This window comes from Teleopsis dalmanni, chromosome 1 (genome assembly GCF_002237135.1).
Source record: "Teleopsis dalmanni isolate 2A chromosome 1, ASM223713v2, whole genome shotgun sequence".
NCBI lineage: Eukaryota > Metazoa > Arthropoda > Insecta > Diptera > Diopsidae > Teleopsis > Teleopsis dalmanni.
The window spans coordinates 164,180,894-164,252,982 of record NC_051846.1 but is presented as its reverse complement, the minus strand read 5'-3'; the positions used below and the strand labels follow the sequence as shown (position 1 = coordinate 164,252,982).

The window sequence follows — 72,089 nt, the reverse complement described above, 5'->3', positions numbered from 1 at the left end:
GGTTTTTAAAATAACTTTTGTGTTCAAGTCAAGTTTTTTCTTTTTTTATTTTTCCAATGAAATATTTCTGGTGTAAACATGTTGGTTTTCTGGAGCAGAACACAAAGTATTTCAGCATTAAATTAACTTTTTGCAAATGCTCACTTGATGTGCGTAAGGGAAAATATCTGACCACCTTAATTCTCAGAATAAACAAATAGCAAACCTAACAAAAAACATAAACAAAGTGTGAAATGAAACAAAAATAGGATGAAGTACGAAAGCTGTAAGACCTACGTGCTGGAAGCACTTTATGGTTATGGGTACTACTGGGTAACTTCAAAAAAAGGATAATAAACATTTGTATAATAAATACGTTAATGCAAGAGTAAAAGAAAGTGTAAAAATGTTTTCAATTTAATGGTAAAAAAAAAAAATTGATTTTAAATAAATACAGAAGCTGCGTTTAAATTTTTTACTTTAAAATCCTCAAAAACTTAGAGACGATAAAGCGTAACTGTATCGAAAAAAATTTTTTAAAAAAAGTATCTCATTTTTGTCGGAGTGTGTAGAGTAGCAATTTATATGCAAAAACCGCAAATTGAAGAAGTGATTTTTGCTTAATTAATTTATGCATATGTGAGCTCTATACCCAGCAGAAAGTATACGTTATTGTAAACCAACATCGCAGATAGAGAAAGAGAGAGAGAGACAGAGAGAGGAATCGTTGAAAAATGCTGACTTGTTAGCATTTACGTTTCAGGACTTCGCATAAGGACTGCTTAATTGCAATTACTAACTGCCAACTGCCACATGCCTGAACTTTTAATTATCAATCTTCAACTTCGACTTTTTGCTAATTACATTTTATAGTATAGGAGTATGTATGAGTATCCTGCGTATACAAAACGATATACGCAAAATGCTTTAAGTATTACAAATTATGTGCATGCTTGGTTTGCTTTTTGGTTATGGCTTGAACGCTATATTCCTTAATTCTGGGAAGCACAACTATGAATTCAATTGCTGACATCATAAATTACAATTTTCATTGTATGGCTTAATGCTCTTTCGGTTAACCCACACAATTCTCGAAGGGAAACTAATCAAGTAAATTTAAATGAAGTTCCTTTTACCATTAACCAAAATCCAATTTGGTTTATATCTAACAAATGCAAAACGAAACAGAAATATTAGAAATTCCATAGATAATCGAAAAATTAAAATATTTAAAAGTTAGGCTTCGGGAAAAGTTTTTGCTGAAAAATAAGCAACAAAAAACATTTTTAATTGAATTTCTTTTTCTCTCGCTCTAAAGTGAATTTCGCCACAAATTTGAAATTCAATTTGCAAACTTTAATATAAATTAAAAAAAAAAATTGACTTAAATATTTAAAGAATGCATTGTTAACACAATAAAGCATACAAACAAAAATAAAAAATATTTTAAGCATAATAATAATTCCTGCCATTCTTCATTTCTGCACGATTATTCCCGCTTTTATTCTCATTAAAAATTTCATAATTTCCATTTTCATCTTAAAAATTATTTAAACTGCTTAAGCCTTGTAAAATTGCTGTTGTTATTTTCATAATTTAAATTTGTTGCACGCTCTTTGTGGGCGCTTGTGCTTTCTCCTCTTGCACACTCCAAGGAATGGAGCTCTGGAACTCACTAAATAGTTGACACATGCCAGGTCATGTTGCCTTGCTGCCAAGTCAAGTTGCGCCAGAAATATTTACCACTTTGCCTCTTTGCTTCTTTGCAGTTTTTTGCAGAGAACATCAATTTATAAGGACCTATACTGTAGAGTTGTGAAAGGACTTTAACTTGTTGTTTTAAGTATTTTGCGAAAGCAGGTGCTAACATACTTGGTCTTTTGCAGTTAAAGTCAAGTTCCATCCCAGACTGGCAAGAATCTTAACAAATTTTTATGCAGCAAAGAAAGCACTTTCTATATGAGCACACATCTGTGTAATTTTCTCGTTTATTAAGCTCATAAGGATATACACAAGGATATAAGTAAGTGAGTACCAAAATTGTACTAAAATTGGATATGAACTGCAACATTTCAATGAAGCATAAAAAATTAATTGGCCTATTTTGAATGCTTTAATGGTTGTAATTTTTTTTCATGCAATTTCAGTTAAGTATGTGATGGCGTATATTTTCTCATTTTTATGTTTTTGACTTCACTTGACGGTATTACTTAAAGATTTTAAAAGGATTATTAAATTTTAAAGTAAAATAAAAGTTTGATGCACAAAAATATGAGCCAATAAACACGCGAAAGTTCTTGAAAATTTTTGTACCAACCATACAGGGTGTTTTTTTAATATGTGTTTGATTAAAAATTGAAGAAGACAAACACAATTTTTGCAAATACGTCGAACATTATTTTAGTCGATAGATAGTTAAAGGTTAATTAGATGTTATCAATATTTTACAAATTTTATCCTCGATATTCAATTTGGCACAACCTCTTCCAATCTTTAAAACTAAATCTTACGCATGTGAATCCAGAACAGCACTGGATTTGTCAGATGGGATGAACGAATGACTTGAAAATGAAATAAAGGTTATCTTTTTTTACTGGAGCTGAACAAATCTACTAGGGTTTAGAGGCACCTATTTTTTCTTTCGGCAAAATGGGTGGCCGGTTTGCTCGCAATCGGCCAAAAACGACAAGGACTGCGTTATTCAAAACATTGTTTTGGAAATTATTATGCATAATCTAGCTGACTATTAGCATCGAGTTGTGACAATGAAACATGTATACAATACTTCACACCAGAGGGAAGACAACAAGCAAGGGAATGGGAAGATCACGGTGGTAGAGCTCCCAAACGTCCACGAATACAACAATCGGCTAGAAAAGTTTTGGCTTCCGTGTTTTGGGATTGAAGTGATATAATCTTAATAGACTATTTGAAAAAGGAAAAACAATAACATCAGACTATTGCATATTATTGGATCGATTGAATGAGGAAATCAAGAAAATACGACCCCATTAGTCGAAAAAAATGTTTGTTTTTGTAGGATAACTCACACATCAATGAAAACTATGGAAAAATTAAATGAATAACGGAATTCCTCACCCAACGTATTCTCCAGATTTCTCCAGCACCAGAGAAGAAATCTGGAATGGGAATGGGAGTGGAATGGGAAATTAAGGTATATTTTGGAGGACTTGATAATTTGTTTTAATTTAAAGGTATTCAAACATTAAAAATCCTTGGACTCGGTGTGTCGAGTTAAAAATGGATTGTATCGAGACATAAAATATAATTTTCCAAAAACAAAAATTAGTTTTTTTTACTTTTTTTTTACTTTTTTTACAAGAAATTAGGAGAGAAAGAAATAATTAAACATTTCGACTGCCAAACTTCATCTTTCATATGACATAGTTTTTTTGAGAAGTACTTCTTTGATGATTTTCGGACTATTGATTGTTAAGGACAAAAGATCGGTTTTGTCCTTAACAATCAATCAATGGACATGAATACTAAAGATTCAATTTAGTTTTTATGTCTTCACGTTTTTTATTAGGAGTGTAATACCCAGTAGAAAACGGATCGATCCGTCATCGAAGACGTCTTCAAGACATGGATACATACATGAAGACCGATCGATCCAAATGTATGACGGTCTTTGAAGACACTTTCATACAAATTAGCCAAATGTCTTCAATGAATTTTTGTGTACATGTCTCGAAGACCGTCTCGAAGACCATGTCTTGCATAACGGACGCATTCGACAGAAAGTTGTTCTTAGTGCAGTGCTCATATAATTTTTTCACCCCTTATTTTATTTCTACTCTTTTATTGCGCTCTTTAAATTTTAAATGAACTTCAATTTTCTCTTTTAATAATGAACATGCGGACGCGGTATTAAAGACCGTCTTGAAGACAATGTCTTCGAAGACCACTTTTTCTACTGGGTAGTGAAATGGCAAATAATAGTTACTTGTGTGTGATGGAAGGTATCTCATGGTCCGTCCTAGAAAATTTCACAGCATACAACAACGAATCAATAACAGAATATCGTTGGGGGTGATGTCTTTTTTAGTCCAAAAGAGTCTATATAAAATAAGCTAGAGCGACTATGTTTTATGTGAGCCACTTTCCGTCCTACAGTTGATATCGACCAATTGACCCAAAGCCGTACTTGACTTGTGTGTTCGAACTTGGAGTGTTTTGTTATTAACAAATTTACTTGCTGTATTATATTAGAATGAAGTTATAAACCAGCTGTAGAATAAGTGAATCAATTTATTATATTTATAATTTTAATTGTTGAAAGAATTTCGATTACGAAGAAGAATTGTAAGCCTCATAAGAAGCGTAGATTTCGGCAAAAATAATTGTCTTTAAAATATTTTTAATTATTAAATTTCATATTTTTATAATAATTTTTTATAGTTCAGATTTAATGAAAACCTGTGTTGAAATTAATCTATTTTCATATAAAAATGTTTCTTTTTCATTTTTCATCTTCGTTTCTAAAAACTATTATAATAAGAATTCTTATTCAACTCATAATAATTCAATGTCATTTCTGCAATTTGTGATTTATCTATACAGATTTCTACACTATAGATTTATAAATTATCTGCCCATTTTCTTATTAATCATCAAAAAACCAAATTTAACGCATTCATTTGTATTTGATAATTACACTAAAAAATTTGCAAGTATGAAATATAATATGTAAAGTAACCTTTATGTCCATCGTTCCGTCCTTCGTTCCGTCCATCGTCAAACCACATATGGGGGAGTAGTCACTGCATCGTCATCGTCATCGTCATCGTTACTAGGAAGGTGTTGACTGCCATTATCCTGGGTTCCAACTGCGCACTGAGAACTAGTAGTTGATGCTTGTTCGCGAATATGGGTCCCATATCCAGATTCTGCTGCACATAAATATTCACCACCTGCATTTGTCGCAATGCTGGAAATATGACGACGTTTTGTTTGTGCCCAAAGAGCAGTTTCACCTAGAGAATGAGCAGACAAGGTGCTTAATTTTCTTTTCCTGGAATTCGGACCCTGCAAAGTAAGGCGAGGACGTTTACGTGCATGACCATAATCCAAATCAGTCAACGATTTGGAACGCTTCAACCCACAACCTTCCATTTAATGATGCGTTAAGAAAATTTATAATTTTAAATTTTTTTTTGTGTAGTTTACATTTATATTTTTTTTGTCTGTTAAAAATTTTGATACAGACAAGAATATAATTATTACTATTTTAAATTTCAAAAAGTTTTAACATTTAAAATATTTACACAATTTTTAATTTTTACTATGTTTACTTTGATTTGGTTTTGATTTTAAAATAAATTTGTTTTGTTAATTTTTTAGAAACTCTAATATTAAAATTTTTTCATTATTTATTTATTTATTCATTCTGACTAATTTTATGTCATTTGGCAAGAAATCTATTTTGAATAAAATAATTGGTAATAATAACGAAATTTTCAAATTCATTAGAAACTAGTTTAGACATGTAAATTGCAGAGCTGGGTCAGATAGCGCCGAATATTATTTATTTATATATATTTAAATGAAATTTATATAAATATTTTACATTTTATTAAGAAGATTAACTATATTTTAAGGTCACAAACGCATCGAAACGTCTTCCAAGAAATGGAAATTTTAGCTTCAAGAGTAGATAAAAGCAACACGACTGAAAATACTCATGAAAGGAAAATTTTTTTCATAGCCCTTTAAAGCTTTGTGAACAAGGTCCAGAACTAAATTTGGAAAATAGCTCTTAAACTATACTGATGACAGAAATTCCATACGAAAAAGTTTCCTCTATGCGTTATTAAAGCATAGAGTCTTTGGACAGTCACAAAGAATATGCATAATTGCCTCCTCATCTTCGAGGCATAATCTACATTCAGAATTTTCAGATAATTGAAGTTTATGTAGGAGATATTTCAGACCGAAATGAAACCCGTTAACAACTTTAAATTACCTTTAGAGAATTTAAGAATGTTTTTGTAGGAGTATGGTTTGATCAGCGCTTTGCTTTATGAAAAGGTTTGTCAGCCTTTTCTACCTCAATTGATTATTTGTTTTGCACTGGTCTAGTGTAACCCACGAAAGTGTTGACAGTCTGTAAAAATGGTTTTTGATGCAGCTCTGGGTAGCTCATCAGGTTGTTCATTTCCTAAAAAGCTCCTGTGACTCGGAATAAAGACTTACCTTATTCCAAGCTGCAAATAACTGTAGAAGCTCGTAACACTTGAGGACCTATTTCAATTTGAAAGTTCAAGAAGACAGAGTTTTAGGAATAGCCGGGCTGTTAGAGTAATTCTCGAGCCAAACGAGTATTTGATGGTATTAGATCTTACGCATAAGTTGATTGTGTGAAAAGCTTAGCTCATTGTATATAAGTTGTGTACTTTGAAATAAATATTAAAATTGAAAGGTCGTACTTAAATTCTAAATAATGTACCTATCAATAGAAGAATAAATAAACCTGTAATAGAAGAATAAAATTTGGAAAGTAATGACAAGTATCCACATGGACATGAATTGAGTAATGCATAATGTTTGACTAGTGAATAGTTCTACTGAATATTTATATCTTCTTATGAAAACTTCTGCTTCATCTTTTAGTACTTTATACTATATACTTCTAGTATTACGTCTTAGTATTAATCCAATCATATTCTTTAAGGAAATTCGGAATAGTATTTATTGTGAGTTTTGACTGTCAACGTGTTCATTTTAATATTAAAAAATGGATTGAGTAAACAAAATCTTAACGGTTCAAAAATCCTGAAAAATAATTAATATATACCATAAAAAAAAGTTTGATAACATTAGGTTTTATTCTCGTTCAGTCTTTTTTTTGTTTTTTTTTTGCTTTACTGGTGTCTTTGCGGTCTTTTGTTATGGCAAAACTTTTATTTCATGTACTGGCACGTGGACCAATAATGCGGAATTCCCTATACAACTATGATAAATACATATTATTCTGTTGCACAACAGGTTCTTGTTGTACAATAAATAATATAAACTAATAAAAATACTTCATTAAATATTTAATTATATTTCTGAATAAAATTGAACTTCGAAATCCACAACTATTTCTTGTATTCCTTTATTGTAAGTAAACCTACAATTTATTTATTTATTTCCTTCTTATTTTTCGATAATATCCATCTCTGATTGAGTTTTATTAGAATAAAGTTTTCTTCATAAAACGGTTGTTGTTGATATGGAAATTTTAGCAAATATTTAGGAAAATTGTTGTTGACAGTTTTTGTTTTATTGTGAAAACATGCTCGACTGAATTGAGTTAATTTCAACGAACAAACTTTTTGATATTTTTATGACTGCACTTGTTTGCAGTCAGAATGTCTTCTGGATTAAGGATATATTTTGAAACCAATATTGGCAATAAAATAATTTTAATGTTGGTTTTAAAATGCAAAATTAATTGTCGACTTTGAGATTTTCAAAATTTGATATAGTAAATGCTCATTACTCATGGGTGCTTTGCCAAGTTTTAAGAGTTTCGTGTCATATTAAGATATATAGAATATGGAAAAGATAATAATATTGTTTTGCCAAGTTTCTGTTACTTTTATTTATGCACAAGCGATCAGAATAAACTTCTGTTTATTCTATATTTATGAACTTTGAAAAAAAAAACACAAAACATCATTTATTTTGTGTTTTAAGCAAAATTATCTAACACTTTCTAGTTTTTGTTTTGGTTTAATCTGTATTTTTCTTTTTTTTTATATTATTAGCTGGCACTTTAACTATTGTCTATTTTCATTTATACGATGAGTGTTTAATAAACCGGTGACCAATGCGTAATATAAATGTTAAAGTATTTTTAAATGATTTTAATCATTTGTCTATACATTAAATTGCTTTTCAATTTTCGTTTGGCTACATTCAACTTTTGTTTTCATAAGAGAGATTTTTATTGATCAGTAGCGATGATTGGAAACAACTATTGATAAAACTGTCCATATATAGTTTTTGTACTTCCTTTTCCAGTCTAACTTCCCCATTCGTCAAGGTTCTCGCGCAATGTCTAAAGTGAATTTAGATTTCCAATTGTTAAACCTATTTGATACATTTTTTCCTTTACTGGAATGAAGTTCTCAGTACTATGTCTTTCACAGTTAAATGGCTGATATATTTCATTATTTGTTGGTAAGAGATGGATTAAGTGGATTAAAGTTCGATATGATGGCTTTTGGTATATTATTAATTTTTTGAATTACAAGTAATCGAGTCAAATGTGAGTCCATGATTCGATTTTTAAAGCTTAGAGTTTAAAAATTATATACAGCATGTTCGGTATAAATACTCTTTATAAGTGTTGTTAGGAAATAATCGAATTTTATTTAATTAGTTTATAGTCCGCATATAATTTGTTTGGACTGCAAGTGCCAGGCTTAGAATGCGTGCCTGTCAAATAAGAAGCGATGACTAATCGTGTTTATCCACAAGTAGCCAAGGCTGCACAAACTCTATGCTCAAGATCCAGGTTTTGTTGTCACTTATTTTGATTTAATTGGTGACACCAACCAAAGCACTTGCCATGCTTTAAATTAGAACGAGCTTATAAACTTCAGCTTTATTTGGAAAATTATTTTATTTTATTTTATTTTTTTTAAAAATATTAAATACTTTTATTCGTGACCAAAAATTATTATTATAATAATTTGTTATCGGGCTAATTGGTCAAATTTAAATAGAAATAAAAAAGACACTAATTTATTATTTATATTTAAAAATCGTTTATATTTTATTAAAAACAATTCTTTCATCTTCAGTTTTCCCTGAAGATGACTATCGAAGATAATCGAAATATTGGAAGAATTATGTTTAATAAAGTATAAACGATTTTTAAATATAAAAAAATAAATTAGTGTCTTTTTTATTTCTATTTTTATTTTTATTGTTATGCGTATTTATTAAATTTGATACACGGACCATTTTTAATCATTTAAATCACTCATACGCTGTGGTGTCTCAAATGACTGTCTTAAATTATTTTAAAACGTTTGCGTTTACTGTCATCTTATTTTATCTGATTCATATTATTATTTCATTATATTATTGCATTATTACTTTTTCATTTTATTTTAAAAATAACACTTTAGAACAATAGCAAACACTAACCATGCTTAAATCACTTTTAAAACTCAATTTGTTTCAATAAAAAGCTTGAAATCAAATGGCAGAATTGATCTGAGTACACCACCTTCAATAAACGATTTTAAAATAAATCGTTTTGTGTGAAGGAAATGGAAATTTAAACTTTGGGAAGCATTTTCCATTCATACTCAGATAGTACTTTTATATAAATGCATATTGTTCTCGGATTTCTCTTCAAGGTAATAAAATAGAAGCACGATTTTTTAACTAAATTATTTTCCTTTTAATTGTAACTCATATTTTTCAGTTTTGTATTTTAAACATAATTTAGACATTGTTTGGAAAATTGCAAACATTAAATAAAAGTTAAGTATTGTTTTCGATCGCATCAAGAAAAAAAATGACATTATGATAAACAAAAAAGTGTTTCAGAAGTTAATACTAAGGCTTACATTGTAACTTATTTCACTTAAAATTCTGTTTCTGTTTCTGTTGCTTTTGTGTGACTTAGATAACAAAAAATGTGAATAAAAATAAAAATAAAAATATTTAAATAGAAATGAAAATACAAATAAAAACTGTTCACAAAGTAGCAACATTTTCATTTTGTCATGTTTTGCCGGCATAATGAGGCTTACAATCCTTTCGAAAGTAACCTTGAGTGCCCATAAGCGCTGAAAATCCTAAATGCGCTTCGTCCTGGCTGCAACTCATTTCCCGCCATTGTTATTCGCTTTCTACAATGAAAGCTCTCCATGCATCATTTTTTGCTTATTTGGCAAATTTTTTTTGTGAACTTGGAAAAATTGTCACTTTTCTTCAGCATTTGTTGGGAGGAGAAAGAAAATAAGGCCAACAACTCCAATGCAAACAATAATTGTTAAGAAAATGTTTGGGAAAATCTTATTGAAAAAACTCAGCACGTAATTTCCGTCAAAGAAAACTTTGCTTGTCTTTACGCTTATTTTCTGCATTCAACCTTTTTCGAAATTTTGATTTATTTTTATTTCTGATGAGAATTTATTTAATCGCATTAAGGATCAGAAAACAAAGTTGAAATGCCAACCCTTATTATAATTTAATTTGGGACCAATTTTGAGAGCGCTTTTAGAATGATTAAAATTTGGTCATATAGCCGAAATGGTGATGGGAAAATATTAAGTGTTTAAAAATTCTTTCTAATAAATTAGCACAATTTTTGACATAATTAACTTAATTATAATTACGAAGAATATATATATATATATTATTTGCGAAAACTGACAGACTCACCAACACCGCGTTATCAAATCTCAAAATAATTACAGGCTCCTCGGGGAGGTATGCAGATCTGAGGTCAATTATTGCTTAGTCTGATGAAGTGATAAATTATAATCTAGTCAAGGTGTAAAGAGGGGTTTTGAAAATACTTCGAGTTTAGAAAGAGTTAAAGTGCTTAAGTGCACTGGTTTAAACAGCTTCAATATAATTCATATATATTTATTAAAAATATATATAGTAGTGAAAGAATACTAAGTGCTTAAAAATGCATTGTATCAATTTAACACAATTTTTAACATAATTAACTTAATTATATTTATAAAAAAAATTTATATTTATTTATTAAAACAATATAAAGTAATGAAAAATGTTAAGCGCTTAAAAGTTCATTGTATCAAATTAACACAATTTTTAACATAATTAACTTAATTATATTTATAAAAAAATATATATTTATTAAAAAATACTTTTATGTCTTTGCAGGTTAATATCAGCCACTTTTTGTGAAGGTAAGTAGTTAGTATTTTGTAATTACCATTACATATGTTGAATGTTATTATGTATAATGTTAGGTGATATAGAAAATACCGATAGGTTTTTAAATAAATTTTATTTAAATATACATATACTATTATTATTTATAATCTGTTACTGTTTTTCTGGTAGCTTCTATAGAAGTTCTGTGATTGATCGGTGAAAAACTTCGTCAAGTGATTTTAAGCAACTGTTCGGCTAGCCAATTTTTTACCTTGAAAAAAATTTTGCAATCATCGCAACAAACAGTAGTCAACTGGTGCAGGGTCTGGACTATACGGTCAATGCATTCAAACTTCCCAATCAAATTTCCTTAATGCATTTCAAGTCATTAAAGTTGTGTGCGGCCTGACATTGTCGAGTTAGACTTTTAATTGTATCGTCCATACAGTCGAGGTTGTAAGCAGTAAATGACCGAGTTAACTGTTTCACCAGGCTATAGCAGCTCGTAATTGACAGCTCCCTTCCAATTCTACCAAACACTGAACAAAACCTTTTTTGGCGTCAATCCAGTCTTTGAAATTGTTTGCGGAGTGTCAACGATCTTTGACCATGATCACTTGCATTGGGTATTGTCATATTTCAACCATATTCCTTCTCTCGTAATGATTTGCTTCAAAAATGGTTCCATTTCGTTACGTTTGAGCAGTATTTTACTGCTGTTTATTCTATCAATCAAATTTCTTTTCTTTAATTCAAGTGGAACACATACATTGAGCTTCTTTCCAAGATTCCCTCGTGTCCTGTAGTTGCTGTTTAATGTCTCTGCTATATCTTGATAGCTTTCGTGTCAGTGTTGTTTCATCTAAAAAAGATAAAACCTTAATACATTTTGTTGAATTTAGGTAACCTAATTGATTTCTCGTCATTTTTAATTAAACAATTCAATATATTGCAAAGAAGTATCTTCTTTAATACTTATTTAGAAGTTAATAGAAGTTAGAATAGAAGTTAAAGCACAAGCAGCAGAAATTTAATTTGATTTATTGTAGGCATTATAACCTACAATAATAAATAAAAGAATCGCACAATACCTTCGTATGTGTTTTAATACAATGTGACTAGAGAACACTTCTGTAAGATAAACAATATTCACGCGGTTCCTGCTAAAGATCCCTGTAGTGGATTTGGTTCTGCTATATACGGACACGTCGTGTTTTATATGATATATCTACCTCCCATTATTAGCTAGTTGCAGAAAGTAGAGGTAAGAGCTTACTAACCCTTATTCTTATAATAGTACTATTTCTTTTGTGATTCATTTAGGGAAGTGCTTAAATGGGCAAGAAAATTCCATATTCAATTGCATTTAATGTTTATATATTCGATCATTTAGATACGAATGGTGTAAGTGAATCGGATTGATCTGCTTATTTCGGAAATCTGCTTTGCATTCTGTACTCTTTACTCTAGTTCTTTTAATGTGAAATATTAAAGTAACCTTATAACCTCATTAGTTTTCTCTAAGTGTATAATGCTGAAAGGGTAATTGTATTTCTATATAACACATTTCAATAAATTGAAATTTAAGTCCGATATAGATGAAGAGGTTCAGAATTTTTTTTGTTTCTTTACCAATTTTTCAAATTTTAATCAATTATTTACTTATTTTTGTTTATTGCTTGTGTATCTGAAATAAAATTTTGGTTTATTAGTTTTCTAACACTTTTTTAACTAGTATTTTTAATTTAATATTTAACAAATGCATTTTAATTATAATAATTGCCAAAGTCATATATATTTATATTTACGAATAACAATGAAAAAAAAAATTTAATTTATAAAAATTTATAAATAATATATCTGAACGATTAAACTGGTGGAATTATAGTTTTAGTTTTATTTATAATAAAAATTTGAATACGAGTATTAACTAGTCAATGCTATTTTTTATGTTTAGTATTACTAATATTTTTTTAAAATTTTTTTTTAGAGAAATACAATCATTTGACCTCTTCTTTTGAATCTTACGTCTTTACATACATACGCACACATACGTTGTCATCTATTTTTTAAAACCCATTATTTTCTCTTTGTTAAACATAAAACTTCTGTAATTTTAATTATTTAACTACTTTTATTCCGTTGTATTTGAAAAACATGTCAATGAAAAAGTTTTGAATTTTGCTTTTTTTCACAAAAACTGTGCATAAATTTGGTCAATTAATGTGGTATCATCGAATATTATTATCTCAAAAATGAGCAGAGAACATTAAAAATTTGTAAAAATGTTATATACCAGAAATAATGACTCTGTAATTAGAAACTCTAAAGCAATGATTTTGCCACAACACAATTTAATTAAAATGATATCGCACGCCCATAAGTATGCAACAAAATATGTCAACTACCTCCATTCGCGAATATTTCACATTATTTAGAGCTCGGTTGCCGTTTCAATCTCGCCAGTCGCCACCCACAAATGTCGGCGGTTGCGGTCATACAAATATACAAACGTTAATGACTATAGCATGGCATATAGTGTATACACATACACAAGCACTGACTCTCAAGCACTGATGGGGCTTATAGTGTGGCATTTCAGTGCTAAAATGGTTAATGTTTTCGGTTGGCATTAGCGGAAGCTGCTATTGCAAAAAAATTTTTATTGGATTTACAATTAGATTATTTTATTAACTTGGCACGAGTTTAGTTTATCCGAACTTTAATTCCTTGCTGTGACAAGAGCTCAGCCCTCCTCCAGCTTATTCATGTGCTAGTAATTATGTGCTACACGGCTTTAATTATAATTTATTAGCGGCCAAATTGAACTTAATTAAAATCTCTGGAGCTTTGCCAAGTGATGTTTCGCTACTGTTCAGCTACATTTTATGCATTTCATTTAAAACATAAATAAAAGTGAAATTATGTGAAAAAAAGTTGTTAAGCACATTTACATTGTAGATTGCTAGGAAATATAAAACAAACTGCAACATTCGCAGCAGAGCATGAAAATTATGTTCTACTTCGTTACTTTTAAAACTTTTTAAATTAAAACTGTAAAATATCCTTTTACTACACGTAAGATACATTTGCAAGATAGTCGCATACGTTGTTCTTCTGTTAAGTAAAATATTGGCTTAGCTGTGTAATGGCATAAGCTGTACCATATGTAACATTCAGATAAACTGGCGCGTTTCGAAATTAAAGATATTATACTTCTTCTTTTGAGGTCGTATATACACGTGTACACGTTTTGCAATATCTTAACTTATGTTACCAATTGTAAGTTTTGCTGCAAATATGTGGAAATACAGAAGTTTTGCTGGAAAATCTGGTACAATGGAGGAAATTATACTTGTATTCTAGCAATAATTCATTTCCTGCAAATATAAAGAATTTTTTGAAAAATCAAAAATGTAGCATTAGTAAATGAAAAACAATCGAATTGATATAAGCAAATTAAGATTAAATTGCTTGAGATATAACAGATTGGCAAAAATATTTTTGAAACAAAAACATAATAACATATATCTTCATGTTAACATCAGATAAATACTATGAAGTAGAAAAATAATAAGCCAAATTTAGGATTAAATAGTTTGATACATAGCAAATTGGTAGAAATATTTTTGACATATAAACATATTAACATAAGCATATAAACATCATACACATATTACTGGATTAAAAAGAAAAAGGTCAAATTTAAGATGAAATAGCTTGAGATACGGTGGATTGGCAGAAATATTCTTGATATAAAAACATTATATTTTGGTTTAATGTAGGTATAGATACAAAGCGTGATTGATAAGTAACGTGCATTTTCAACGTTTTAAAAAAGAACTCATTTATTTTTCAATGGTAATTATAAACTCTTTAAAATAGTCTATCTCCTTCAGTTTATGTGGAGGTTAAGGTGATTCTGCAACAGAACTTCATCTTCCTTGACAATATAATTAACACATAATATACTGCATAAACACAGCCAAAAAAAGCATTATCTATCATATTTTTTTTTCACAGAATCCTGATTACATCATTATCCATCTTCGATATTAAGCAATATAAAAGTATCTGCAATTTTTTATCACTTTATGGTGTTGTTTCCATATGTTCCACAACACCAAACTATATTTTGCACTTAATTCAGCGTAAATTCAAATTTTAGAAGCATTTTTTAACATTCTCCAAAACATACCTCTTTAGACATGTGCTTAATCTCGCCCTGCACTTTAATCTTTATCTTTTTTAAGTCGTGAATAATTTTAAGTTTGGTAATAAACAAAATTTGCAGGGAACCAAGTATAGGAGATAGGATGGTTGTGGAGTTATAGTGAAGTTTAACGCTTTGATCAAAAATTAAGGTAGAATTATAAATACGTTTTAAAATCTTTATTTATTCTACTAAACCTGGTCCATCCCGTTTAAAGTATTCGCTCTCTTTTCAATACACTTAAATTAATTAACGTTTTTACCAATTACAAAAACAATTGCATTAGTCGATTTTAACAATGGGCTTCAATGAGCCTAGCAATCTCCTTTATTGTGTCAAAATTATGTCCTAGCTGCAGTTTTTTAAGCCTTTAGCTATACTTAGCTAGAGCTCATATGTCTTAGTCTTAATGAGATTAATACGATTATTTTAAAACGATATTAGTTGAATTTTTTGCATAAAAGCTTAATCATGTCTAAACAATGCTTCTGGATTAAAATTTTTAGCAATTAAGTCAGCCAAAAGTCACACGATGCTAATACGATAATTTTAGAATGAAAAGCGTTGAATTTTTGGCAAAATGGTATGCAAGAATCAATGTAGTGTGGATTTGCGAATAGCTTCAGGCAAATGTTGCGTACCTCCTTAACAGTTTATCACAACGAAAAAAGTTCATAATGTACCATACCACGAAGAAATCGAAGAAAACTGTTAATAGGTCTTGATTTTTGAACCACTTTGGCGCATAAATTTCCAGTAATTATGCATTTCATTTTATTTTGATAAAAATTATTCTAAACAAGAATTCGCTCTTTTCTGATACAAAACATTTTTTCAATAATCTGGACTACTCTAAATAAAATATTAACATTCTTACATCGACGATTATTGAGCACCAAATCTTTAATTTGTTAACAATTTTTTGACCATCAGTTGATTGTTTTGGTCATCCAATGTTATTTTCGGTTTTTGCGCTTTCTCAATCTTCTTTGAATTATTTATATCACTTCTAAATATTTTTTTCTAATTCGATCTGTTCACCGATAAACTCTGAAAGATTTCCAATGTTTTACCAACGAAAATTTCATTGTGTAAATAAAGTTTACACAAATTCTTTTCTTAACAAAATGACTCTGTAAAAATAGTAAAGTAAACTTTTTCTTTAATAAAATACGAACGTAACTACTGGACAAATGTATACAATTAGGATAGATGTCACTGACAACAGTACTAACTTAGAAAAACAAGTTGCCAGAAATGAAATGCTGTCTAACTTAAACAAATAATTGCAATATATTTTTAAATCACGAACGTATTTTCTTTCCACAGAATGCAATATTTCCAACATGGTTCTAACATATCTACATTTTACTTGTGCAATGCTTTGTCGAAATCTGCAAAAGGGACGTCTTTTTTAGCGATCACATCACAGTGATCTTTTTCTTTGCACAGCCTCATTCCCTCATTCTCCAACTAGATATTATGGATCCTTAATCAACATATTTGATTTGATATTTGATACTTGATTTCGTTAAAATGAAATTAAGTTAATTGTGAAAGTGTTCACACATAGCCCCAAATTAAGGAAATCATTTGTTTTTTGTTTACATATCGAATGTAAAAAATTATATGCTTGAAACGCCATTTGTATCTGGGAAATTTTAAAAGTTGATTATTATAACTATAAATGATGGCATTCAGTAGTTTTGTTAGCTTTACTGGATTTCAGGTATGTGAATTATTATTTTTTACTCTATTCTAAATTAATAATAATTTCCCTATATTCAAATTTAAAAATTTGCACTACCTTCAAAATATTTCCCGGTTTTATTAAAGTCAACTGTTATTGACATTTATTTGAAAAAAATGTCACTTTTTCGTTATCTCAACTTTATCTTTTGCTTAAAATTTATCTTATATCTGATCTTATAGTTGCTTTTGAAATGTCCATTAATTTCAGCGTTGGCCTCAACGAAATTAAGTCGATTTTCCCCAATTTCGTTCTAACTTCAAAACTGAATTTTGTGTGGAAAAACAATTTAATTTCGCTGAAATGAAGATGAATTGAAGATTTTTTCGAAATTAAGGTGTGTCTGAAAATAGTAATATATAATTTTTTTTTTACAAGTAACAGAATAAATTAAATTTTATAATTTATAATTTAAATATATTAATTTTTATAATATATATTTATTTATAATTATTAATATCTGCAAGTTACACTTTATACGTAATTATAATTCAGTCCGATCTATAGAAGCAGGGGTTCCTCAGGGATCGCCACTTTCCCCCATTCTCTACAACATTTATACGTGTATGCTATACTCAGATAAATGTGCTCTCAACATAACGAACACACTTCAAGAGCATATAAACCTCATTCTGGAGTATTTTCAGAAATGGAAAATAAAAATCAATAATGAAAAAACTAAGGCTCTGTTTATAACGCGTAAGTGGAGACAGAATCCGTCGAGAGTGAGAGAGGGTGATATGGTGATAAACTGGGAGGATAGCGTTAAATATCTTGGCATCACGTTGGACAAACGATTCACATGGCTTAAACATGTTCAACTGAAAAGAATTAGCTGTACTAAAATTCTTCATTACCTCCAACCGCTATTTAGAAAAGAAAACCTCAATGCTAAGAACAGGAAACTGATATATAACCAAATAATTTGTCCGTCACTTCTATATGGTTGTGTAGCGTTTAGCAAAGCTTCAAACACAACTATTCACCAATTAGAAATTGCACAAAGCCAGGCTCTGAGAAGACTTTTCAAAGTTCCTTGGTATATTAGGACGAATGACATCCTTAGGGACCTCAAGATTGATCCCATCAAAAAATGCATAAAGGATAGAGTCCTGAAATTATTTGCGAAATCTGACGGACTTACTAACACCGCATTATCAAATCTCAGAATGGTTACAAGCTCCTCGGGGAGGTATGCAGATCTGAGGTCAATTATTACTTAGTCTGATGATGTGATAAATAATAATCCAGTCAAGGCGCAAAGAGGGGTTTTGAAGAAACCTCGCAGTTAATATAGAGTAAAAGTGCTCAGGTGCACTGACTCAACTTCCCTCAACATAATAATAATTAATTTTCATATCTTTAATAAAGTTAAATGCAATTAAAAATATTTTTAATATTCATTTATATCTACACTTATCTTCATACCACAAGGACAATTGTCACGTATACGCACTGTAGTGCTGCATTTTTACCCAGTAAAACACGACAGAAACAGTATTTCATATTAAAAAGATAATTTTATTATTTTATCTATATTGTAGAATGAATAGTATTCATTAAAAAAAATATTAAGTTTCATTTTGTTATTCGTCCTGCATTAAACTTGTTCATTTTGGTAAATTAAGTGATAATAATGATAATTTTATGTGAACTGAATGGTTTTATGGTGTTTATTCAGCTACATTAAATTTATAATTTTATAATATATGTTGATTTATTTTCACTGCACACAAGTGACACTAAATGAACCTAATTATTTGTTAGGGATTCACTCCTGCGCTGCAATCAGCAATAAAAATGCGACCAGTCAATTAAGGAACGTTAACAAAAGCCAATAAATTTATTCGACCATAAAAATTGGTATTCTTTGGTTTTATTTTATTAAATTTTTTTCTACGTGAAACTTTTATTGATTGAATTAAACATCTATTATATATGGTATATTACGAAACAGTAAAATTTAACTGATTTTTAATATCACTGAGTCATAAAAATGAACGATAGTTGCGAAAAATGATCACTGAAGTAAATTTCATTTTAATTGCAGTTTAAATTTTCTTTGGTGAAGACTCGACAAAAGCACTTCGAATAAAATGAAAAACCCATATTACATCTAATTTAATTTGAGGGAAATAAGTTGAAATTTATGATAGCTGCACTAAAAAGTTAAACTAATTATTTCTGAATTTTATTAAAACAAAATTCTAGCACAAAAAAGTGTATAACTTTCTTGTTTTGTGAGTTCTTTATTGTTGCTGTAAAAATGTCTTAGTAAATTGTTCATCTCATCTCCATGTGAAAGTCGAAAAGTTTTTAGATAGTTTCTGTTGCCAAATTATTTAGCACATTTTTCAGTTGATTGTGCTCAAGATACAGGACTGCGAGTGAAAAAGTTTGAATTTCAAACTTTTCATATATACTATTTTATATTTTTATATTTCTGAAATACTTATTCGCATTCGTATGTCAATGGTATTATTATCATTTGTAATGCAAGGGATTTGTAAGGAAATGCATTGCGTAAAAGAAAATTCAGCTTTCGAGCACTTTTTGTTCATAAAAATGCAAACAACAGCGGAACTTAGTTAAGAAAATAAAAACTTGCATGGAAATTAGAAAAATAATGAAAATATGCAAAAAGAAAAACTCATAATGAAGCTAATGAATTTTCAACTTTTCATTTTTTAAAATGAAAACTTTAGAAACATGCTGGAATGACTAATTTTTTGAATAGTTATTGAGTTAATTTTCTTTAAAAATTTGTAGAAGTTAGCACGATTTTTTATTATTTAAAGAAAATGTATATAGAAACTTCTATATGGATGTATAGCGTTTAGCAAAGCTTCAAACACTACTATTCGCCAGCTAGAAATTGCACAAAGACAGGCTCTGAGAAGACTTTTCAAGGTATCATGGTACATTAGGACGAATGACATCCTCAGGGAGCTCAAGATTGAACCGAGCAAAAAATACATAAAAGATAGAGCCCTGAAATTATTCACGAAAACGAACAGGCTCCTCGGGGAGTTATGCAGATCTGAGTTCAATTATTGCTTAGTCTGATGAAGTGATAAACAATAATCCAGTCAAGGCGTAGCGAGAGGTTATGAAGAGTCTTCGCAGTTAATAGAGAGTAAAAGTGCACAAGTGCACTGACTCAACTAGCATCAATACAATATATAGGAACTTATCTTTCGTACATCAATATGCAAAGTTTTACCTTACCTGCTTTATCGTCATCAAATGGGAATAAAAGTAATATTCTACGAAAGAAAACGAAACGTTTATGTGCAAAGTATAAGTTCATTATAGGGTTAACAGCAAATTTTGGTTTATTACGTTTATTTGTAATGGCTGATTGGTATATACCATTTCGCCACACATCATAAGCAATTAATATAATATTGCATTTATCACAAGACATCCCTGTAGATGAGGTAGAGCCATCTAGTTGATCTAATTTATTAGTTCTTTTCTTCTTACTGAAGAACATTCTGACAGACTGAAGAAAATCTATTCCTTCTGTTAATCAAAGCACAGCAATCTCAGAAATACTGTATGATTATCTCTTCATGATATAAGTTTATTTTAATATCACATTTCTCACAAGACATCACTATACCTAGATGAATTAGATTTAGCCAAGTTTTCTTGATTTATTGGTTCCTTTCTTCTTACCGAAGAACATTCTGACACTGTAGCGAAAGTAATTCTTTACAAATCTGTTCCTTCTGTTGGTCAAAGCACAGTAGTCTCAGAAAAAGTGTATGATTATCTCTTCTTGATAAAAGTTTCTGCAACTCCTACAATAAGTGTTAAAACAAAAGGCATAATTTTTGTACATCTAAATACCAGTGATCTCAAAAGTAGTTTACTTCAGCACTGGCAGTATGAACTAAGTCATATAATTAAGTTTTTCGGTTCTAGTCATACTGTAAGGTCAGGTTGATCAGGATGTTTTGCTTCTCTATAAAGCTTTTTCTTTTATCAGCCACAGCAAAGCAGTTTTAGAGATAGTATGCAACTTCTATAGTAAGTGTTGAACAAAAACTGTAGTATTTTTTTGATTAGGATACCATACACCAATAATCTGAAAAATTTCAATTTGACTAGCAGTATGACTCAGCTCTTTTTATAAGTTCAGCTCTTATTATAAGTACTCTATATCTGGTCTGTTATTTCATAAAGAATTATGTCTTGTTGTTTGAAGTCCAGATAAATCGGTATATTTGACATGATGTGTTCTCTATTATAAGCTATCTGAAAAAAGTTAAGATAGGTTCTGTTTTTGATAGTCTTAATTGGGGACAATATATTATTACCACTAAAGAGATATCCATAGAAATTGAACTGACTATTTTTGCATTCCCTTCAATGTTCTTATGAGCATGAAATATTATAAGATAAATATTTTCAAATTGATTTTGACTGCCGACTTTTTCTTACTAGTTTGATTTAATGATTAAGTGCTTTAATTGTCGATTGAATGCTAACTTTAGAACTATCTTTGATTTGAATTGTAATTAATCGACATGATTTACTAATCGCCAAGATCTCAGTTTGAAAAAATGAGGTTTCATTGAGTTTGTTATAATGAGTATACTTTTTCCAGTGTGTCGCGTATCAAACAGATTTTCTTCAATAAAATCACACTAGTACTTTTTAAGTATAAACAAAAAATTACTGTTTTAAAAGATTTTGCTAAAAATTTTTATTTGGTACATATCAAAATGGAATAAATGGTCAAAATCAGTATTTACTATAATAAATTCTTACTAGTACTTTCTAAGTATATGCAAAAAATTAGACTGCTTTGGGATATCTTCTTAAAAATTTTTATTTGGTACTTACATTTCAAAGTGGAATAAACGGTCAAAATCAGCTTCAGCAGAGAGAAGTTCCTCTTTTGTAATAATAATTTGATCAAATGTTGTTATTGGCTTAAGATCGTCATATATCACAGCTGGACTTTTCTGGAATTTATTTTTCTTACAAACGGAACTTGCAGTTTGGAAATTTGATACAGTCTTTTGCTTAGCTAAAGATTTTGAACTCATTATTGAACCTTGAGCAGTAACATATGAGTCAACGGATTTATTAGAATATGCAGAATTTACACGTTTGAACTGGTCATCTTGACCAACTATTTTTTTTAATTGTGATGTCTGTGTTTGATTCTTCCTTCCCACATTTGATGGCTTGATGCCAAAATATTTAGCATATCGTTCATCAACAATTTGTGCCTGTTTTTGACAGTTGACACAAAATACATTATTATTGCTGACTAATAAGACAGGAGAAGGTGATTTGTACAAATGATTGAAACTCTCTATTTTTTGACGCACATTTATATTGTCGAATCTATCAACATTATAACTGGTAGACTTCGTATTTCCTGCGAAAGTATTCTTATGCTTTAAAAATTGATTAAATCCTTTTGTTAGCTGCTCTTCTTTGTAGCGAACATTATTTCCAATAGTATGTGGTTTTATTTTTTCTATTGGTTTCTTTATGAAGTCATTCGAACCGCTTCTCGTATTAATCTTTGAGGGAAACACATTTTCATTACTATTGTGCTTTTGAGCATCAGAAAAATACAATGAGGAGTTAGATTGCGATTTCAACTTCAGCACAGATGAAACATGACTGCTTGGCATTTCATTTGGCATAATTAGTGAAAGAGGCGTTCTTGATGCATTTGTTAAGCCTGTTTTTGAACGCTTACACCTTAAGGCTAAATCAAAAGATTTCTTATCTACTATCGTGGTATTGGCTCGGGTTGAGTCCTTTTTACCAACTTTTGGAATTACTGTGATTGCATTTTTACTTTTAAATTTTGATACTTCTAAAGGTGTGCTTTGCTGAACATAACTTTTATTGGTATCAAATTTTATTCCTTTGATGTCAGTACCACCAGAACTATACATTGGTACATTCGAACTTTGATACTTTACGTCTTTACCGAGTTCGTTGAAGAAACGAAGCCTTTCGGACAATGGAAAACGGGATGGCTCAGATTTCTGATTCAAAATTGCACTTTTATTAGAGTTCTTTTTGATGTCATTATATATAACTTTCTTTGAATGTTGACAACTGCATTTGAAGTCCTTAGGTGACGTATTTTGATCCAGTAAGTTTTCAAACATTTTTGCTCGTTCCCGTACTGAATATTTTAAAGAGGTATCATCCACTTTCGTCTCATTTTTAGGTACTGATTTCATGACTGGATGTGATTTCCCTTTGCTTTCCGGCATTTTAATTAATAGAAGACAATTTTTTTTTACATCAAAACTTTTTTAATCTGTTAACATCGGAATCAGTTGCTGAAAGAATAGAAACAGATTAAGTGGTTTTCAATCTTAACAATTTTGTGATTTGTTATGTTTTACCTGAACTTCTTAAATTTGTGTTGAATTTAATTTAGTTGTAGTAATTTCTATACCACAAAAAGTTTACAAAAAGCACACCAAAAATTACTTCTATTACATTTTAACTATTAGTTGTACCAAATGAATTACACATTATAAAATTTTATGATACTAATTTAAATTTTTAAACTATAATTTCAATTTTCAAATTTAAAATAACTTTTTTAAATGTACACTGACAAAGTTTGATTATTTTAATATTTAAAAAAAAAAACTAAGCTTCAGTTGCTTAGATTAAAATATTATTTATTTTGTTTGTAGTTTGGTACTAACTCAATTTTAATTAAAAATATTTTTGCACAAAATGTGATATATATATATAGTAATATAGTATACAGCTGACAGCTGACCATCTTGATAAAAACAGGGGAAGAAATCAGTGGGGGTTTTTGTATTCGTACGGTGAGTTCCAGTTAAATATTAATATTGTATGATGTATGTATGATAAAATAAATTATTAAAAATATCTGACATTTAAAAGCACATTTTTGTGTGAAAATTGTATAGATTTTGTATGGTAAAAGCACACATATTGTGGTACATTTATCGAGTTGATAATGTTGTACTTTTGTGATTTTGAAATCTGGATCCAATTCAGATTTTTTCTCGATCGAACATGTTTAGAATATAAAGAGTATATATTCCAATAAAATATCCAATAAAATTACAATTTATAAGTTAAATCATACAAAACAGTTGTGTATATAGTATTATAAATTAATCTCGAGTGTTGCACATTTCGCTCGAGTTTCGCCAATCTAAAATGAAAATTGCTCTAAAAGCGTATTTAAAGCGCATCTTGATTAAAAAAATAACTCTAGAGTTACCAATTGAAAACGCCATGTAATTGAACAAGCACTTAAAATTTATTATTTTGCTTTCAGCCGATTTATTATATGTGAGCACATATTTGAGTTTAATTAGTGGATATAGACTTAGATAACTTATGAAATGTGTAACCTAAAATGATCAACAAATGATTATAAATAATTTTGGTTCCTTACAATTATATATCCTAGTATAGTTTATAACTATAGTTTTCTAGTATAACGCACACAGCTATTAGTACGGTTAACACGATATTGAAAATGTTAGGGTGCCAATGTTAACACAACTAAGTATGCTATCCTACGATTTTCTATCCAATTCTTCAATCAAAAGAAATATTCCATTGATAATGTTTTTAAGCAGTAACAGGCATTAAAAACGCAGAATTGCAAAATGTGTTCAAGACCTACTCATTGTTACTAGGTAGTGCTTGACATCAGCAACACATATGCTTGAAGATATTGTAAGCAAATGCAGCAGCCATTTCAAACCCAGCTTTCATAGAATAAATATACACAAATTATTGTAAATAACATCTCCTGATGATGATATATTTTTTCCCCCTAAAAGCCTTCTTTGCTAAGGCTCTAAGTACAGAGTCTCATAATTTCTCCTAATATCTGTTAACTGTTAGTTATCTCGCTGATATTCAGTTTATCGGCATTCGAAATGATTTCAAGAACCATACATATTTTAAATCTTTAATATTTTTCTGGAGATACATTACATTACATACATTTTCCAATATGTGTGGTTATATTTGAACTAATCAGATTAGTGAGAACTTTGTAAGTTTTGAAGAAACAACATTTTTCGAGCCTTTTTTAAGTTGTCAGATTTTTTTTATTATATAAATTAACTTAAGCAATTGTTTTCTTTTCTTTGTTTCGCAAAATCCAAAAATCTGAAAGATATATATAAAAATATATCCATATGATATATTTCCTGCTATCTTTATTAATTGTGAAGGTTAGATAAAAAAAGATTTTGGATTAAATAAAAACATGATTTTTTTGAGTACTTAAAACATCTCACATACCATATAACATACATGGAACTCATGTACACATATCATTTATTTATAACAGCAAAATATAGGGGGTTACGGAAGCAGGAGAACACCCAGGAAATATCACGTACGCAAACGCATGCATTAAGTACGGCATGCATGTCCTTGTGTACTTTACATGCGAAAGATTTCAAATGATCACCACTCAACATTTGCAATTTGGTATATTAAAGGTCAGGTGTACGTACATGATTAATAAGCACAATCCTTTCATTATTGTGCATTTAAATTTATAAATAAATAATAAATATATCTGCGTCCACAATACTGTAGCGTCACTTAAACAATTGTGACACAATGACTAATGGCCAGAATGTCATGAAATTTCGGCACGTACCATTTACAGGTTACCAGGTTACCACTTTCTGGAAATTACATGCATTTTGTATGAGTAGCATTGCTTAATGGTTGACTTACTGAGTGACGAAAATATAAATTGGTTGTAACTCAAATTAAGTATACAACATGCCTTAAGTCATATATTTTAACAAAATAGTCGTATAAAATCCATGTCTTAAGTAATTTAACATTCTAAATCAAATATTTAAAATTTGTTGAGTTCTTTAAATTTATGAAAAACCCATTTGTCATATTAAATCATTGGTTTAAAAAGCTAGCAAAATGCTCCTTGAAATAACTGAGTGAATGTGTCAGCTTCAAATAGAATAAATGAGTATCCTTAGCTCATTTTAAATCAAGCAAGCCAAAATGCAATTTGCTGAAAGATTGAGACGTGACTGCAAAAGAAAAATTTCTAAATTTGTATTAAAGCTACCAGATAAATTGAAATTGAAATATTGTAACTAAGAAGATTAATAAGCATTGAAGAAATGTTGATAGTAGCAGCAATTTTGATATACGAATATTTATAAACCAAAAAATGGTTTTTTGATACTAATAGTTTGTATAATTAATTGTATAAGTAATTAGTAAAATATGTTGAAATTTTAGAATTTTCAATATTTTGCAATTTATGCAAAATGATTTTTCTATAGGAGTACATATATTGGCATAATGAGAATTTTATATACTAGGTATATATTGAATCACATACCCGAAACCAAAAAAAAATTAAACTCAAGCTATTGTAAGATGCAAAAGTGATACGAAATTAATTTTGGCTGTCTATAAAATATTCTTTAACATATGATAAATATTCAAATCATAATTAGCAGTCATTATTGGAAAATATTAAAGGGAACTTTAATGAAAAGAATTCACTCTGTATTAAATATATTAATGGAGATGGATAATAGACAAAAATAGTGACTAAAAAGTAACTAAATTTTTATTCTTGCCTTTACTCTTCTATTCGAACCCTTCTAACTTATAGAGTAATAAAATAATATAACGATTATTGGGTGTAATAAATAAAACTCTGTTTTATAGACAAATAATTAAACCTAATTTAGTTTTTTTTTTCTCTAATGGCAATGCTGTTTCGTCCACCATTAGAAAACGTCCACTATTTGACAAGATTGATGTCAAAATACTGTATTAAGACGATACAATATCAAGATGGTGTAAAAGTACATCAAATACACAGAACTGCAATTATTTAATTCTATGAATTACTTACTTATAAACCTGGCTGACAGAGCCAAATCGATCAATGGCTTACTGTCGCCACTTAATAGTACCAGTAACCACCATATTATTTGTCATCTGGTTCTTTCAACAAAGATACGAACATCCTCTACCGCGTTTTTCGTCAGCGAGTACCAAATCAAATATCATGCCAGTCGAAGCCAGCTAACCCGCTGCATTTTATGCGCTAGCTATATTAATTCGATACTCGTTACCAAAGCGTAAAGGACCATAGATCTTCTGAAGAATTCTGAAGAATGCTCCTAACGTTTTTTTATCACTGTTGGTTGTTATCCAAGCTATTGCACAGCAGAATATTCATGATAAGAGATTTGTAGAGCGTGATGTTTGTTTGTCGAAGGAAAGCTTTATTTCTCAATTGTCTACCTACTCAACCCGAAATAACATCTGTTGGCAAGAATGAGTCTTCGTTAAATCTCTAGGCTGTTGTCATTTTTGGTGATTACACTTGTTCTGAAAAAAAAAACAATTTTCATAAACATAAACCACAATGTTGCGGTGTAGCTCATAGAGCTCATCGTTTCATCTAATACGGTATGACGCCAACGCGTAAGAGACCCAATCCGGAAGAAGAATTGTTTTCTTATGTACTTCTAATGCGTTTTCATAAATGTAGGGGTAAATATGGAAGCTTCTACAACACTCAGGCGCTTTTTTACCAACAATTGTCAAAAATGTGAAATCTAAACGAATTTCTTAACTTACTGAAGAGGGTTCAATTTTCTTCCTACTTCACCTACACTTCACCTACCTCTAACTGCATAATACTAAAACGTGTGGTTGATTAATCTATTATATTTTTCTACAATATAAGCTAAACAAATATAATATTTCCATATTAGCTATTGAAAAGTGTAAACTGCATCATTCATCGTTAATGTCAAATCGAACGTATTTCATATTTAGATCTAATTCGATAATACTTACGCACACGTAGGAAAATAGAAAATCACTTGGTTGAAATTGCTCACGTAAGCAATTTGAACGGATAAAAAGCATTTCATCTAGTTTTCCACAATTCCGTTTCTGTTGAAATAAAAGTCATAAAAGCCATTGAAGCAAATAAAAAATAATAATAAAAATTTTATTGCATTTCAATAATTTCTAAACTCTTTAAAACTTTCTATACGTAAAGGATGTCAGAAATAATGAAGAAAAAACAAAAGTAAAGAATCAAGTGCAGCTTAAATAACAAATGAGTTATGATGAAAAACATGCCCTTTAGACATTTCATTTGTCTTGCCATCAAAATTTTTTTATTTTATATTTTTATATTATTTTCTTTTCAAGTATAGATTCCTTTAAAGAATTTCATCCTGCACTCTATTAAGTTCCTTTTATTCTTCAAAGTCAGTGCATGGAATGCACTTAATACCAGCGTAATCACTCTAACCGATGACTGAATTCCAAACTGAAGTACTTTACAAATATTTACTTCATTCAACAACAGAGCAGATTATTAACCTAAATCCAAGAAAAAATATTAAAGCGAACCGAATGAAAGAAAGGACACCCTGACTGCAATACAACTTAACGTAGAAATTTTCAAGGGAAACGAATTTTCTGCAATTTCTTACGTTTTTCTGGTCTTGTGAAGAAACACAAAAGTTAATCTTCCATTTTAGTTTTCGCTTAAAGCTATTTCACTTTATACTTTTATTCTTTCTTTTCTATATTACTTCCTTCAAAATATACTTAATCAGATATAAGGAAATAATATAGTAAAACGCTGCTTAAAAGGAACTAAAACGCGTTGCTACCTTTAACGTATGCAATACAATAAATTTCAGTTAATTTTGATATATTGGAGGAGTTTCAAGTTTCCACGAACCTTACGCTAGGAAGATGATGGAAAATTCACTATAAATATACAAAAATTTAAAAATATTCCTTCAGACTTTTGTATAGAAAGACTTTGTTTGACATTAAAATGACTGAAGATAGCAATAAAATTGAGCGGATAAATGTGTTGAAAATTGTGAACATAAATGAAATGCTGAACTTAAATTATTTTTTACAGCAGGATTTTGTGGGTTATTTAGACTTTTAGGAAATACTAATAAAAATTAATCGTTACAGAAAACGATTTCACACAGCATGAATCCAAGAATTTATGGTAAAGTTCAATAAAATTTAAAAATAAATGGATTGAAAATTATGTCGCACATATTTAAAAATAAAATCAAAAAAAGAATAACGCGCTTTTATTTCATTTCATGATGTTTTTTAATTGCCATTTCAAACGTTTATTGTTTTGACGGCATTGTTATATTAAAGTTTGCACAGATATTCATATACATATATATATATATCTTTATATAAATAATTCTTCTGTACATGTGTTGACAGTGAACCCCTCCTAAACGGCTGAACCGATTTTGATGAAATTTTTTGTGTGTATTCAAGTGGATTCATGGATGGTTCAGATTCACAATTTCGTCCACTGGATAATGTTTTTTTAATTATTATACAGTTTTTTGGTATCCATATAGATTTATATTAGACATGCTTACTCTGATTTGTTTAAAAAGTTTAAAGTCTCTAAAATGAATCATTCAACTATCCTGTTGAATTTTTGAATACGCTGGATTTACCAGGAATGCCACCACATAACATAAGATTAAAAATTGGCTCAACAATAATTATGCTGCGGAATTTAAATGCACCTAAGCTATGCAACGGCACGAGATTGGTCATAAAAAAATAATGGGGAATGTACTTCAAGCTACAATTTTGAATGGCAAACTTGAAGGTGAGGCTGTTCTCCAGCCATGAATCCTGCCACGAAAAATAACAAAATTGTTACATTTGTCTTTCATTTCTTACTTTGTTTAATATGCTATCGCTTAGTAATTTATGCAAGAATTATATATATATATATATATATATATATATATATATATATGTGCAGAAATTAAAAAATATAAAATTGTTTAGTATTATTTATACATTTTCTGCAACATTTTGTTTGTGCAATTTTTTAGTTATCCTGTGCGCATATGCTTTTTCCTCACGGGTTAATGGCAAATTCATAAAAATCGTATAAATTCCCGCATAAAATATTAAGTGCATCAAATAAAATGTTTTACTACGGAAATGTTGAGTTGAGTTGAAGTAGTTAAAATCATACAGTATTAAATCAGTGTTAAAAATGTTTATTCTATACATAAATATACTGAACTTAATACTCGAACCTTTACGAGCTAACAAACAAGAAAATAAATTTTTATTATTTTGAGATTTTTTAAAGATTAATGGTGTTTTTTACTTTAGCAGATAGCTTTTCTTAAATTAAATCGCACAAAATATTTTTTTTTTATTAAATATAAGTCATGTTATCTACTTTTCGCAGTCAATATATTATTTTAAATTAGATTTTATTTTTTAATACAAAATAAGCTATCATAAACTTATAACCAATATTTTTTCTTGAACGTTGTGCTGTGAAATTATGTTACTTATACGTCCTGTTGCACAATGCACCTTTCGATTTTAAAATGTGTATATTAAATTTAGCTACATAACATACGTCTTCTAAAAACAAGAAAATAAATTTTCTTATTTCGAGATTTTTTAAAGATTAATGGCGTTTTTTACTTTAGCAGATATCTTCTTTAAATTAAATCGCTTAAAATGTGATTTTTTTTATATTAAATATAAGTCATATTATCTACTTTTTGCAGTTAATATATTATTTTAAATAACATTTTATTTTTTAACACAAAAAAATAACAAAGTCTTAAACTTATAACTAATATTTCTGTCTTGAATGTTGTGCTGTGAAATTTTGTTACTCATACGCCCCGTAGTACGATTCCTCTTTCGATTTTCGAATGTGTGCATTAAATATTTACTAATACGTATGTAGTCTTTTAAAAACCTTTTTTTTTTTTAAATTAAATTATTGACCTTAAATGTAAATATAAAAATTTAATTTCACTTAGTTGTTCACTCACTTCCTTACTTTTGTGAGGCAACAAAAGTTTGAGATTTGCATAAAATCGAATCGAGCATGAATCGAGTGAAGTGTGTGTAATAATAACGCAAAGTATTTCTTAAATAAAACACGAAATTATACAAAATTGTGAAGGAAACATGAATTTCACAAATGTTTCTATTTCAACACATTTTCAACAGAAATTTGGGTTAAGTCTGGAGGCATTTCGATTTCAATTTTAATTCGCACAAAACTCGACAACGCATTAAGGCTTTTGAATTATAAATGAGTGTCTGTCAATTTGCAAATTCTGTAATGACGTCAAGAATCCTAAAATACAAATTATCATAATACATAATAATTATCATAATAATGAATAATTTTTTTTTGTTATGTAATATTCACCATATTGTGTGGAATTATTATTTTTACATGTAAATTTGTTGAATATGCAATAATTTAAATATAAGTAAAATTATGAGTTTGTTAAGCAAACATATTTGACATTGAATAAGCTCATTGCATTCATATGTTGCGGTTGTCCATATATTGTCCATATATTGTGTGTATAAAATTTATAGTCAGTTTTTATTAAATTTATGGAAAATTGTCCAATAATAAACAGACATTAAAATGTTGATTTTAAGTATAGTAGAATTTGACAATATACAAAACTCTTTCAACAAATTTGTATAACGCAAGCGATCTAAATTAAGTATGCAGAAATCTCTGCTATGAATAATAGTGGCGAAGTTTTAAAAAAAAAATGCTTAAGTTAATTTATGCAACTATGGTTTAAGCGTTGATTCTAATCATTTACACAGCAAGTGCTATAGTTGTTAATGAATAAACAGCATAAACTGATAAATCTCTAAATTTGTATTATGCAAATGAGGTGTGCATTGGCTTTGTTTGTTAAAATTGATGTCCAACGTTTAAATTTAACAGGGTTCAATTGCTGTCCAAAAATTATATACAAGCATTTAAATCAAATTTTGATGACACAGCTGTGTGATTAGAATAGGAACTCTTTGGAACAGGGTTCAATTGCTGTCACTTACAGTCCAAAAATTATATACGGACAATTGAATCAAATTCTGGGGTTTCAAATAACTCAGGTGTGTGATTAGAATAGGAACTCTCTAGAACAGGGTTCAATTGCTGTCACTTGCATTCCAAAAAGGTAAATAATACAAATTTTTGGGTTTCAAATAACCCAGCTGTGTGATTAGAAAAGGAACTCTCTAGAACAGAGTTCAATTGCTGTGACTTGCAGTCCAAAAAGGCAAATAAATCAAATTTTGTAGTTTAAAATAACCCAGCTGTGTGATTAGAAAAGGAACTTTCTAGAACAGAGTTCAATTGCTGTGACTTGCAGTCCAAAAAGGCAAATAAATCAAATTTTGGGGTTTCAAATAACCTAGCTGTGTGATTAGAATAGGAACTCTCTGGAACAGGATTCAATTGCTGTCACTTACAGTCCAAAAATTAAATACAGACAATTACAACAAATTTTGGGGTTCCAAATAACCCAGCTGCGTGATTAGAATAGGAACTCTCTGGAACAGGGTTCAATGGCTGTCACTTGCAGTCCAAAAATTAAATACAGACAATTAAAACAAATTTTGGTCTTTCCAATGACCACAGCTGTATTATTACGACTGACAGGAACTCTCTGGAACAAAACATTAAAAATATTTTTGTTTAAAAAATATTTAATTTGCCATTCATCTCAATCTTTACAAAATTTTGTTGTAATTGTTGTGATCAATTTATATATATTTTGATGTTAACTAAAATGAAAACAAATTGTGAAAAATGACAGATTGAGTTTATCCTTTGCTAGTGTAGAAACTGTATTAAATTCATAATTAACCCATTAGGTACCAGGTAAGTTCAAACCTGGAATTTTATAATGAAATTTCCATAGTAAATAGTAAAATAATATAAGTTTAAGTAAATGAGAAGAGTTAGATATTTATTTGAAAGATTACTCTCACTTTATCTTTACCTTACGACTAAAATTTATGGGACCCAACGGGTGGTTGACCACACGCCATTTTTCGGCGGTGTCTGGTGGCTAGTAACTGTTACTATGACGCCAGCAAAAATTACGAAAATTATATTTAGGCTTTTGTGAACACATGTTTTAACAAATAAAGTAGTTTTTATTTCTATTTATTTTAATTTTTCTTGTTTAATTTTTTATTGTTTTTTGGCCTCTTGGAAACTGGACAGATGAAATACGTATTTTTATATTATTACGATATCAAACTTAATAATAAATATAAAAAATATTGATTTAATTATTTATATATATTTTTAACAAATATTCAAAGCTAGCTATATGGTACACTGCACAGTGGTCCGAAATGTGTTAAGGCAACAATTTATTAAATTATCATACATTATAGTATTCAATAGATTGATTTTTACTTCTGTTTTGACGAAAGGCACTAAATTCTTAATATAAACTATTGTTTACAATAGAGAGGTTTTTATTGAACAGTAGTAAATAACAAGAACAAAAATTTTTTATTATATTTAATTAACTGAATATTTGGCTGACTATACAACTGTTTAGAGTACTGTCAAATACCCATCAGCAGTGGTCTTGGAATTTTTTCTTATATTTAATTATTCGTAAATAATTCTTTTTTGAGACTGCAAGTACGAAGAATTGAACTCGTGCCCTGCCAAATTTAAAGCTCAGAATCAGTGTACATTAGCCAACTGATCCAAAGCTGTACTTGACTTGTTTATTCGAACTTGGAGTTTATTTATGTTTATTTGAACTTGGAGTTTTGGTAATTTGCTATGAGTTTTGTTAATTTGCTCATTATCGAAATCATAAACCAGCTATATAGAATAATTAAGTTAATTGATTTAATATTTCTTTAAAGACTGTTCGAATAAAAATATTTTCGGAAGGGTTCGAACAGTAATGCAGAAGCAAAAATAAAAATTTATTTAATTTATTAAAATTTTGTGGGCCATACAACGCTGTTACAAGTATTGTCAAAGACTCACAGTGATCTTAGATAATATTCGAGTTTTTATTTAATTAATTTATACTACGTTTATAATTTGTTGGATTGCAAGCGCCAAGCTTAAAACTTATGTCTATCAATTTAAAAACTATGGCTAATCGTGTTTTTCCACAAATAGCCAAGGTTGCAGAAATTTTCAACGCTCAATTTTCATATTTTTGTGTTATTACACAACGTGTCCTAGGTTTTTTATCCTTACATTTGGGTTTTCCACACAACTGCACAAGCTTTTACATCTTATATTAAGTGGGGACCATTCCTTTATAGACTCTCGGTACACATTTCGGTAAGCATATTTGTGTTCAGAATTAAGACCATTTAACGCGACAACACAGACTTGACATGTAATAATTTGAGCTTAGTTTTCACAACGACCTTTTGACGAAATATCTTTGTGATTGTAGAATGATAGTGTCCAGACTGGAGGAGTTTTTATAGTATTTAAGTCTGATACTAACACTATCGTTGCTTTTCTGCTATTCGAAAAAAAAAACTTTCATGACTAACTATATAGTGACCATATCCTTGCAGTCATGGCATCATCTGGGCATAATTTGTACTATACTATTGAATACTACAGTCTGTTGCAGTTAAGGTTGTTTTATCATTGACATTTGAGTTTAAATAATTAATTCAATTTAAATTTATTACAATTTCTTCCTTCAATAGATTATATATTATTTATCATTTAAAGGATTAAAAGCTCATGCTATTCAATTGCAATGTTCGTAATAAATCACATTGTGTTTTTGTGCTTTGCACACAATTTTCAGAATAATTCTTCTTATAATTTATTGGTGGCTTAAAAAATAAAATAGAAGTATTGTATGTCAAATTTGTTTAATTTTAATAGTTGTATGCATTTCTTAAACTTGTAAAATTGTGAGAATTTAAGTGTATTCTTCATTAAACTTTTAATGTTATTGTAAATTTAAAAAATAAAGATTTAGTTTACATTTAAATTATGAAATATTTAATTTGTATATTGTAGATGTAAGTAGTTTGTCAAATTTCATGCATATCAGAATACCTCCAGATATAAAACAATAAGCTTTCCTCACATTTTAACGAATAGTGTAGCCTAAGGATAACCGAAAATGGTTCCTTTCAGTTTGCTACTTTATTATACATTTAAATGCCTCTATAAGATGTGCCACCGTATGGGAACTCATACATAAAAGTTTTTGCTCGGAGGCGTGGTGGTACAAAGGATTCACTGCTTGCAAGCGTGCATGAAATCATCACACATCGCTATTCCTTTGTCTTACTCGACTGCGATTGTCAAGCCACACTTAAAGTGACGAGTGGGTTCAAACAAATGACACCATTGTGGGTGCTTACGGCAGCACTTGCTGACAATGGATTGATATACATGGTATATATAATATATATGTGCAACTCTGGAATACAATAAGAGTAATATTTACTATAAATTTAAAAGCATGTGCATACTTATATATATATATATATGCAACAATATTTAAGACTTCAGTATTTGTTAAGAATAGTGAAAGCGTTGACTGCAGTTTCAGCTTCCGCTAACTGCAGTCACAAAATTTTCATACTATTAATTTTTATTTGCATTTCAAATTTGGAATCGTAAAGTAAATTTCAAACAAATTTTATAAAATTTTTATAAAAATCATTGTGACTTTATTGCACTTATTTTGCAGCTCGTAAAAATAACATTTTTTTTGATATTATTTGGCTTATACAAAAATATGCAGATTTTATTATTAATATTTACATAATATAGGACTACCACACTTTATTAAACTAAAAGATAAAAAATTGAAAAATTGTAAATAGGATATTTGTACACTGTAATCTAAATGAAATACATTGGAATGACTTATCAATCGTAATCAAAAACTTGTAAAATGCAAATATAGGTCAAATTATTTATTCAAATAATTTTTATTTCATCCGTACAAAGAGAAAAATGCATATTTGAATGCATTTTATTTTTTTCATTTCAAACGCCCACTCAGTTATCACACACGCTTCATATCAATTCAGCAAATCTCCACCGTAGACCTCGATATGCGCAGCATTGCTATCAGTGGGAATATATGGTGCATAGGTATTACTCTCGAATTCGTTTAAATACACAGCACCCAAGTAAGCACTGTCCGTAGCATTTTCATCTTTACGGTATAGAACGCCAATATCTTTTATTTGTACTGAACCATTGAAATAGGCCACGTAGTAGCGTACATGCCAACCATTTGTTGCGAAGTCTGGAAATGCCATATCTTTTGGTATTTTTGAAGTTTCCATTGCATTATTTAAATGTACATTATATTGTGGTTTGAAGGGTGACATATAGCAACGACCTCTCTGCAAATTGGTTGTGTCATAATAGTCACCCAAGAACAGGTAACAATCACGCGCATTATTGGCAGCGCAAAAACGTATTATCAAATCCAAGTTTCCGTTTTCAGGTTTTAATTTGAAAGCATAAGCACACACCAGACCACCTCTGTTTAACTGAAAATCAGTAGCAAATAAACGAAAACTTTGATCGAACTGCACTATACGCAAGCATGAACCACCATTAAACGCATCATCATAATAGCGTTCTGCTAGTTGATATAATGGCACCGAAGGTTGTACCGATTGACGTGACAAATTGAAGAAGCAATTTTCCTTCACATCGGCTTCATCTTTCACCAAACCACATGAGTATGTCTGTTTGCCAGAACCTAAACAAAAATCTGTGTAGAAAGGTAATCGACTATATGGATGTGTAGCAAAATGTTCCCAAAGTGTCCACCAAAATTTTTCATTTCGTAATAAAAAGGATGTGTTCACAGCATCATCGCCAAGTGGCTGTTTAATATTGAAGCCAAAAGTCTGCAGTGTCTCGTATGTCCAGCCGGGTGCAAATATTCCAGTAGAGAAACGATGTTTTACGATGCGAGCCAAAGTTTGTTTACTTTGAAACTTGGCAGTTTGACCACGTCCAAAGACATCTATGCCAAAAAAAGCATGCTGCTTATGCATTTGCTCTTGTGCACAAGTGTTCAGTGTCGTTTCGAGGCTTTTATCGTTCCACGTGTAATTTATAAGCATTGTACCAGTTGACTTAAAGAAACGCACATTTTTGGCATTGATCTCGTTCTGCCATGCCAATTCGCCAGTGTCTATGATGCTGTCATACCAAAAGACGACGCCATAATCGACTTGCTCTTGAATGACCGTACGCAAACGTTCCACAAAGAAGCTGCAAATATAAAAAAAAAAGAAGATGAAATTCAATGAAGGACATATAAGCAATTTGTTATAAAAAAAAATGTTTGCTAAAATTAATGCTAAGGACACAAAATTAAACCAATTTGACTATAAAATGTGCCAAATATAATAAAATTGGTTTTCAAACAGGTTGGAGACAGATATCTGCGTAAAGTGCAAAATCAAAATAAATTGGGCCAAAAAAAAACATGTTTTTTAAACAAATGAGATTTTTTAAGTAAGAAAAATATAAACATTTTTTTCTAAGACTTACATGTAATAGACACGTATTTCTAATTTAAATTACTCATTTTGTAATTACAGTAAAAATCACTTATAACAATTAAACGATTGTTTCTTAAAATCAAATTTAGTTCGATGTATAATTACCTCCAGCTCAAAAAGTACCCGGATTTGGTAAATAAAATACACAAATTTAAATTTTATTCCAAATTTATTTTATCTTCTTCAAAATATGCTCCTTCTGAAACAATACACATATGCCAACGCTTAACCCAATCTTCCATACACTTTTCGTAGGCTCGTGCAGGTATGGCTTTTAGTTCCTTCGGCGAATTCTCTTTTACCGATTCAAAACGCTTACCACGAAGGGGCAAGTTTCGGGAACAGGAAAAAGTCGCACGGATCCAGATCTGGCGAATATGGTGCCTGAGCGATGATAGTGGTGCCGTGTTTGGTCAAAAAATCGCGTACAACAAGAATTTTCCATAGTAAAAATCGCTAAATGCACTTGTGGTAGTCTCACATTAACAGCTGCTGTAAACAAACTAATTGATAGATGGCGCTCAGATTTGTACCATATGTCAAGTAAGGGTGTACCAACTTAACAAAAAAAAATTTTTGAAAACGGTCTATTGCTTAAGGAGTAGTTAACAAACAACAAAATCAAATCTACTTTTTGAGCAGAATTTGTATATACAATTTGTATATTTTTATGGCGACATTAATATAACGACATATTGGTTATTTCGACCGTATTTTAATGAAATTTTGGGTATGACTACTTGCTATAATGACCAAGTAAAACAAACATTTTTTTCGTGACCCTTCTCTTTAAAGGGTCTGAACTGGAACCCTTTCAGTTCCTTTCAGTTAAAGGAACTTAACTGAAGAAAGTTATAATCAATATTTGGGTTATAAAATAATGAAAATTATTATCTAAAACAAATCCTCGTCGACTGCAGGGACGCAATGCGCTTCAAAGATAACTACAAAACAAAAAGTTCAGATTATTTTTCTCTGTTGGGAAATAATAAGTTAATAAGAAGATGTAAAATATATATATGTATACACATACTTTTACAAATAAATAAATGACTTATAAAGTATATAAATTCAATACAGAAAAAGTTATAAAAATTTGTTTCTGTTACATATCTTCAGTCTCCGAAGGAAATTGAAACTCAGATGCAACCGAAATTATTTGCTAATGGTCTTTGGTGATTTTATGGGTATTTGTTTTACCACGACATTAAAAGCGCATCAGATGACAGTGCAACATTTATATAAAAAAATGTATTTTTGTCTTAATGCTACGAAATTCAGTATAAAGGATAAAATTCCAACAACGGAATTTTATCTGATTAAATAATAGCCAATAGCGGGATTTTAACATTGAAACAAACATTAAACAATCTTATCGCTAGCAAACAGAAGAGTTAAACATTGTAATAAGTGAATATTTTGTTTTCAATACAACTGTTGAGAACATCGAACACCGAATTGGATTACCGACATATTATCAGTGCTAGTAAATACAAATCTGCGAAAATTTCGGTACTAACTTTTGCTTTCATACCGGTATATTGTAGCATATCAATCGTATTTCAAACATTTCATGAAACACACCCGAAAAATGGTATAATCCTTACAGGATTTGGAAATAAATCCTTAATTCCGAATCAAGATACGAAGACCATGTACTAAGATCTTGCCTCAATTGACTTTTTTCTGTTTGATTCTGTTTAGTGCAGGATTGAAAGACCACAATTGTATGAAGGATTGGATCGAAGGTTGACATAGTTATATTGCACCCGTTATTTAGTTTATAACTCAACGTTTTGCTGAGATTTTTCCAGTGTATTCAAGAGTATACCGTTTATTACTTGCTTAAATATTGTTTGTAATTGTAATTTAACGTCAGTCATAATGGAAGTGGCTATTTTACTTAATAGAAACAATTGTATTTGGCAGAGAGGTTTCGAAAAGTAGTGAACTACAACAACAAAAATTCTTTTTATATTTTTTTAATTAGTACAGCCAAATACTCATCATTAGTGATCTTTAAATTATTTTTTATATTTAATTATTCGTAATTAATTTTTTAAGACTGCAAGTTTAAAGGGTTGAACTCGTATGCTGCCAAATTTAAAGCTTCCATGACCATTGACGATGGGTATTTGGCAATACTCGAAATATCTGCGTGGTTAGCAAAAAATTCAATTAATTAAAATTATTTAAAAAGAATTTTTGATTATTTTTTGTTTTTTTTTTGCGCATCCAACGATATTAATACAACATAATAATAATAATGCTATTTTTATTATAACTAACATCAGACATTATGCCTAAGCAACATTATGATGCAATAGGCCTCCATTTCTCTCCAGTTCACGCTTTCTATAAAGTTTATTAAATATGTAATAATTTCGTTAATATTAAATGTCCGAAGTACGAAAAAAAATTAAAACAAATGTACTTTGTACTTCAATAAAATCAAAACTTTGACTTCTTAATAAATAAATGAATATTGTGAGACTCTGTTGCTGTACAATATTTAAGCATAAACAGTACAGATCCTGACTTTGCTAAAAAAATTAAAAAAAAAAAATTAATAATAGAAAACATGAATTTTAATTTAGTCAGTAACCACTTAGTATAAAAAACTTTTCATTTTCACTGAAAACTTTTGTACACCCAATGGATTACAATTCAACTGAGATTAAGCATTAAAATTGAAAATGTTAAAAGTCGTTCATTCATATAGAAAATTAAACAAAATAACTTATTTCATTAAAATCATTATAAGATTATTGCTTTATTTTCTTATTATATTTATTATACAATTGTAAAAACACAACTAAAACCTATTGTTTTAAGGACAAAACTCAATAACAATTTTCAAAACATATGTTGGATATAAACGACAATATTGCTGCGTTTGTTACAATCCGATTTATAAAAAAAAAATAAAAACTATGAGTACACAAAAGGCCTCGAGAAATGTTTTTCTAATTTGTTATGTTGATCCCAAAAATGGAATTGCTACCAGCGGCTATATGGCACGCCGTATCCTTTAACATTATTTATAATTTAAGCCACAATGAAATTGAGCAATATTTCAGTTCCACAAACACACAAACTCACTTATGAGTACACAGAGTATAGTAGAGTTTTTCTGCTTGAAATTACTTAAAAAATTGGAAAAATTCGAACTGAAAAAAAAGGCGAACTGCACAAACATTACTCATACGCCATGGAACGAAATTGGTTGCACTTTTTAATGGTACATAGGAAAATATAAAAAATTGTTAGCTTTTTGACATTGGCATCATTTCGTTCATCACAGCCATTCCCTACAACGTTTAGCATGTGCAAGTGCTGTGATTATTTCACGTATTTGTCATACTATTTTTTTTTCGTTATAACTTTAAAGTTGCGAAAATAATTTTAAAAATTCAGAAAAAAATAGTAAAAAAAAATGTTACTTAAAATTTATGAGGAAGGGATTTTCGTTTATTGTCGTTTTTAATTTTATAAAAAAAAATATTAGAGAAATTTCTAGCATATGTGTCTATATTAAAGCTTATATATAGAGTTATGTTATATTAAAAATTTTTAAAACACGAAGATTTTGAGGAATACATAAATTAATCAATAAGAAAGGTGGGACTCTGCAGAAACCCCCCAGCTATCAAAGAGTAAGAGTGCCCAGTTGCAGTAACTCGAAAAAGACTCAACATGAATTTTATAAAAAAAAAAATGATTATAAAACTTAAAAGATTAATATAAAACTTGTATATGACTATCATTAAAAAACTTATACGAAGTATTTCATAGAATAACATATGGTATAATGCACATATGCACTTTTCGTGAGCAAAAAGAAAATGTCAATTGAATTTCCAAAGAATTGTTGCATTTGGTTTGGCAAGAATAGGAAAAAGTTTCCTTAAATCACATTCAACCGTGCGTACCGCCAGCTCAGCGGTACTGAGCAGCGCATAATAAATATTCCATGCACTTCTCCACCCATAAGCTTATATATACGACAGGACGAATGTGATGTTTTTAAGCGAATTTTTGTCATGCTTCTGAGGTTTCAAAATGGCTTGCTAGTGTGTTTTTTGTTTATTTGATTTTAAAGTGCCGAAAAGGATTTGAAAGCAACACTTTTCGGAAGTCATACTATAACACTGGTATGTGCTGTAAATTAAACTTAAATGGAATAAAATATGCGCATAGTTTAATGTCTTGAAATGAATTCCCGCATAATCCATCTCTCGTTACACATATGCATGCATATACGTATATAAATTCTTAGAAGTCTAAAGAGGAATGTAGTTCTTGTGATGTGAGAAAATTTTATATCAAATAATTTAATTAAAATATATTTAACACTAAGCACAGAATAACAATTTTCTTACCACTTAAAATGTTTATAAAGAGGTTTTCTACAAAATTATTTATTTAAAATTATTTTTAAATTTGTTAACTACTGTCAGCAGATACTTTTCCGTAACATTTTCTTATACCTTTTTTTTTAAATTGCAGTCAGCTGGCACTTTAGCTGTTGTTTATTTTTTTGGCAGTGATGTTTTTAGGGGTGGATTAAGGGGATAGGTTAAAGAGAATAGATTCCGCACCTTAATTTTTAATAATCTTAAGATAATAAAAATTATACGTGTTAATGATAACGAAACTTTAAATATATTAAAGGAATGTTTTAAATTTTATTTCATTGCTACTTTGTACTTTGCCTTATATGCATTTAACGACAATAAAAAAATATCCTTAATGCCGTTCTCGATTGGTGAATCAGGATTTAATGTAGATTTACGCTTCTGTCAAATTTTTTTACCTAATCGCGCATATTTAAAGTTAATTATTATTGCCAAAAGCTACGCTTCTTATGATGACAATGAAGCTATTTTTAAAAGTTAGAAGTGTTCGAAAAGAAAAGAAAAGACAATGACAATAATAACAAAAACAATAACAAAACAATAACAAAAATTTAGTTAATTTATTGAAATTTGGCTGACCATACAATGCTGTTTCGAGTATTGTCAAATACTCATCATCAGTTATATTAGGAATTTTTCTAATTTTCTTTTAATTAGTTTATAGATCGTATATAATTTGTTTGGACTGCAAGTGTCAGGCTTAGAACTCATGCTTGTCTAACATTTTTAAAATAATCTAACATTTTTGTACTGGTGTTAATGGGCATTTATATTTTTCACCAACACATATGTCGAATCAAGTCATATTTCATCTATCAAGCCATATAAAATAGCTGGTAATTTTAGGGTAATCGTACTACTCTGGCGAAATATCTAGAATGTTATAAATTAATCTCAAGTGTTATATTTTTTGCTCGAGATTAACCAATCGAAAATGAAAATTACACTAAAAGTAAATCTCGATTGAAAAGGTTACCCGAGATTTACCAATCGAAAACGGCCCAATAATAAATAAGTCTAATGTTAAATAAAAATAATTTTGGTGTCAGACCTAATAAAGTTTTAGTTTGTTTAATTATTTTCTACTAAATAAATAGTTTTGTAGATACTTTTTCTGTTTGATGTATTTAAAAAGAAACCAAATGTTATTTAAAAAAATTATACTGGAGTTGATTTTAGTTTCTGAGCGAAAAGTTTATTTAAACGAATACATATATTCGTTTAATATAGCACCAATTAAATATTCTTTCTTCTTGAATATAGCTCCAATACAAATAAAACTTTTTACATATACATATTTAAATGTTGTATATATGGATTCATACATGACTATTATTTTTATGGATTCAATAAACTGCAAAAAAAACTTTTAAAAATAATATTTTGTAGTACATTTCCACCATTGGTGCAATCATGGTTTCGCTACTGAGCCTTATATATATTTTGCTCCATTTGTAGGCATTATTCAGTGAAGTGAACGGATTTACTTTTTAATTGATTTTTATAAGTTTGCATTTGACGGCAATTAAAACATTCGATTTATAAAAACAAATGGTTATTTTAATGTCAGAACTAATTATTTCAATTAAAGACGTTGAGGATATTGTTCTTTATCATTTACTAGAGTGGATAGTGTGGATAATACATTAGTAAAATTTCAAAAACTGGTAGAAAAGTGCACAGCAACAATCTGGAAAGGGCATTCCTTGGCAAATGAATTGGGTAAATAACATCAGGGTTAGAAAGAGAGACAATAACTAGGCAAATGTAGTGAAAAATTCATTCCATGATAGAATAATGCAAGCAGTTTCCACAATAAAAAGTGTTTTATAATATAATAATCGACTCATCATGTTGATTCAACCACACCACATGTTGGTTTTTATATCTTCTTTACCACATGAGCTAAAATTTTTCTAACAAAATGATTAGGTCAATTTGACTAGTATATGGTTAGAGAATATTTTTTGAGAGTATATTTAAACAAAAGAAATATTTCCCTTTTAATTAAGCACAACCAAAAACTATCAAAATAGTGGTGACCGTTCTAAAATTACAATTGTGATTTAACTGTCTGCATAACGTGACCTTCATGGTCATAACTGCACTGAATTATTGTTTGCAAATCAAAGAAAATATGTTCAAATTGGCAACATATGCATATGAGAGTGATTTAAACACGGATATTTGTACTATGGAAGTGAAAGGAAGCATTTCATTCTCACTTTGAAAATGAATTTTAATATAAATGACGAAAATAACCATTTATAAAACATTAACTTTCTTTTGAATATTGCAATATGGTTATTTCTATCAGCGTAGGAGGAGCGTAGAACTGTCCTTGACCAGTCGTTGTATTATTGCCTGCACAATACGACCATAAGTGGTGTATATCTGAGATATCTATCATTTTTGAATCATTTTTTTTAGATAGAAAGCATTTTGATATTACTATTAAATCTGCTTCACGCTTAAGTAAATTTTTGAGTAAAAGTTTAATCTATCCCATGACATTCAAAAATAAAAATTATATCAACTCGGCTCATATCAATATAGAAAGATGAAAAATATATAGTATGTTTTTGCTATATACAGGGTATGTCACTTAAAAGCCAGCTTTTGATTACTTAGACTAAAACAAATCGTATATTTAATGCTTGAAGTCCGTTTTTAATCTATGTATACCGAGATTAACAAAAATCTCATATCGCAAAAATTATCTAGTTAAAAAAACTATTTGAGTTATATGTGTACTATAAGTACTTTAAATATCATTTAATGTGATCCTCAATATGTATCTGTAATTAACTAGATTCAGAAATTGTAATGTTTCATATATTTTTATTTTTGTAAAAATTTTCTTCATTTTTGTGAAAGACTTGATTACTTTTAAAGTTTATATCACATTTCTTTCTGGTTAATTGTTTATATAAAAATTATATATATTCTTTTATTTATTTTTTATATAAAAATAAACTTACATGGTAAAGGAGATTTCTTTTTTTCATGAACCATTTGTATGTATTTATCTCTTAAAACAAGCTTTTTCGTTCTTCGGGGTAAGGATTTGTTTCACAAAGTTAAAGCACTTTTAAACGAAACACCCTGTATCAATAGACTTCGCCTGTTTCAGAAAATAATACGTTCTACAGAAATAGTGCAGATAAAACACATAATTTGTGGTATAATACTAGTCTTAGTATATAAAAACCTTATACAATGTTGATATGCAGATGTCTGAGTTGGTGATTCATCACCTTAACTCTATTATATCAGTAGACAGTTTTAAGTCACTAAGAATAACTGAATACGGGGCTTTTTAATATGATGGATCTGATGCCTTTATATCTGCCTGTGTTTATCAGATTTAATAATATTTAATAATAGAATATAAATATAAATTTTTTAATATTCTTGTGTATTGTGTATTACTATTAAAAAGATCAATTCAACATATCTAACACATATTCAAATTGAAATCTTTATTCATTTTTTTTTACATATGGAATTACACTATAAGCTCTTACATCAATTACTCGGTATCATTTTAATACCACAATTATTAAATATCCTATTAAAATAATCCTTAAATTAGTATTCCCTTTCGTGTACATAGTCAAGTGTTTTTCGCACATATCGTCCTTCCCTCAAAGTGTAACAGGTTTCAAGAAAATGTAATTGAATTTTATTGTATGCAAAATACTGAATATATAAAAGAAAAAGGATTTTTACTGGCAGGAAAATAAAAATATTACCATATATATTAAATGTTATTAAAAGTATTTAAAACGATAAATTACATAAAGAATTTAATCTGTTTGTAAATTGTGTAAATAGATTTTCCAATTTTCCTACTATCTGGTATTTGATTTAAACTATTTATTTAAATGTTTTTTGGATTTTTGTAAAGATTCAATTTTAGTGCATAAAGCAGTTTTGTAAAATATTATATTGCAAAATTCAAAAAATTCCTAGAATCCATTTTTGCGATTGAATTGAATTTACAAGAATAAAATTTCAAAAATAATTAATTTAAACTGATAAATAATTTTTATAGTTCTCAGAAAATTCTAAGTAACAGAAAACAATAAAAATATTTGAACTATAAAGTTGATAATTTAATAAATTTAAAATTATAAAGAATTTAAAATAAATATTTTTACAAACATACGAGCAGGTAGATAGGGAATACTGGCTGTAAGAGAATGCGTATAGACTCTTAATAGAAGTCTTGTGATACTAGATTAGGAGTATTTAAAGGCAGTTCGTGACAGCGAACATTGATGAAAATATGCAGGTTGTTAACAAATTTCAGTAGATAGTGCATTATAATACTAAGAATGAAGTTCAGCTCCTTAAAACTGTCAGATCTTCGTTTATAATGGTATTTAAATTGTGCGATTAACGGAGTTGTTTTCATAATTTCGCATGTTCATGATTTTTAAGTCAACTTTTACTATATCTAGTCATCAATATACTGTATTCTTCCTGCCCTAAATTCATCTTATTATTCTTTAAGGATCCGTTTAAGTGTAGTGTTATTTGTCCTGTCCTGAGACAACCTTATTATACTTTAAGGATCCGTTTAAGTGTACTATTATTCGTGTTGTCCTGACAAAGCGAATGATAGTTTTGTTATCGAACAGATACACTAGTTGAATATTTGTGTGGTTTCTAAAGATGTCATTTTCAAAGATAACTATATATTTCTTAGTATTTTTCTTTAAAATATTAGAAGCTAATTACAGTCACTAGTGGAGAGGTCACATATCCATTTAGCTGTGTTAGGAATATAAGTGTCCATATTATAGAAATATGTTACTGTTTCCTATACTTTGAATATATCATCTCTTATTAACAGAATCGATATAAAAACAATAACAATAATGTATACAGTACGCTCTATTAGTTACAGTTTTGTGGTCTTTAATTGCAAAATATGAATGGCTGAAGTAAAGAGCATGATACTGTCCTACTTAAATTCTTGCTGTAATTTAATACTTTATAATGTAATCGTAATATAATAGTATATTTTTGTATTTTTAACTAAACCATTATCATTAAAATTTTCATATTTTGCACACATGGCAAAATTGGAGTATATTTAATTTAATAATTTATAATCAATAATTAATTAAGAATTTAATTTCTAGCCGGAAAATACATTTAATAATAATAACATAAACACTAATAAATGGCATTACATTACTGACAGCTTAAATAATAAATTTTTAATTAATTGAAATTTTGAGAATTAAAATGAAATAAATATCAATTAAAATAGATAATTTTTCGATCAATTGAAAAATGATTGACAAAAAATAGGCATAATAAACAATAAATAATGTATTAATTATTTCAAATAAAATTTATTTAAATTAATTTTAAAAATATTCATTCACGTCTCATACATAATTTTATTGTTTTAAATATTAGATGTATATTTTTATAACTTTATAGATGCTTGATTTGAAATGGCGGTAAAGCTTTCTCCTCTATCCATACAGCGCATAGGCGCCATTTTGCTACCAAACGCACGGTATTAAAAATTGAATAAGGAGATCATATTTTGAAGATCTAAGTTGGAGATGTCTGTCAAGCTCATAGAAACTCATAGACATCTATTATGATGTTTTCCTTTAACTCCTGTTGGAGCATATGGTCAAATGAAAAATATGTTTTACTAGAATCAACTCTTTTAATAATCCCGACAGGAGACATAACAGTCAACATGAGTGATTGAAACTGATAACATCCACTTTGAAGACATAATGCAAAAACATGGTCTATGGAATATAAATCAGAACGGCGAGTGTCTTTTAAAAACATATGATAATTTTGATCTGACTATTAGTGGCACCAGTATAGATTCTCTTATCTTAGCAAGTCTAAGCATTTGCAAATAAAGTGCTCTTTTTTCCTTACAACTTCTTTCTTTTTTTCTTCTTTCTTACAACTTCTACTTGTATAGTTAAAAAGGATAACCAGTTTTTTGTCATTCTTCTTTACATTCTACATATATTTCTAAAATATTTCTTACGTTAGCTGAATTATCATTTTTATGAACATCACTTAACATATATGTACTTTTACACTTCTTAAGTACATTGGTAGAGAAATATGAGCCCGTATTAATACAAGGCTCATTTCAAGTGTTAAAGAACACCTAGAACTTCTCTTTAACTTGTTAGTCTATTGGCTTTGTCGACTTTCTGCTACGAAGTTTTCTCTAGACGCAATATCTATTTATACTAATATATTTTGCGTGTCACTGCTTTCAAGAATAAATGTTGTCGATTATCAGATCAGTTGCTAGATCAGTCGACGTTTTAAAAAACGTGATCTATTGTATTATCATATAAGAAAACTGAGAATCTTTAAAGTATTTTGTACCTTTTATGGAGTTGAAGATTCTTTTCAAGGGAAGGTCTCATAAAAAGTATGAAGACTTATAGTAAAAGCCTAAGACGCCTCGGTCTTAACTAAATAAAATTTAGTTTATCTAAAATAAGAAATAAGATTATATTCTGAACTAAAGAAACTCAACTTAATACGATCCTTAAAAAAGTATATATCTAACAAGTCTACAATCGTAAGGCGGATATAAAATTATAATAATATTATTGTTATTCTATCTTATCTAAGCCGTAAAGTTCTAGCGTCTTACTTATATATTATCACTGTTATTATAATTTTTTTGAAAATTCCAAAAGCAGACTGAGTTATTGTTTGGGAGAGATGAGTAACACTTGTTCGTATGAAAATATAATTAACTTCCAATAACTTATAACCTTTTTAGAAATTCCGAAAGCAGTGGCAGTTTTTGTTTGGGAAGAATGAGCAGTGCTTAGTCGTCTGAAAATAAAAGTAACTTCCAAACGTAGCCCCAGTCAATCTTGGTACCTATGAATATTTGTCGTAAAAGCTTGTCTTGCATAGATACTGAATTCTACGATCAAATTGTCTAAATTTAGACAAATGCATTATGTTTTCATACAGAAATTGCTTATATCATTATTTATATAAAATTTTATTTTCCCAATATTTCATCATATTATTCATATGTGTATCAGTTTCAATAGATTATTGTTATTCTTAGAAAATATTAATTGATTTTTTGTTGTTTTGAGTATAAATCAATTAAATTGCAATATTTAAACAGAAGTGGTCATTTAAAAAATATTATATTTTAATCTTACTGAAAAAAAATGTATGTTTATAGTATATAATTTTATCAGTTTTAGCAACATTGTGAACGACCATATGTGTCAAACGTGTGAAAAAGCTGATAAAGTTTCATTCAGAAACTCGCTTTCAGTTTCCTCTTATGTGAAAGTTTTTCTATATATATAAGTATGAATATGACAAACCAATAAACAAATATTTTGCCTACTTAATGGTTATCAATGCACATGTGTACATAAAAAATATGCATACTGAATGAGCACAGATACAATTTCATATTCAAAACAAAAAGTATTAAACAAACAATAAAAATGAGAAAAAAAAGTAATGTAAATAAACACCACGTTCCATTTAGTATGGTCCGTTTCTGATTTAACCGCCTTTAACCGTAATATCAATACTCACTATAAATTCTCCATTGCATCCGCGTTTACTTTGCATTCCACATTGACAAACCAACCTTCGAAGCCGAAATGTTTGCACAACTTCACCATGGCAGTTACGACGTTGTTTACCATTTCCCTGGATTGCAGCACTTCATGGAGTAGTTTGGTATTGCCGCCTTCGGTTATGAACGTACCTGTAAAAACACAAATTTTCTCATATAAAATACATTGCATTATAAGCTTTGCATATATGTATATATATTCAGATATATAGTATCTACGGGTACCGGTAATGTAGAGAGATGTGCATTCGTTCGGTATGCATTTTATGTGTTTTTATGCAGTCATCTACACAAGTGCACATAGTTAATTGCTTTTGCGGTGTGATTTACAATTGAACATTCGGAAAGTTAAATTATTAAAAAAGGACACAACTAAATTGAAATTCATGTGTAAATCATGTCAAAAATCCCTTATTTACGGCACTCGACTATAGACTGATTGCATACTCGCATTTCCCCAATGCAACTTTCAGATTTTATTACGAAATGGAATTCAGTTTACAAAATTCAGAATATATAAACATATATATATATATATATAGCAGTGGTATGGAGATCAGTAAATCTGTATGTGATTCAATAAATTTTACATAAATTTTCTTGATTTTAATCAGAATTCACTGAAATATTTCATATAAACAAAGTGAGTTTAGTCGAGCCGTAGAGTACTGCAGAATGAGCATATTTTATTTAGATAAATAAACAAATAATTTCCTAGTAATATGATGTCCTAGTATATGAGAATAATATGTTCGAGATAGAGATAATTGCTTTAAGAAAATTAATTACCTAAAACAATTGTTATTTTAGACAAATTTAATATGTTTTCTAAACAATTGATACTTCTTCAGATTAAAATTAAGTTATTATTTGCTGTAAATTTAATGTAATTAAATAAATTAAAAGTTTGCTCTAATAAACGAGAAGTTTAAGAAACAATTTAACCTTGTTGAAAACATATCTCCAAATGGAGGGAAACTTTTTTTTATGCAACGCCTGTAAAATCTTAAAAATCCTAAGTCACTGTAACATCACTATGGGATGAGACCGGCAAAGACACAACAAATGTTTTCACCTAGGTCTAGTCTTTCAATCAAATATTACATTACAGGACATGAATTTCTCCAATTTATTTATAAGTTATACTTATAACTTATAATTTATATTTATATTTATATTTATAAGTTATACTTATTAAATGAAAATAATTCAAAAAAAAATTTATTGGCTAAAAAGTATCTGAATATGACAAAATCATACCCAAAATGCTATACTATCATCCTTTATCACCAGACTTCTTAATGCTATTAGTATCTTTGGTTACTACTGAATCGAGTAAAATAAATCTTTAATCACAATAGTTCACAAAACAGGTAAAGGGTTTCTTAAAGATCCACCAGCCTTCTACATTGTTTCTCTAAGCCTATGAAAAAATATTACTGAAAAATCTGCAGCCTTTCCTTAGTGAAAACCGTTTGATCCTTATTCACCAATTTGGCTTTAAGGAAAAGCATGAAGCTATCGAGCAAGAACATCGATTATCAAACGAAATAAGAATTGCTTTTGAACGCAGAAAATATTTGCTCTAAATTTCCTAAAATTATTGGTTATCAATAATCCACATATACTTTCTAATAACTTATTTGCTTAATACAAAAAAAAACAGGTACAATAATTGCCGTGGAAGTACTGCCAAAAGGTCCATTGAATAGAAAACGATGGAAATCTCATACCCAAGGATAGAAGAGACTTAGATGGCTATCAGTTGGCTTAAAACCAACAAAGCCCTAAAGAAGCATAATATACCAGTCGAGCTAAATACTAACCGTTAAATCAAGAATGTCTACGCTATATGTTTAGCTTATAGAATAATTAAAAGCTTTTCTTATAAAAGATGATAATTTAGCTCTACTATCTCTAAGCATACAAGAGCTACAGACAGCTACCACTTCGCTGCAATTCATCAATGACCCGTAGGCTAATGGCATACTAGCTGTAGTGGTTACTAAATATTAATTGCTAAATAAGTTATTAAACACATAGAGCCAAAATTACATCTAGTAATGTATGAACTTATTATGCATGAAATGCATAACAATATGGCAGATGACTGCCATGAATACATTCATATTGTATTCAATATTCTGCCAGTCTTCCAGTTTACGAAATGATGCTTTTCAATAGCACTGCAGTGCTATGTAGCACCCAATTTTTTTGTTAAAATATTTTAAAATACTATAAATAGCCAATCACTAACAGGTTATAGGTATATTTTAGTATTATGTTAATAATATAAGGTAAAATAATATGAAGAATGTTTCTTCCGCTTACAATTTGACTTAAGATACTATTCGTCAGTTATTAATTTAAATGATTATTTATGATTCGCATAATCATTATGCTTAATCACATTCTGGTTTAATTAAAACTAGTATATCAGATTGGCTTATCGGACGAAGATCAAAACTCTCCGTATATAATAAAATTATGATTTAAAAGCAAATTCTAAATTTCATATACTAGTCGACATACTACCATATAATACAAGGGCTTTGAAATAAGATTCTTTAAAATATTGTTCACTTCTTCTATGGTATGTAAAAAAACATTATTAAAGCAGAAGTTTTAAAATCTTTTTGTAAAAATATCAGATTTTTTTGAAACTAGTGACATGGTTAATAAAAATTCAATTAATTAGAAATAAATAAAAATGTTGTTGTTACTATTTACTACTGTTTGAAATCTCTCAGTTAAAATAAAAATTGTTGTAGTGTTATATTTGTAAAATGTATTATGTATTATGAAAAACACACACTGCACTATTTAAATTTATTTAAACTAAAGTTTTTTAGATTAAAACGGCTTTCTCAGGTAATTGTGGAGATTTCGTTTCTTCCTTCACTTTATCTAAACTAACCTAAAATTTTTTATTCACGAATAATTCTAATTTTATAAAATATTTTTAATTATTACAAATCTTAATCAAATATTGTACTTACCAAGCACTTTGACTCCATGTTTGTGTGCAGCATTAATCCAACCGCAAGGTGGTATACTAATGTAGGAATGACTAAAGTAGCAGAAATAATCAATCCCACTCCAGTGATAAAATCGATAGTCATCATATTTTTTAGATGAATGATAATGTCTGTAATGTGATTAAAACAAAACAATTTATTTTTTAAGCACATTATTTCATATCACAATAAAAATTATTAACCTGTCTTCCAAGTAGTTACCCATCATATCATGGCATACTAAAACTTCTCGTCGATTATGACTACCGATGGGTTCTCTATAATTGCTAATCAATTGAAATTGTCTTTGTAAGTAGACTGGAGCGGCACGTGGTTGCAAAGGTGTAATATACTCCCTCCATGTTATGTCTTTGCTGCGCAAATCAAACCCCAACAGCTGTTCATTATTATGTATAGCTTCTGCTTCCAGTTGATCTTCAATGGAAGAGTTGAGCATTATGTTAAAAATAAATTATAGACTTAACACTTTCAGTTAATATAGAACAATAAAAGCATAACACAGAAATTTGTTTAGTTTTTCTATAAAAACTAAGAATTCAAGTTTTCATTGTAGAATTTGATTGCAGCGTGTATATGCGCTCGCTAACTTTCTTATCTTAGCAAAACAAATTCACACTCGTGTAATAAGATTTACATATGCCTTTGCATATGCGATTTACTTTAATTACTAAAGTGAATTCACATATATGCATATGCATATATATTGTAGTATATTAATATTATAAACAATGCAGATTAGAGTATGAAACTGCAGCGCATGAATACTGCTCATGACGACATACTTGACGACACATTTCCATAGTGATAAGGCGAAGACCTGCTTTGGAACAGAAATGGGTCAGTTTGCAAAGGAAAACTGCTTGTCTTGCAAAATCTCGCATTCATTCTTGGGTGATGTTTCACAACTGCGATTTCGCTTTGAGGAGAGCAGAGCATTTCTATGTAATGTGATACTTGTTTAAAAAATAAAAAATTTAATTCATTTTGAATAATAATTTTTTTTCTGTATATTCTACGCGATTGCTTAAAGTGGGTTTTTAATTAATTTAATTAACCTAAACTCTTATTTCAGAACACTTTTAATTGTCCTCAAAGTTAGTGAAACGAAAATTTTTTTAATTTTTTCTCGTTTTTTTTTCCTCGTATCTAACTGAAGAGTTTTTTTTTGTGGCTCTAAATTGTGAAGAATGCTTAAAAAATTATTTTTATTAAAATCTTTTCATTTTATTTTTAGTAGCTTAGTAGAAGCAAAAGTTTGATAGTTAGCAAGTGCAAAGTTTGCAACAAACTTTATTCACAAATTTTTTTTCTTTTGGGTTTTGGGATATGCACTCGTGATTGTAATTCTTCACACTCCGTGAAAATACTAACGAGGAGTGTCCTATTCTGCATTCTCACTTTGCAAAGTTTAAATTTATTTAAATTATGGAAATATCAGAAAAAATTTAAAAAAAAAATAAAAAAACTTTTATTATATTTTAATATTATTAACAAATATGCCATACTCAACATTATAAAAAAGATAGTTTTAATAGCAATTTACATAAATTATATGAGATTTAATAAGACAGCAGTTTGCGATGCTTTTTTATTCAATACAGTGATCCCCCCTATAACGTGGTAAATTGGTTCCACGTTATAGGAAAACGCGTTATAGGGGTACAATTCCCCGCGTTATATTGTGGAATGTCCATATTGTACGGGGGACTGATATCGCTTAATAATATATGTAAACGCTTTGTAAGGCTACCGCGTTGTAGGGGGATTACTATATATAAAATGTTGAGCTTAAATCTACAACCTGTTTTTTAGCATACATCTGTTTCTATAGCAATAATAGGTTAAATTTTAAAATATCAGCTTTTAAAGAATCAATAAAAATTTTGTTCTGTTAGGTGCGTTTTTTATGTATTTCGAAAAGTTGCTATGAATAAATAGATAAACTTTTTTCCGCAGATATCCCCATTCTTCCTTTTCCTTATATCTCAAGTATTTCTTAAATAATTCTGTAGCAAACAAAAAACGTCTATAAGATATTTTAGAAGAATTCCTTATTTTGAATAGAGAAGGAGGGAAATTTCGGGAGGGATGTCCAAGGTACATATTTTTATCTATTTATTCGTATAAATTTCTAACGACACAGAATTTGTAACCCTTAATGTGAAAAGTTTTCTATTAAATCTTTAATATCTTAAATTTTAAAGTTTAACCAGTTATTATCAGAGATCCATATGTGTAAGAGAAATACGGATTATAAATTTCAGATCAACAGCCTTAAATAAGTTTAAAATCAATGAAAAATTTAAAAAGCAAAAGAAATACTTTATTTTTATTCCACACTGTAATCATTCAAAACTTGCATGACATATTACGAACTCTATTGAAATAAATGCTTTTCAAGATATACAGATTGTTTTCGGATGGATTTTTATTTGACACAATTATTATTCTGAGTTAATTATTAGTCTGAGTTAATACCGAACACTTTGATTTACTTTTTTTTGTATTTTTTTGGCTAAGAAATCATTATATGATTATCTAATTATCTACCTAAACTTAATGCATTCAGCAATAAGTAAGGAAAGTCGAAAGTTGATTTCAAATTGGTTAATTTCTGAAAGCACAAATAGGTTAATAGGTTCCATCACCCTAGTAGAAATTCATCAACAGGAATCAGCCACAGATTAAAAGATGGAGTATATATATGGAGTATATGTTTTCAGATTGTCATGTTATTGCAACCATTGATTATTTTTAAAATGAAATAACTGATATAACGAATGTTTTCATATGTTTTCATATAAACTTTGAACTTGTTTTCATAAACCTCCTTTAAATGAGTCTCTGTATAGGTTTCTGATTTTTTATACAATTTTATACAATGCTTTTATTCACTATAAATAAGCAGTACTCTTCCATCAAGATAACGTTAACAAAATTATACTGACTACACTTTTAATTCCTATCTCTAGCGGCATATTTTCTAGATCTGACCGTGGTGCAGTAGTATTACCTGTTCACTAACTTTAAACGGACTACACGGTGCAGAAGAATTAACTCCAACGAAAATATGTATTTTGTCTTAGATAAGTTCTGGAGGACTCGGTGCGATATGATACGTTATGCAGTACTTTTATTAAATTTACGGTATATGTGATAACATAAGCAGATGATGTGCGATAACACGACAGTTTACGATATTCTATTGTAATTACCGATTTATATAGTAGAATATTGCCATTTTCATTAAAACAAGCTGTGAGTGGGAATTTGTATGTTGTATAAATACAAGTACACAGACTGCACGTACCGTACCGCATTTGTTTTGTTACCTGCCTTATGTATTCTCCATACCTCGTACGACACTGTACAATACCGTACCGCATCTGTTTGTAGGTGCCTTAAGGTTCTCAGTCAGATAACCTCAAATTGATAATATTTATTACTATTTAATATATGAATTTTATTTTATTTTATTTTTTTATTTGTTGACAAATTAACCATGATTATAAGTTAAGAGCCTATCTTAGGCTATGGCAACTAAAAGTCTTAAAAGCAAGTCCTATCTTAGTTATATTTAGTTAATTAGGCAAACGATAATAATACATTAAAAGAGATATGTTCTATCGGAATAATGTAGAGTAAGTTAAAAATATAATTGTATTTTAAAAAGAAAAATTATTTATATATAGATTGATGGTCGGATTAGGAAAATCATGGTATATTATTTGTATAATTATAAAAGACAGTCACGTTCATATTAAATTCGTGTTATTGAAGCAGCGCAGTTCCTCTCTACAAAAGCTAAAGCGTGAGGATCTAGGATATAAGGTGTTTATGGGTTACTTTGATATGTCAAAGTTCAAGTATTCTGAATTTTATTGTGTTTAATCTATACAATCATATGTTAGTTAGGTTTTTTATTCTTTTTATTATTTCGTTGAGAATAATTTATATCTACTATTTGGATTTATATTTCCGAAGTTAACAGTGTAATGAACTATGGAACTAGAAATATGATTACATACTTTCATATTAATTTTATTTTTGGGTGGTTTTTATTGTACATAGGTAATTCCTTATTTGTATGAAATAGTCAATATAATTAAAAATTTCCTATTGCATCTATATCTGGTAGTGAGTCCTAGCAGATATAACTTATATATTTATTTAACAAGATTCATCGAACAGCCTATCTAAGCGTAGCGGAAGCAATGTGAACGTGCCCCACAACAACCTTACTGGACTCACTCCATCACAACTCACGATTAAAAGGACCGCGACTAGTACCACTTTAAGGCTTCCTTATCTATGTGATTTTAAAGAGGACAATCTAACAGGGCACGCAAAGATTCTGGATGAAGTCTGGAACTCTCCGTGTCTTGAAATCTTTGATAAGATGAATCGAAGATTAGCGTTCTCTAAGAAATTCGAAGTAGTCATCTGTTACCAATCAATTTGGAGAAATAATGAAATTACAGAGCCAGAGACTGCTTACGCAGGGGTTCCCGAGATACCAAAATATGCATTCCTTCGGGCAGCCAATCAGGTCTAAAACTTCTTATTCCAATTAAAGTTGATCTGGGAATGCTTAATAACCTAGCATCGAGGAACTATGTTAGTCTTATGTGAGTACCGGAACATGTAAGATGTGAAGGCAATGTAATAGCAGACTCCCTAGCAAATAAGGGTGCATGTACTCCATTCATTGGTCTAGAGCCTTTCTGCGGGGTAACAAATAGCTTTACAAATAACTTATTATGTGAACGGGAGAAACAAAATGTACTTGAAGACCCCAGGCATGCGGCAGTCAAGAAGATTCATTTATTCTGAACACATCAAAGTTGACGTTATACTTATTAAATTCTACACTGAACTTCTTACAGGACACTGTAAACTTAATTACCACATGAAGAATTTTGGTGCGGTAGAAAATGATCCCTGTCGACTGCGTCATGAGGAGAAGAAAAGACAGCCGTAGACTTGTCTATCTTGTAAGCGGGATCTTAGTCTTCTTACCTATTTAGTAAAATCAACCCCACAGCAATTACGAGATTTATAAATAGTCTAGAATTGTTTTAGTGGGACCCTTAGGCGCACAATAGACCTTCTTTTAGGTTGTGGTACATTCGTAGCCTATTACTTAATAATAAATAATAATACATTAATTATACCATAAACTGATTTAAGTATTTTCAAAAGCCGATATTTACAAAATGAAGTCATTTTATACTATTACGTAGTGGAAAAAGTTCCCAGAATTTTTATCTTTACTAAAATCCGTTGTCAAAGTGACGTCCCTAAAAAATCGGAAGAACCTTATAAAATTTACTTAAACAGATTGTGCGAAATAGTAAATGAGTTATAATTGCAAATGATTCATTTAAAATGGAAATTTATTAAATTAATTACTGATTGGCAATATACATATGTAGTTATTTGTGGAATGGTATGTCAACAAGGAAGTAAGTCCACTTACTAATGACTACATTTTCAATGACGTATTAAATCACTTTAGTAAATGATGTGGGGAATTTTTTTATATTAATTTTACTTCCGACAGCCTAAGCAGGTCATTTTATGATAGTTTTGTCGTTGAATTAATTTACTTTTTATTTTTTATAAAACTGCATTAAATTATCTCAAATAATTCAATTTATTTAGCCTCTGAATGGCAGTTACAACATTTAAATATTTAAAAAACTGCAATTTTCAATTATAAATTCAATTTTATGTTCACAAATCTATAACAAGTTTATGTAGTTTTTTTTACTAATTAGCGCATTTAATGTTTATTGCACGATAATCACCATAAATTAAAATCGAGTGAATCACATTTCCAAGAATTTGTAAGGGATTTTTTCATAAATTTTGAAATTTTTTTTTTTGATTTTACATTTTCTATTTTTTTTAATAGTTTTTAATTAGAATTTTCTGCATATGTTTTTTTATGTACTTTTTTTCTTTAAATTAATTTTCTCATATTGGCTGTCAGCAAATATTTGTTTAGATTCTCATATTTTTATATTTGTTTATATTATTATTTTTTATTTTTTTTTTTTGCTTTATGTGAAATCAAATACGTGAGCAAACACATAGCAGACATATATCAGACTTCTGATATATCAGATATATCAGATATTCTGTCTGATATATCAGATATCAGACATATATAGCAGACATAAATCCACTTCTGGTTTGAATATATAAACAATTAAATTGCTACTATAAATATAAATATAAACATTGCGCCAGCACTCGCTACCTTTAACATTATCTAATAATTAGTTTATCTAATTTTTATTGTTGTCATATGGCGAGTTATTTCTTTTGTTCACTTGAAGTCTAAGTTTGATGATTAATAATTTCCAAACCACATTATTTTTACACACAAAATATTTATTTTATTCACACAATAAAAGTGTATTTAAATTTTATGTAAATAATTCAAATAAAATTATAAACTCACTGCAACATTTGCCGGATCCATCACACATGCTACACGTTTTTGTTTATTCTTACAAATTCTCAATATTTTTATTTTACGTCTTCTCTTCTGCACGAGTTTTTTCAAACAACAGACAGCTGAGCACTGACAGCCACTCGCTGCTCAAGCGAATACTGCCCGTTTGGAAAAAGTGCTGCCAAGCTGTCAAAAAAACATTATTATTTGAATTTTTATGAATCCTTATAAAATTTGTAATTTTTAAACATAAATTAATATTTAAATTTATTTATTTATATCCTTAATACACATTTAATATATGAATGTATAAATAAAATCTTTAATTTCGAAACGTATAAATACAACTTCTTAAATTAATGTATAATTAGGTTAAATTATTGTAAATTAAATTAAATATTAAGACCGAGTGCAAATTCGAGTAAATTGAGGTAAAGTAAATTGAAATATTCTCGTGAATTTTTTGCATTGCACTTATGTAAATATTTATTTATTTATTTATTGCACTTATTTTTTATTTTTGGTTAAAAGTTTTCAAATTTATTTATTTATTTATTAAACATCTTATAAAATTTTCACTAATTTACCTAATTTTTATCTAATATACCCTACTCGAAATTCTATACCTGTCATTAATTCGCTGCCATACTGACATAATATGCTATTTTTTTAAATAATAAATTGTAAAAAGATTATGTGTACAGAAAATAAATATTTATTTTATATATAAAATATTAAAAATATTTTATTCTAATACAAACCATAATTAATATAAAATATATGTAGTGAATCAAGACAATTAAGAGACAAAACTATTTATAATTTTTAATAAAAAAATTGTTTCATTAATTTTGCTTTATTGTGCTTTATTAATTTTAAAACATTTAAAAATACATTTTGTTCCTCTAAACTTAAATAAATAATATTGATACCATTATTAGCAAAAAATATACTTTTGTATATTTTAAAGAAATATAATATTTATTTTTTATTATTAATTATGGTGAAATGTTAATTGAAATTTAATAATTCATAATTTTTAAAATGAAAACCTAAAGCACAAATTAAAAAACTAACCAATTTTCATAGTCTATCAAAGAACTTACACATACACCTCTAATTGAATGGGATATATATTTTCTGTTAATCTTAGCATTTTCACTCGTATAATCTTGAGCGAATTCGTTAAATTCGTATGTGAGTTCTACAGTAGAAACCTCAGTAAATGAACTAGAACTATCTAATTTAGTTTACGTAGACATTTTTTTCTTACTAACGAGCAGTCTAACAGAGTGTCAAGAAAATACTTTCCTGAAAGTCTGTTCCTTCTGATAGCTAAAGCTGATCAATCACAAAGAAAGAAAGAATAATGCAATAGGAACCTAAAAGAATTGTAATTAACTTGGAAGTATAGGTTCGGTTTTTTATTAAGTTCCATTCCATATTTTCAATTTTACTTCTAAAAGAATTTGGTGATAATTTGGCAATAATAAATTATCGCTCCAAAATATATGGAGCATGTCATAACACCAAACCAAATGGCACTACCATTTTTTATATAGAGTGATTTTGTGTGGATGTCATAGTCGTACGACAATCATGTATACATTTTCACTGTTTTGAATGTGATAATTTTTTTTGTTGATGTATAAAAACAATTCGATGCACTATTGATGTATTGTTTTCAATGCACCGTGTCACAAGTCGATGAAAACGATGGGAAAATTGAACGAATTGAGCTACGAATTGCTGCCGCACCCACCGTATTCTCCAGATCTGGCCCCCAGCGACTACTGGCTCTTCGCAGACCTCAAAAAGATGCTCTGTGGTAAGAGATTTGGCTCAAATGATGAAGTAATCGCCGAAACTAACGCCTATTTTGAAGGCAAAGAAAAATCGTTTTACAAAGGCAGTATCGAAAGATTGCAAAAGCGTTGGAATGATTGTATCATCCTAAAAGGGGTGATGAATAGAAACGAATTTTGGCAAAAAAATGTGTTTTAATTAGTTAGTCACACACATTATTGAACGAGGTGTTATGAGCTTTAATTGAGCAGTCGTAGATAATAATTAAAACTCAATTAACATTTATAACTAAAAATACATAAGAAAGAATATATAAATCATGCAACATGTAGAGCCATTCTACAAAAAAACGGTGTTGAAATGTAACAATTAAAAATAAAAATATAATTAATTAATTCAATTACTCTACAGCTGGTTTATGATTTCGTTCTAATATAAACACAACAATTTATTAATAAAAAAACCTTTCACAGCAAAATAACAAAACTCCAGAAAAATGTGCTTTGGCTTAGTTGGTTAAGGAGCGCTGACTCTGAGCTTCAAATTTGGTAGGGCATGACTCCGATTCCTGGTACTTGCAGTCTCAAAAAATTATTTCAGCATAATTTAAGAATAATACAAGAATTATTTCCAAGACCAGTGATGATGGGTATTTGGCAATACTCGAAACAGCTGTATGGTCAGCCAAAAATTCAATTAATTAAAATAATATAAAATGAATTTTTGTTTTTGTAATTCACTACTGTTCGAAAAATCTCTTTATAAAAAGTATTATGAAAAATTCAATTATTAAATTATATTTTTGTGTTTTAAATAATTATCGCATAAATTTTTAAGTATTTTGTAAAATTAGTTTCGATAAAATAAATCTTTTCAATATATGTTTTCTTGTCTTTATTTTTTAGTTTCCCCATAAAATATATAACAAATGAAGTTGGCGTACTTGCAAGCGGCGCCAAATTGGCGACATTTGAATGCGACTGAGCTCGAGGATTTGTTGCAGCATCCCGTGGTGTCAAGTGCAGAAGTTAAAACACAGCATCATGAATTCTAATTAAGGATAAGAACACCCCAGAAAACCCCCAGAAACAAAGACAAGCGAAGTGCAGTAAAGTGAAGAAACAAAAATATATAAAAAATCTGAACTAAATAGATATTTATAAAAACAAATGAATACATAATTTAAAAAAGATATTAGTTTAAATAGCGGGTACTTGAACTACATCCGGTTTGGTTTTGTTCTAATCGCATGCACTACATGTACCAAACGAACAAACCATAAAATCTCCCAGGGAGTATGTAAATAAATAAAAAAAATATACAAAAAAAAACAGAAGTGAAGGATATTTAAATAATAAAAAAAAAAATTATAAAATACATAAGAAACAGTAAACAAAAAATATTTGAATAAAGGAAACCACCAAAATGCCAGCTGGACGTGTTGCGGGTAAAGCGAGCTATTCCAACCATTATTACAATGGTAAGTGCATAACAACAAAATGGTTCTACGGTTACATGGTAATCTGAGTGGGGGGTAAAGCGTAAGTGTTAACTATTTTACACAATTGCTCTATTCAATTCAGACCTTTTTTCCTGAATACAACACCATTTTCCATACCAGCATCCTTCATACGCTTTTGTGTGCTGGAACAAAAAAGGGCTGAAACACACCGAGTACGTCGTGTGTGGTCGAAATTTATTTTAAGTGCTTTTCCATTTTTATTCTATATTTGCGAAATTTAAAAACTTTTTTATGTTCTGCTTTAGCGGTACACATATTTGTAATTAAATTAAAAAATGTTTTTAAGGATCAAACATCAAATAAATTAAAATAAATTTTTTGTTTGCGAACAAATGTTCGGTGACGCAGTGTTCCGTGTCCTGACGATTTGCATACTCCAGCGATTGTTTATTTAACCCTAATCAGGCAGTGTTAGTGCAAATATGCGAAGTCGTGTTAACACTGCGCTTTGTCATAGCAAATGGTAAAATGGTATTGTGCACATTGTTGGAAAGTAGTTTGTCCTGTTTATGTTAGTATAACAGGCAAACTATTTTCAAAAACATAGCGGAAAAACAAGAGAGGAAAAGAGGGATGCATTATCATTCATTTGCACATTTAGAACGCTCCAAACATGTTTTGTGATAAGCCTTCGAGGTGTTAAGCCTCAACTGCACTTATGACAAGTGAAAATTACAATAGAGTCTGCTGCAAATGAGATTCTGGGTTATGAATGAACTCTTTAAATTGCTTTAAACCAGATACTTATTCTTAAATTTGAAATGAGGTGAATTAATCCATTGCTTTAAACGTAAATTATTTATCACTCTAATGGACAGTAAGAGAGTCACTATGTTACACTAAGAAGTATCTATGAACAAATCTATAGTAATTTGGTAAAAGTATGGTTAATATCAGACAGCTAGGTGTATGATAATAGATGAAGGGTTCCATCTTTGAATGGTAGCAATAATTTGTCAACTATGATTTCTGCGACCAGATTGAATGATCTCTTTAAATTCGCATTCAATGATTTCTTTAACCAAATCTGTAACCAAATCATCTATGGCACCCGATTCATTGATTTATCACTATAGATTCGCCTTATATAGTAACCAAAAGTCATCCATGGCACCTGATTCATTGATTTATCTCTATAGATTCGCCTTAAACAGTAACCAAAAATCATCCATGGCACCCGATTCATTGATGTTTCACTATAGATTCGCCTTATACAGTAACCAAAAATCATCCATGGCACCCGGTTTATTGATGTTTCACTATAGATTCGCTTTATACAGTAACCAAAAGTCATCCATGGCACCCGATTCATTAATTTATCGCTATGGATTCGCCTTACACAGTAACCAAAAGTTATGCATAGAATCCGGTTTATTGATTTATCTATATATATATCTCTATACACAGTAATCCAAAGTCATCCATCGCACCCGATCGGACTATTGATTTATAGTCGCAAAATATGGGTGTAGGTATTATCGGAAACAATAGTTCTTACATATATTACTTTTCACTTAATATCACTGAATTACCCAAAAAATGGCAATAAACCGATGAAGGGTTAACGTGCATTCTCAATAAACTTTTGCCTTCAGTATTGTGTTTTTAGGTTATCCTTAATCCATTTATTGAAACACTCATCAGCACGATGAATGATATCACGGGTAATAATGCTGACAATTTCAGCAGCGTAGAATTACTTGTAGTTGTGAATTAGACTTCAAACGGTTTTGGATCCAAAGCACGAGCTGAAGCAGCACAGTTATGTGCACGAAGGGTAGTTCTTTTTTTTCGAAAACAGGTTTCCTTCAAGTAAAACTTCTCAGTCTTACATTATATTGCGGCATTGATGTGGTGTTTAGTCTTATTGTCATGTTTTGGATGTGAGTTTAAACGCATCGAAACTTGATAATATGAGTTGAAAGAAGCTTTAATCCCCCTAAAATCAAGAATTTTATAGTTACTTGCAAAATTTAGGGATTTCAGGGATTTTAGAATTTAGAGATTTTTTCATAAAGAAATCCAGTTTTTAAAAAATTATAAATTGAATATAGAAAGAATTATGAAGCTAATCGTAGTCTTCTGTATGGCAATGTCAGTTTTTTATGAATCTTTTTATACTGTGATATTGTATATTTAACATATTTAAATTATCACAACGATAATGGATCTTATATGATATAATACGTCTTTCAAAACCACCTGGTCAATTGCTTGCCTGAAAAGTTTCTTTTCAATACCCATTAGAAGGTTAATTTCATTGTTCTTTTAAATTTTTCTTCTTCTTTTTCTTTTATTTTCTTCAATGGTCCACCGTTTATTCTGAGATCCAACGTTTTTGTGATTATTCCAGAGTTCTGAAAGTGGCTAAAAAAGACTTCTTATATGTTATATTATATTATATATTAAAGTAGATATATCAAGTAGATATGTAGGTTTAGGTAGGGTCTTATGTATTATTATTTAAGACTATCAAACTAGAGGAACCAAAGCAATCAAACTAATTATTTCTTGAGGTCTATTGTATTTTCTTAAATTTCTTTGTTAAACAGCAATATGTACTCGATATTCTTAAAAAAAGTTTTTAAAAAAATCTTAAGTATCATTAAATTACTAGAAAATATTAGCAAACAATAATCAACATCTTTCTACTCTGCATAGTCTAATTTCAAATATATACAAACATCCATACATGAATTATAAATAAACTTGTCTGTAAAAATTATTTGTGAAGTTTTTCTATTATTTAATATTACTGATTAGTTTATACTCGTAGTATCACGAGTAAAATAATTCTTTCAATATAAATCTATTGCAAATTTCAGTTGACATGCTCTCACGGGACGGGGTACAATGTTCTTACCTCCACCAACCTTCCATTTCCGTAACACATTTCAATAAAAACCGCTACTTCGGATACCATAAATCTGTATTCACGCTGAGAAGTTTTGTGTTCACAAATGACAAATTCACAAAAATACTCGGAAAATATTTTATTATTTATGTGAAAATGGAAACACGTAGTAATAAAATCCGAAATTAATCATAACTGCGAACCATGCAGATATTCTGCTTATCTGCTGTCTGGGATAAGCACGCACCACATCTTCCTTACGAGAAATCTCCAAAAGCCTCCTTTCTGTCAGAGAACAGAAAACTTTTTGTTGCTTGTCCAAAGTTTCTTGGAGGATGTGTTTTTCATATTCTTTTCGTAATGAAATACTTTAAGTAGACAAACAACAACAGCTGTTAATAAGCATAATGAAATGGGTAAGCCTCAATGACGGAACGACCGAACACAACGTAAATGAAGTCCTTTAACTTAAGTCCTTTGAGTCATAAATTTAAGCTACAGAAATGTTGAAGTGAAGCTGTGGTGATTTATTTATTAGTTAAGGGATTGTGGAATAAATATATTTTAATAACTGACGAAAATCCTAAATGAGGTTATGAGGGTAACAGTCACAGGTTAAATTGAGATGATACTAATTTTTCCATTTTTATTATATGGTACTTTGGGTTGCTATAGCTTAAATGAACCACAAATGTTAAAACCTTTTAGTATTTTAGGATTAAGTTTATCCAAATCTCTTGACGGTGTGATGTTTAGACTAGTTTAGGTTAGGTTCATGCTCATATAACTATCAACACTTCGTCTTGGATAGATCAATTGTCCTTTGTAATGCCTTTAAAATTATCTAGGAGAGGCGTGTGGTACCAACTGTTGTCACCCCCATGTATTATTCTAGTTAAACCATTCAGTCTTACAAATAAAGCTAAGGAGATAAGACAAATCCATTTTCCACATACCTGTCAAGTGTGCGAAGATATTGTATCCAAGTAGTGGGTTCGGCTATAGTCCTGGAGAGAGACATATAAAGTGGTTAATAGGTTCTACTTCTTCTACCTTTTCCTTAATGTATAACAACTGGTCATTTTGCAAAATTATTTAGGGTTGTTTCAGTCTCCTTACATAGTCTGTATTTATTGGCTTCCAAATAAGCATTTTATAAATATCATTATTTCATATCAGTCATTGTTTTAAAATTTCAGTATTTTCAGATTAAGTGGATTAAGTTTGGAACATCGAGATTCTTCCTATTTAGTCCATTTTTGTTTATTAGTAAATTTCATTTTTTTACTATTGCCGAAAATTGGTTTTGACTCATGTGATTACCACCAGTCCGATCCGATTTGTATATTACTTCATTGACATCAAGACCACTATGCGCAAGTATTCAGTGTTACAGCACGTAATTCCTAATAGCAAGGTTTTGAGAAATATTGATTGTCTTCCAACGGAGAGACAATCAAAGTTGAGCCTAAAACTTTGGTAGCTGCTTGACTTTCTTAAATAAGCATTATCTTTTTTTCTTCAATTTTTTGATTGTAGATATTTATCCATATGATAAATTTATAATTGTGTTTACCATAGATATTTAAGAAATCGGTTTTAGTTTTGAATACTAAAAAATATTGATTTTATACTGACGAATATTTGATTTTTTGGGTTGTATATTCTCAAACCCTAATCATTTTTAAAGTATATAGTATTGAATTCACAAAAGTGTTATCCTTCTTTCATAAGTTTTCTGATAGTAGATGTCCAAAGTATATAATTAAAGCAGTGGTCCCCAACCTTTTATTCACCAAGGACCACTATAATATTTTTGTTTTTTGTAAGGATCACAAATAGAAGGGATTCTATTCTGTTCTAAGGATTCTATGTAGAGATCACCTCTAGACTATTGTATAATAAATTGTATAAGTACATACGTATATTATATAGGCTATAAAACATATATATAATTACACACTTAGAAATTGTTTGAGCTTATTTTATAATAAGTGAGATGTCAGTGGACAAACTACAAGCTATATATCCACACCTGTCAAATTTCATTAACGCACCATTTTTAACCATACCGTTGGGAAACATTGATTTAAGGTATAAATTTTAGTTTGGAATACTGAGACTATTCTTCCTAGATTGATGGATAATTGGTTTTCTGTGTTGTTGATTAACGAGCCCAACACCTGTTCCATTTGCAGGTTTATAGCATAGAATTTAATAAATTCACTGATGTTTGTATGGAATAATTTTATGTTGAACAATTGCAATTAGAGGTTTTTTGAACAGTAGTGAACTACAACAACAAAAATTTATTTTATATTATTTTAATTAATTGAATTTTTTGCTGACCATATAGCTGTTTCGAGTATTGCCAAATACCCATTATCAGTGGTCTTGAAAATAATACTTGTGTTTACTTATTCTTAAATAATTTTTTAAAACTGCAAGTACCAGGAATTGAACACGCGTCCTGCCAAATTTCAAGCTATTACATTAATTAAAAGTATTTCAGTAATTATAAAACAGAAATCAGGATTTAGTTTTTTCGGTCTTTGCCTATAGAAAATGTTTGATTTTGATATTTTTAAATAATATTTTAAAAGTAAAATTTTCTGCAATTAGTAAATTTAAATGTGTTGAACTTTAACAAAATTTTTATTTCATACTATATATTCTTAAAGGTCCTTTACCACATCCTCTCACTAATTAGGACCTCATTTATGCGAGCGCTCGTATAATGAAGTGGTATAGTATAGACTTTAATATGTATATTGTATATATTGGAATATGTATATTGTATATATGTATATTATGGAAGTAGAAATAATTTTATGTTGAACTATTATATTAATTGAAAGTATTTCAGTAATTATAAACCACAGGATCAAAAATCAAGAGTTATATTCTTCGTGCTTTGCACATAGAAAATGTTTAATATAGTATTTTAAAACAGTTTTGAAAGTAAAATTAGGAAATTAAAATATATTCAGCTTTAAAAAAATAATTTTCAAAATTTCTATTTCATACTATATATTCTCAAAGGCCCTCTACCACATCCTCTAATTAATTAGGACCTCATTTATGCGAGCGCTCGTATAATGAAGTGGTATAGTATAGACTTTAATAAAGTCACTGATGTTTATATGTATATTAAGGAAGTAGAAATAATTTTATGTTGAACTATTATATTAATTGAAAGTATTTCAGTAATTATAAACCACAGGATCAAAAATCAAGAGTTATATTCTTCGTGCTTTGCACATAGAAAATGTTTAATATAGTATTTTAAAACAGTTTTGAAAGTAAAATTAGGATTTTAAAATATATTCAGCTTTAAAAAAATAATTTTCGAAATTTCTATTTCATACTATATATTCTCAAAGGCCCTCTACCACATCCTCTAATTAATTAGGACCTCATTTATGCGAGCGCACGTATAATGAAGTGGTATAGTATAGACTTTAATAAAGTCACTGATGTTTATATGTATATTAAGGAAGTAGAAATAATTTTATGATGAACTATTATATTAATTGAAAGTATTTCAGTAATTATAAACCACAGGATCAAAAATCAAGAGTTATATTCTTCGTGCTTTGCACATAGAAAATGTTTAATATAGTATTTTAATAATAATTTGAAAGTAAAATTAGGAAATTAAAATATATTCAGCTTTAACAAAATAATTTTCAAAATTTCTATTTCATACTATATATATTCTCAAAGGCCCTTTACCACATCCTCTCATTAATTAGGACCTCATTTATGCGAGCGCACGTATAATGAAGTAGTCGTCGCTTAGTTTCCCTTCACAACTTACACAAATGAATATGTTGGCGTTACATTTATAATTAGTAAAAATTAATTTAATTACAAAATCAACATATTTTCGTAATTAATACAAAATTAATTAATTTCTTCTTCTACAATGCTTTTGGCAACTATGAAGCAATCACAAGACCATCATTTCCCACATTTCGGTGGCACAAAAACGTTTTAAGCTGAATTATTTAACCGCAAAATAATAAATTTAAATTTAATTCTTCTGTATTTATTGCCTTTTTCGATTCCATTTATAACAACAGGTCGGTCATATGTGGGCATCAATGAGGAGATCATGTGGGTATCCATCGGCATGGGAGTGACCATTGCCATACTGATAACCATAGCGTTGTGCTATATAGCGCGAGAAAAGTGTCAAAAACGTCAGCGTGAGTATTATGTGACAGCATAGCTGATGTCAAAAATGGAAATAAAGAAAAAAATGTCAGCTAACGACATCGAATGGACCACAAATATCTTAAATATCAACAGCAATAGCAGCGGCAGCAATAGCGGTAACAGTGTTGCCTACAGCGCTCACAAAATCAGCAGTAAAAGTGGCAAAAACAATGGCAACAATAACAATGACAGTAACACGTATTCAGCTAACATTGTCAATCAGTCCCGTAATCTTCTACAACAAGTACAACAACAACAACAACAACATAACACGCACGCATATGAAGACCAACAGCCGGGACAAGTACAACAAGAGGAAGAGCATCAACCTTATGGCTACATACAAAGGCATGCACATCCACCAGCCATAATATGTGGCCTACGTGTATGGGGCTAACCACTGTTATTTATTATTGGCAACACACACACATACGCAAACATAAAACATAAACATATACACGCACACGTACACACTTTATACTTGCACATACGCATTCATTATCTCCTCAACTCTCCACAAAAACTGTTCATCATTTTGGACAGCGAAAAACATTAAAACTTTTTTTAAGTTAAATTTTAACTACAAAAAAAAAGAAAAAAAAATAAATAAATTAAATTTCAAAAAAGCACTAAAAGTACCAAGGCGCACTTATGAACTTTAAAAAAATTAGATTTTTGTTATAAAATTTATTTTTATTAATAAAGCCATGTGCGAGTTCGAGTAAATTGCTGGTAAATTGAGGGTAATAGTAAATTATGTCGGTATGGCAGCGAATGTTAGTATTTACCTGATTTACAAGTAGTGTAAATTAGATAAAAATTAGTTAAGTTAGGTGTTACCATTGTGAAAATTTTGTAAGATGTTTAATAAATAAATAAATAAATTTGAAAACTTTTAACCAAAAATAATAAATAAGTGCAACAAATAAATAAATAAATATTTACATAAGTGTAGTGCCAAAAATCCCTAGGAAATTTCAATTTACTTTACCTTAATTTACTCGAATTCGCACACGGCCTAAAAGCGTAAACTTTTTTTAGTCACACTCATCCCCCCTTTCAGCTGTCAACTCATTCACCGATTCTCTGTCGCAAGGATGGGGATCTCGGAATCTATAAGCATCTTGTGAAATCTGTTACTTTACTTGAATTAACAAAGAAAAAAATTTATAGACGAAATTTGAATTTCTATTTACAAACTAAATAAAATATTAATTATACGTAATTATGAGAAGAAAAAAAAATATTCAAAAAAAAAAAAATTAGTATTTATTGTGAACTGTAAAAGCGCACTTTATTGTTGTTGAATTTATAAAACCAAAAAACTATATTTAACGAAAATTTATTACCAAATTGTTTGTATTTACGATTTTTTATATTTTTTACTTCTGAAGTATAAATACATAAATGAATATACATATATCGTATATTTAGTATATAAATGACAAGTAAATATTTATGTAAAGAATTACATTTATAGATGTTTAAGAATTTGTTATTAAACTGTAACCATCTGGCAGCACTGGCTGTACTGGTACTAGTACTTGAATTCTATTGTACGTTGTCTTTCGCATGATTTTAATGGTTTTTGTTTTTTTTTCAGAAAAATATATTTACTCTGACATGAGAATTTAAATAAAATTAATATATTTAATCCTGATATGTGTTTGACATTTATTGATGACATATTCTCCTCTATGCATTTATTTATTACATTTATTAATTATGACTTGAATTCACAGAAGGCTATGGCTTTCCACACTACTGTGGTACACGTGACGTACACGTAACATTAACGCACGTGAGTATGACATGTTGACTGGATATGATGAAATAAATAATAAATATTGAATAATGAAAAGTCAGATAAGAAAAATTTTTTTTAATAATAAAATATGGAAGTTTTGCGAACAGTAGTGAGAGTGGGTGATATAGTGATAAACTGAGAGGATAACGTTAAATATTTCGGCATCACGTTGGACAAACGATTCACATGACTTAAACATGTTCAACTGAAAAGAATTAGCTGTGCCAAAATTCTTCATTACCTCCAACCTCTACTTAAAAATGAAAATCTCAATACTAAGAACAGGAAGCTGATATATAACCAAATAATACGTCCGTCATTTCAATACGGATGTGTTTAGCAAAGCTTCAAACACTACTAGTCACCAGCTAGAAATTGCACAAAGCCAGGCTCTGAGAAGACTTTTCAAGGTTCCATGGTACATTAGGACGAATGACATCCTCAAGACATCAAGATTTATCCCATCAAAAAATACATAAAGGATAGAGCCCTCTTTCTTTGCAAAATCTGACAGAGTATGGCCATACTAAGTCATATTGCACTCTTCGTACAGTGTGCGTAGCTTGTGGCGAGCTTCACCATAGTTCCGAATGCGATAAAAAAGCATTAAAGGATACCAAAAAATGTAGCAACTGCAGTGGAAATCACACTGCAAACTACAGAGGCTGTCCTATTTATAAAGAACTAAAGCACAGTTTAGCTCTGCAGAAAGAAGCGTTGCGTAATCCTACAAGAAGCAACACCATTAAATTAGTTGAAGTACCTCAACCTTTAACTTCTAAGCCTGTTACACCAGGTGTTTCATATGCTAATGTCGTTAAATCTGACAAGCAACAAGCCCCTCCAGTTCAAAGTAATAGTTTGGAAATAATGATCTCCACTCACTCAGAGCTTAACTCAGTTCATGTCAATCATGCAAACTACTCTTAACGAGATAGTTAAAATGCAAAGCCAATTAATGCAAATGTTTTTGTCTAAATAATGAGTACTTTAAAAATTTGTACATGGAATGCAAACGGCTTAAGCCAACATAAACTTGAACTCACAAATTTCATGTCCCGAGAA

General features: G+C 29.3%; 3 protein-coding genes across 5 annotated transcripts; 1 reads left to right on the top strand and 2 right to left on the bottom strand.

The window, feature by feature from the left end:
* Positions 1–11,014: 11,014 nt before the first annotated feature.
* LOC119669829 lies at positions 11,015–23,373 on the bottom strand. 3 transcript variants are annotated; one of them, XM_038079858.1, is made up of 3 exons: positions 23,213–23,373; positions 21,675–23,146; positions 11,015–11,719 (listed from the first exon to the last, which is right to left on the bottom strand). In XM_038079858.1, the coding sequence occupies exons 2-3, from the start codon at positions 23,075–23,077 to the stop codon at positions 11,716–11,718; spliced, it is 1,407 nt and encodes a 468-aa protein (XP_037935786.1). In that variant the 5' UTR covers positions 23,078–23,146; positions 23,213–23,373; the 3' UTR covers positions 11,015–11,715. The 3 variants fall into 3 exon arrangements, with proteins under 3 accessions (XP_037935786.1, XP_037935787.1, XP_037935785.1); XM_038079859.1 differs by lacking the exon at positions 11,015–11,719 and adding an exon at positions 20,897–21,083; XM_038079857.1 differs by lacking the exon at positions 11,015–11,719 and adding an exon at positions 21,379–21,481.
* Positions 23,374–35,513: 12,140 nt separating this feature from the next.
* On the bottom strand, positions 35,514–58,946 carry LOC119669828 (cytosolic endo-beta-N-acetylglucosaminidase). The gene is made up of 5 exons (XM_038079856.1): positions 58,821–58,946; positions 52,534–52,765; positions 52,313–52,461; positions 49,271–49,445; positions 35,514–36,969 (listed from the first exon to the last, which is right to left on the bottom strand). Exons 1-5 carry the CDS (start codon positions 58,846–58,848, stop codon positions 35,754–35,756), a joined length of 1,800 nt encoding a protein of 599 aa, XP_037935784.1. The 5' UTR covers positions 58,849–58,946; the 3' UTR covers positions 35,514–35,753.
* A 2,583-nt stretch (positions 58,947–61,529) lies between these two features.
* On the top strand, positions 61,530–69,249 carry LOC119669827. Its single transcript, XM_038079855.1, has 2 exons — positions 61,530–62,100; positions 69,082–69,249. Exons 1-2 carry the CDS (start codon positions 62,046–62,048, stop codon positions 69,228–69,230), a joined length of 204 nt encoding a protein of 67 aa, XP_037935783.1. The 5' UTR covers positions 61,530–62,045; the 3' UTR covers positions 69,231–69,249.
* Positions 69,250–72,089: the final 2,840 nt, after the last annotated feature.

What these genes read in the sequence shown, in the direction of transcription:
- LOC119669829 (XM_038079857.1), bottom strand. Translation starts at nt 23,077, where the DNA reads ATGCCGGAAAGCAAAGGGAAATCACATCCAGTCATGAAATCAGTACCT. An exon ending in CGTTTATTCCACTTTGAAAT is followed by an intron (nt 21,482 to 21,674) that starts GTAAGTACCAAA and finishes ATACTTAAAAAG; the next exon opens with TACTAGTGTGATTTTATTGA.
- LOC119669828 (XM_038079856.1), bottom strand. Translation starts at nt 58,848, where the DNA reads ATGTGTGATGGATCCGGCAAATGTTGCA. An exon ending in TGGATCCGGCAAATGTTGCA is followed by an intron (nt 52,766 to 58,820) that starts GTGAGTTTATAA and finishes CTTCCATTGAAG; the next exon opens with ATCAACTGGAAGCAGAAGCT. An exon ending in GATGCAATGGAGAATTTATA is followed by an intron (nt 36,970 to 49,270) that starts GTGAGTATTGAT and finishes TTATATTTGCAG; the next exon opens with CTTCTTTGTGGAACGTTTGC.
- LOC119669827 (XM_038079855.1), top strand. Translation starts at nt 62,046, where the DNA reads ATGCCAGCTGGACGTGTTGCGGGTAAAGCGAGCTATTCCAACCATTAT. An exon ending in TTCCAACCATTATTACAATG is followed by an intron (nt 62,101 to 69,081) that starts GTAAGTGCATAA and finishes TTATAACAACAG; the next exon opens with GTCGGTCATATGTGGGCATC.